Raw genomic sequence first — 71,055 nt, 5'->3', positions numbered from 1 at the left:
ATGTTATTCTACAAAATAACTCATGGGTTTGATATATATTGATCTATTAATCCTAATGAAGCAAATCATTTAATTTAGGGAACTTTAACGAAAAGCTCCCGATAATGTTCACTTTAACGAAAAATCACATTTTTACACTAACAAATCAATTATGATACTATTCACTTTATCCTTGATTTTGTTCTTATCGTTAAAACTCAAAGTTTTGAAACCCTTTTTATTAGTTTTTCTTTTAATTTATTAGTTTGAAGTTGGGAGGAAAGTTCCGGCAGCATAAGTTTTTTTTTACTTTGATTTTGCAGTAATCTTTTGCCATATTTTTGCTTGTATTTTTGGGCACCCTAGCAATCCGTAACATGGTAGTTCAGTAAAAACATAACATGGCAACAATCATGTTATTTCTTGTCATCGTTGATGGTAAGCTTAAAAAAATAGTTTTTGTTTAATACAAACAGGGCAACAATTTGTGTAATGCTCATTTGTGTCATTATACAAAGATACAGCACTTTTATATTAACATTTACCAAATGTCACAGTTTTAAAGGTTTACCCAACGGTCAGCCGCTTTACTTTATAGTTGATTATTTTTTAAAGCACAACAAAAGCAGTTTTTTTTTTAAAACGCAACAATCCCAAACTGACCCTTAATGACTCACTTAGATAATAGATTGTCTTAATACTCACGCCTAAAAATCTATTGTATTAAAAGATGTCCCAAATCCAAATTCGTAGTGTTGATAAAATATATATATATATATATGTGTGTGTGTGTGTGTGTGTGGGCCCTCTCAATTCATAGATCATCATTGCAAAAATTTAATTCAATTTGAAATCATTTGACTATTTAATTATCATGATAAAATTTCATTGTTTCTTATATAACAAAGTATTCATTAATTTCTTTGAACTCAATTAGATGTCTTAAACATTTTCGACTTGGCTAATATTTTGCAAGGATGATCTATGAGGTGCAACTTGAAAAATATACGGTTTGGATCGTTAAAATTCGATGTGGTGTGAACCCTACAACTAATCCTCATTTTTATAAAAAAAAAAAAAAAAAAGAGGAATCTCTTCCCTTAAAGATTTCTTATATGTCTATATATAATATATATGTACATATGTATGTGTATGTGTATATTGATTTAGAGTAACCCTTAGCTCTTTTATCTCCAAAATGCAAATTCTACTTGTTTGATATGCACGTCTCTTTCTCCTGGGGTTTGGTCAATGTACAATTGTATCCACTATTCATTTCTCAATCACAGTCATATTTATATTGGTGATGCTAGAGAGATTATGTATTTGAATAATATTTTGTAAACTACATGACGTGTCAGTTGATGGTTGAACTTCTTCTTTAAATCATTAACAAGATAATTCACTCATTAACCGTCATATCATATGGTCTCCAAAATATGATTTAAAATTATAATCTCCTTAAGATTTTCCATTTTTATTTGAATCCCTTCATTACCACAGCCAATTTCCTCGTCACACAAGTAAAATTTACTGCATTGGCATTCCTTGTAAAGTTTTACCTCACAAAATGTCACTGCCGGCAAAAGATGTTTATGATCGGGTGGTACTGTTCACACATCTTTTTTACGTTTTACGCATCGTTTTTTTTTTTTTTTTTTTTTTTTTCCATTCACCTTTTTTAATTATTTCAATTAGATAGTCAAAATTTGAAAAAAAAATGTGTGAGAAGTAAAAATATATGTGTAGATAACATGATCTTAATAATAAATATCCACAAAGAACTGTGTCGTTTTACATTAAAAAAAATAAAAAATCACTATGTACCATGAAATGTCAAGGATGCAGCTGTAAACCATGCATGTTTACATGACCAGTTGAAACTCCAATTTAGTATAACTTGTCAAACATTCATTTACTTGTCCTTCAAATGATATAAATAATTCGTACAAATACTCAATCGTAGGGATGGGCATTTGGAATTGAAAACTGAAACCAAAATAAAAATTGAGTCGGACCGTAGCGAATGGTTTGATTTGCGGTTTTGAAACGGTTGCGGTTTCAAAACCGAACAGCAGCTAAGAAAATAATTTGGTTTCGGTTTTGGGTTTTCAAAACCACATCAAAATCAAAACCACACCATATATTGAATGTTATGTTCTAATTGGTTTTTTATTAGAGTCCATACATTTATAGTATGGACTGAACTACACTAGAATAGAATGTCATCCAATTTTGCACCTCTATTTGAGTCCATACATCTCTCTCTCTCAAAACTCATGTTCATCTACTTGGCCACACACAAGAAGCTGTGTAGTCAATAGTACTCATATTGCAGTAGAATTACTAATTCCAACCCTTGATAACAACACTTCACTCGATCTAAATAAGGCACAGAGGTCATAGATGAGCTAGAAGCTTGAACCTGATTAATGCAGCACACCTGTAATTAGCAACATTCTGTTGCTTGAGAAATGTGCTTCATAACAATGCTTATCTTGATATATAACTTAAACAAATTGTGCATTATGAAATATGTATACAAATATACTTTCTTTAATGCTTGTGTGTTGTAGATTGGTGCTACTGTTGCATATGGTCATACAAATCTCTCTATCTCTAACTTCCTTTGCTGCAATTTTTTTTTTGTGAATTCTTTTGTTGCAGGTTTGTTGCTGTTTTGCTGTAGGTTCATTGATTAATTTACGAGGAAAATGAGAATGTCTTATGCGTAAATAAGTGTAAATTTAAAATTGTAATTTTTTTTTTCTCAAAAAATTGAATCGAAACCATTTGAAATAGCATTGAACCAAATCAAAAGGTTTGATTTCATTTCAATTTTGGCTTCAAATTTGCACCGAACTGCACTGCAAAAAGTTTCGGTTGCCCACCCTTACTCAATCGGCAAAGAGAAAATTATAGCAGTGGTCTCTTAACTTTAATCCAATTGGAACAATGGTCACTCAACTAAAAATCCATAACCATTGGTCCCTTAACTCATCAAAACAAGTAGCTATGGTCTTTTTCATGAACTCCGTCAAAACTTTCATCAAAATGAGTCATGTGCTACACACGTGAGGTTAATATCGAGGGGTAAATATGGGAAACTAAATGAAAAAATTGTAGAAATGGTCCCTCAATTTTAATCCAATTAGAGAAATAATCCCTCAACTTTAACCCAATTGAAGTAATGGTCCCTCAACTCTAATGCAATTGTAGCAATACTTGTTTTAACACGACTCATTTTGACAGAAGTTCTGATATAGTTGACGAAAATAACCAAGATGCATGTTTTAAGGAGTTAAGGGACCATTGTTCAGGGATTTTTAGTTGAGTGACCATTGTTCCAATGCAGTTGAAGTTAAGGGATTATTGCTACAATTTCTTAATCTGAAAAAGAGAAAGGAAAATTCATAAATGAAAAATTCTACCACTTTTTTAACCAGAGTTTTACCATTGTAGCAACGTCTCTTTTATTATAAAGCTTATTTTTAGCTACGGCCCCTATAACTTGATTTTAATCTCATTTTGCTCTCTGTAACTAAAAAATCACTACTTTATTCCCTGAAACTCAAAGTTTGCTTTATTTTGCCCTTGAAACTTGATTTTGATCCCATTTTGCGTCCTAAAACTTGAGAATCGTCTCTATAAAACTCAAAATTCACTTCATATTGCTTTAGATCTGTTAATTTCTTATATGTACTTGATTCGGGTGTGCCCAATTAATTAATTTCTTTTTTATTCTTTCATCTTTTCAATTACTATTAAACTTAATATTCTCTAATTATTGGATCTTAATGCATAATGCATAATGGAGATTTATAATCAAATTTATTGCATATGTGGCATAGTCTTATTGGGTGTTACGTCCCAAATATGTTTTAGGAGGCGACTTATAAGTTCCAGAGATAAAAGAGACTTTACAAGTCAAAATAGAATGAATTTTGAATTTCAGGGAGTAAAATGGTGACTTTTGGGTTATAGAGGACAAAATAAAATCAAAATAGAGTTCTCGAAAGCGTAACTAAAAATAAGTCTTATTATAATGAACTTTGGTCACAATTAGAGAGTGCGCAATGAGTCGTGTTTAGTTTTATTCATTTATATTTGTGTTATCTCACAGATTGATCAACACATAAAAAATGCCAAACTCATACTATTCATCCAAAAAAATTGAGAAAGGTTACCATCTATTAATGAAATATAGATTTTTAGTAGAACGATAAAGTTAGTGGATTAGATAGTTAGTTGTTAGGAGAACTAAAAAATCAGTGAAAAGCGAATACACACCAAAATACATATGCATAATTATTTTCCATCACTGCGATAAAGCAACATCTAAGAGCATCTCTAAAGGAGATGCCAAAATGTACACATCAGCTATAACAGTAAAAAAAGATCATACTAATATTCTCCAACGAAGTGTCAAATCCTATGTGGCAATGACATGGATTGGCAGCAAAAGAGATTGCTGTTTTTTTAATTAATTATTAAATCATTAATTATAATTAATGTTGAGTTGACCAATGCAATTATCTTTTTTTTTTCTTCTTTTCAATCAAGGAAGGTGAAGAAGAAGATAAATGAATGTGTGAAAATCACCAATGATGATACATAAGTTGGATCAATAAGTTAATGTGTATAAGTAGTTAAGTTTGTCCAATCTCATATGGCGGTGTACTAGGAGTGGGAAGGAGGTCTCGAAGCCTCTAGTTTTGGCAAAGAAATATCATTAACTAGTTAGTTGATCTAGTTTATGTATAAATTTATGGCTTAAATGTTAAAATAGTCTCCGTGTTTTTGTTATTAGGTCAATTTAGTTCTCGTGTTTTCAACTTAGTCAATTTGATCATTGTGTTTATCTCCGTTAGCCAATTAAAGATATTTCCATTTAATTTCTATAAATAAAAATTATAAATTATTATAAACTTATTTATAATATTATAAATTATTTGATTTAAAATATTTAAAATGAAATAAAATTAAAAATTAAAAGAAATATTATTCTCCCCCCAACTCTCCAAACTCCTCCCTAACATTACTCTCTTTTCTATGTCACAACCTTAATCATTTTTCAAATTGGAAGTTTTATTTCTTATATGTGTTATTTCTCATTGATTTGCATTTTTCTATAAAGAAAACATGTAATTATTTTTTATATGATTTTCTTTATGAAAAATTTTAAAAAGATTGAATGAAATATTCTTAATTGGCTAACATAGATTAAATTAGCCAAATTAAAAACTCAAAGACTAAATTATTTAGATGACTATAATTCAAGAATTATTTTGACATGTAAGCCTAAATTTATAGAACTATCCATTTACGTTTAGGACACTCAAGATCAATAAGTAAAAAGATTCAAGCTAGACATGAGTCACATCATTAGCTTAACCATTTTTTGCAATAGTTCCGTAGAGCATCTCTAAAAACTAGCCATATCACCTTTCATGATCATCTCCCAAAATTTAATAAAAGACATTTAATAACTATTAAATCAGGGCCGTTCACGTTTTTTTTTTTGAACAAAAGGGGACCGTTCATTTGGCTTGATTGAAAACACCCAAGAGGCAAATGCATTGGTCAACAACAGCGTTAATTATAATAATGATTAAACGAATAAAAAATTAATAACAAACATTAATAATTAATTTTAAAGCTGCTGTCAAATTTAACGGCAACCCTCTTCTTGCCAATTTATTTTATTGACACATAAGAATTGATATTTCGGTTAAAGAACATTAGTGTGATCTTTTTTTATTATTACAATTTATATGGACATTTTGATATCTTATTTAGAGATGCTCTAACTTCTCAATTTACTGCATCCTAAATTCAAATCCTCCCCTTATCCTTAGTAGCGCATATTACCGCTTATAAAAAAAAAACAATAATAGTGAGAAAATGAGAGAATCCTAGTAGTACACCAAATTTAATTGTGTATTCCTATCTATATAAGAAAAAACACTAATTAGGGGATTAACTAGTATCCATGTATACATCAATGTCTTAAATCAAAGACAAGAAACTTTGTAATCTTTTCGAGGACATCCAATTGCATTAAAGTTAGTAATGTGATAACTCGTTAGTATGATCATTATAGACACTGGCACTGCATCAGATTAAGATTGTTTATGCAGTGAAATAATAGTTTTAATTATTTAATTTTTAAGCCTCATATTTTTTTTACAAATTTATACACAGTCACAACCTTTTGGAGATTATGGCTATCCACTACTTATAATTGTTTTTTCTTCTTCTTTTCAACAAACGATACTATTTGTATTAAAGAGGAGATAGGTGAGCTTAGTCCCACAATGAGCTAACAATAATGTTATTTAGTGGTTTAAATTCGCTTTTGGCGAAAATCGAATCTAAGACTTGTCACTTACAAGTGAAAATGAATACTCCTAGATTGTAGTACTAAGTGACTCACTCATCATTGTTTTTTGTTTTTTATTTGAAAGAAAGCGTTGTATTGAATACCTAAACTCATCCAGAGTTACAAATGTCTTGGAACAGAAGCTTCTGAATAAGAGTAGGAGGCTCCTCAAACCAAACTAGGTTATTTAGTACTAACCAAAGCAAACTTAGCAAGACGATGAGCAACCCCATTACAAAATCGAGAAGCATGAATAAATTTCATTCTAGAGAAAATGGAAGCCAGCTGCAATACATCCTCCACGATCATACCAAGAGCTGATGAGTCCACCACGGTGCCATTAAGGACTGAAATAACCTTCAAAGAATCACCCTCGATTACGACCTGTTGAGACCCACTTATCATTGTTAGGAAGGCAAATTTTATACATCAATCTAAAGCACTAAATATTCATATTTTATGGCTATCCACTCAAACATAACGTCTACGTGGTTTAATTGTAGTTAACAAATCACTAAACCAGGTAATTATGGTGCTGTATATATACAAAATAGTATAGAGCGCAATTTAGTTACGAGATATGATTTATTCACATTATTTTTCTTTTTATGCATACACTGTTCATTTTTTGTCTTTGGTTCTACTTAAATTTATGAGTAATGCTAGAAAGATAAACTTTTTAGAACAAATTTGTAAACTATATGATCTGTCACTAGTAAAAAAATAAACACGTCAATTAACACTTAAGAAATAATCTAATCATCAACGACCACGTCATATAGTTTACAAAATTTAATTTTAAAAGTTAGTATCTCTAACATTACCCTTATAAATTAAAAAAAATTAATGAAAAGGGCTTGAAAACTTTGAGTTTTAATGATAAGGACAAAATAAAAGGTAAAGTGAATAGTAACAAGATTGACTTTTTAGTGTAAAAATGTAGTTTTTCGTTAAAGTAAACAGTACCGCAGATTTTTTGTTAAAACTCCCTATAATTTATTCTATCCAACTTTGAAACAATTAGAGTTGTGTAAGGAGGAGATAAACAAGTGTGTGAAAATCACCTATGTTGATACATAAGTTGGATCAATAAGTGTTTTTTTTCCCTCGAACAAATGACATTATCTACATTAAGGGGAATAGATGGGCTTAGTCTCATAATGTGCTAACAATAATGTGCTTCAAATTCGCTTTTGAAAAGAATCGAATCTAAAACCTCGCACTTACAAATAAAAAAGAATATCACTAGATTATAGTACTAATTGACAAATTCTATCAATAAGTTAATGGGCTTAAGTTTGTCCAAGCTCATATGGGGGTGTACTACGAGTAGGAAGGAAGCCTCGAAGCCTCTAGTTTTGGCAAAGAAATATTATTAACTAGTTGGTTAATCTCGTTTATGTATAAATTTATAAAACTCTCAATTTACGCTTGGAACACTCAAGACCAATAGGTAAAAAGATTCAAGCTAGACATGAGTCACATCATTTAGCTCAACTGTTTCTTGCGGCAGTTTCGTAGACCATCTCCTAAAGACTAGTCATATCATCGTTCATAAAATATTTCTCAATTTTTTTTAACGCATGATATTATATATATTAAGGAGAGGAGATTGATCTTAGCTTCGTAATGAACTAGTAATAATATAATTCAAATTTATCTTTGACGAGAATTAAATCTAAGATATTTCACTTACAAATGAAGAAGAATATCACTAGACTGGAATACTAAGTGACAATATTTTCCAAAATTTTGAGAGCATTTTTGTTCACCACTATGTTCACCATTCTATTTATCACTGTTAAATGAGTTTGAATTTCGTGATTCATGTAGTGGATAAACACAAATATCAAAATTCAAACTCATTTAACGATGATAAATATGATGATGAATATACATCACATTAAATAGTGGTAAGCAAAACTGCATTCTAAAATTTTATAATTGGGAGTTACATTATCACGCTCAAAAAAGCTATCAAGTTCAAAATTCTCTTGATTACAATAAATGATAAAAGAAAATAATAAGTAATGGAGTATGACACACCACTTTCTTTAGAAAACGAACAAGTATTTATGAATCTACCAAGAAATGCGTAAATAAAACTCAAAATGGTACCAGCTTTTGGAATTTAACAACAATAATTTTGCCAATCATATAGTTACGACAGAAAACCTTTTTGTATATTATTTGAGGTCATTTGACTTGAGGAGACTTATTTGAGGTTATTCGTAACACTGTGTGTTACATAGTATTAAAATCACACTCTTAATTTTGTGCATCAACAGTCACATTGTAACTTCAATTTTAATTTAAAATTTGAATAATATTGTATGCTTGTTTCTTCATATCCATTAATCATTTGCTTTATCTAGATTTAAAGCCAATTGTGGTTAATGAATTGGGTATAACATCTATTTGCCCCAAAACTAAACTATATATCCATCTAAATCATCGCTTGGGCATTCATGTAGCACTCCATCGACATGTCATGTGGAGCTGCGCTAATTTGCTCATCTAGACTTGTCGTATAAGAATTTGGAGAGTGAATCCAATGCTATGTATCATTCAATGTTATAGATATTTCAGTCGTTAGATTTGATTCCGACAATTGTTTAAATTTTTTATTTTCAATCTCGAATATTCAATATTATTTCTAAAAACTTACGATGGATTTAGCTTTTGTTTAACAATGGGTATGCACATGCTAATGTTTGGTGACAGACAAAACTATCCCATTTAAATCTATCTATGCATGTCCAACACAGGAACAATCATTTCACTTTTATCTGTGTATTCCCTTTCAACATTCCAAAAGAGTGACTTTTTATAATTAATTAATTACTGTGATGTCAACCTCTAGCTATCATCCTACAAAGTCATATATATTCTCTCCATTGTTAATTTTTCTCAATTAGGCTGTAATTAAAGCTTTGACCTCCCAAAACCCTAGTTCCTTGATCAAAGTGTGAAAGGAAAGCAACAGGGACTGACTGCAAGGTTGATGCTGCCAACTGCAATGCAGACAATTAATTTGACAATCGTTATCAACTTAACTTCCCCATTGACATTTGACAATCTGCAAAAAATCCGATACAAAATTTCATGCACCCCTTGAAATATTTCTTTCCTTTTCTCACCGGAATTAGACAAATGATGTTTGGAAAAAATTCATGTAAATGCCATCAAAACGTTTTATCCATTGTGAGTTTAACTTGAATTGCGGTGGATGAGAGATTTCTAGCTATAGGTGCACGTGAGTTCCGCAATCTCCATTTGTCTTAAACTATTAATAAATGTGGAAAACTTTTAACACAAACAGTGGCTCTCACAATAAAATTCATATAAATCAACGGTTAGAAATCAGATACGTGCTTACTTAACAATCCATAAATTTTCTTTTGCCCCAAATACTGGTCCCTTCGTGACTTGTTCCACAAGCATCCATTCTAATCACTCCCCTTTTCAAGCCAGGCCTTTGGGAAAACTGCAATTGGAGCGGTTGAAGCTAAGGTTCTAAAAGATGCTAGGCGTTAGTCGGGCAGCGGGTTGGGGCCTAGCACCTAGGTGGGCTCCTAAGTGGACTAGGGGAATTTAAGTAAATCTATTGTATTTCGTGTAAATACGTGTCTATTTATATTTAAAATATATATAATTTCGTTATAAACTAGAAAATAGAATGATATATATATATATATTATGAAGTATTGGAACATAATGAAAATATGGGGAGCAAACATATAATGTGTGTTTATTGAAGTGTTCAATAAATCTCTTACAATTTATTGGAAACAATAAAATGCAAAAGGAAAGTTATCTATTTTCTATCAAAGTGAGTTGCAACCTAGGCATGTGGCTAGGCGGGGCTAGGCGGTCTCGATGGACACCTCAACAGGTCTGGGCGCCCTTTCTTAATTTTCAAACGTCTAGGTATTAATCAAGACGGTGGCCGACCGCCTAGCACCTAGGCGGGGCCTAGGCGGCGTTAGACGGAGATTTTTAGAACTGTGGTTGAAGCTCTGATTGGATGATAGTTTGAAGATGAAGTTCTTGCTATGTTATTGACTTTAACTGCATCACCATCTTAATGAAATGTTTAGCAGTAGCAAAGGGTCCAGGCGTGGTGTCGGGACAGATGACCCAAGTGAAAGCAGAATTATAAACTTCATGGGAGTTGTCAGACTCAGATGAGAGAGAGAGAGAGAGAGAGAGAGAGAGAGAGAGAGAGAGAGAGAGAGAGAGAGGCAGGTTTCTGCTGCTCCTGCTGTTGCTATCATCTGTTTGTTTCTTTTCTCAAACTTTCTCGTCAATGAAATGAAATGTTCCGTCCCAATACAATGACAACGGAATCGAATGGAATAGTTAGACGCCGGTTCAGTTTGCCACCTAGACCAACATCCACATGCTTCATACTTCTACTTGCATGAGTCTCTTTCCCACATGACTCATCATCTCACTTTTGATCTTCAAATATCCTTGAATACTATACTTTCTACAACGACCTGGTTTTTACACATCATTTTTCATCTTTTGCACATTCCTTTTTAGTCCTTGATTGTTCGTTGATTTGTTCAATCTAATGACTAAAGACAAAGGTAAGTAAGAAGTAAAAAAGTAGGCAGAAATCACTTCCCGACTATTTACGGCATCATGTAAACGGGATTGAAGATGAGTTTACGTTGCTTGGACGGCAAGAAAAATCACAAAAAATGAAGAGGTATCTCATAGGTTAGAGTTGGGCTCTTTCCTTCTCCTTAATTAAAAAATACGTTTGTATGTACCTTCCATCAATCCATCTATTGAACTAGCGTATACGACCGATTTCACCTAAGATTCTTTATTTTAGGGAAGGTTTGCGAATGGGATGACCAAAATTGAACCATTCAAATAGAATGGTTCCACACTTTGAAATTTGCCAACCTAACCTACCATTGTCGTTTTTCTTGGGAATAGACAACTCAAATTTTGTAATTATAGCATTGCATTTAGTAGCCTGAAACGGTTGATAGGAGGAGCATGTAAGAGGACTAAAATATTTTGAAGACGCCACATAGTACTACAGCCTAATGATATTTTTCTTCACTTTGTAAGTGATAGACCTTAAGTTCGATTCTCGTCAGAAACAAATTTGAACTACATTATTGCTTACTCATTGTGAGACTTTGGCCACCCCCACTCCCTTATTATAGATAATACGTTTGTTAAGAAAAAAAATTATTCTGAAGACAAATGCGATAAAACGTTTTTAAAAAAATTACAAAAAAAAAAAATCAAATTTACTGAAGAAGTAAAATAAAATTACATTATCCTTGGAAACTAAACATATAGGTTGCCTTTTTTTATCTTTCATTTTTTTCCTGTGTAATCTAACAAAAAAGAAGTGCATGTCTTCCCATCTTTCAAGCACTCCCTATTCTCAACCTATTAACTCGTTGCACAATAGGAAATGGTTGATGATAAGAAAGAAACTGCATACTTTGATGCATGAAGATGAATTTTCACATCGGATAAAAGATTAAATGGAGAATAGGGATTTATACCAACATTTTAATGGAAAACGGCTGTCAGTTGGACGCCGAAGGCAACTGCCAAAAGATTTTCGTTGCAACGAGAACTTTTTCTCTCCCGTGCGATTCTGCTTCTTTTTCATGTATGGTAGCAGTCCACCTTACGGCATGAGCTATCCGAGCTATTTTTTCAATAACTTCAGGGGAGTCTCTGACCACAACGGTTCCTTCGGGCCGCAACATTCGATCCATCTCCACCATCAAATCAACTATGTTACATCTGCAGAAAAATCAAGTCATGAGCATAAGGTTACAATGAAACACGTGCAACAGTTTAATACTTCTATAAGAATGTAGGAATCTGTAGGTTCAAATAAAATAAAATAAAATAAAAACGGCTGAGAAACTAGAGCTCAGGGTTTGCCTTTTTAGGTAGTACCTGTTCTTGGTTGAACCTGGATGTTTTATGAGTGATTCGATGCCCGTTACATGGATGAAATCATAAGAACGAGGGTACGTTGAGAAAGGCTCACACCTAGGGCAATCAAGCAAAAACATCAGGACACCAGTAGAAGTTCCCTCAAAAGTATAATCTTTCCATAAAATTTAGCATAGCATATCATGAGCAAAAGAGGACTAATCAGAAAAAACCATGCATAGATAGGAGACCGGGACTAACATCAATTATAATAACAGCAACCGAGTAAAAGTTTTGGCTATCTTTTGTGCTCAAAATTATCACCGCTTGATCAACAATTTACAAATTAGGACACGGAATAGATATGGTGTGATGTAGCAGGTTTAATGTTTTCTAGCATATAAAGCAACTGAAAGAACACATACAAGAAAGACTTGTTGATGCGATGGTATGATACTAAATCAGGTATAAAAATAGGCTGACATCAAAGGTGCACTCTTCAAAGGACCAACTTCAAGTGGAACAATGCATTGGTTGGTTCCATCACAGGACTCGTGTTTGGAGAACTTGGGGTGAAAATACAACACTCACCAGTCATGGTAGACTCCAATAAGACCTCTGTCAAAGATTACAGAAAGCGTTGAGGGCTTGCGGGCTGGAACAACATTCATCACCCACACAGCGTCAGATTTCAGTGCAGCAGCAAAGCCTCCAAAAAATGCATTCATGTCCATGACATTGCGTACAGCTGGAGTTCCAAGCTTCAGGTTTAGGGTGTTCTTATAGTACGCAACTCTTCTTGCCCATCGTCGTGTGTCAGCCTCAAACACGTCAATGCCATTTCTCATGAGTGTGGCTCTTGCAGGAGCTTTTGTCAGCCTCTCTGGCCACTTTGGAATCATCCCAACAGCAAATTCTCCCTTGACAGAAGACGTCCTACTCACACATTTCTTTAGTGTGTAGTACCTGTATAATGATGGAGTTTATTGGTACTGATCTCAGAACTTCTTTGAATATGAGGTTTGTTGATACTAAGGTTGTTTATCCAAGGTGCTATAATGGTTACACTACAAGAGCTAATTTTTGGCCTGATACATACAAGAGTTTGAAATACGATGACACAATAAGATTTATAAAACATTTGGAAAACAATCACTTTGTACCAACATAAAGGTTCCATTTTGGGGAAGGGGTAAGAAACACTAAGAAACCAAGAACAGATTCTAAGACAATTACCATGCATCACTTGTGTCATCTGATTCATCACACAATTCAAGACCAAATTCATTTTGGTTAGGAAGGCATGAATCACCAGCAGGCTTTTTCCAGACAGCTGTGTTTCCATCCACAGCAATCAGCTCATAACACAATGCTCTTGCGACAGCTTGGAGATCTGCCCATTCCTTGTCTTGATTAGCCCATTGCACGGGAGGGCCAGAGATTACTAGGTATCCTCCTGGGCGGAGTAACCGATCCACTTCAAGGAAATATGTGGCATCTGCAAAGTTCAGATTCCTTTATGATTAGAGCAAGTTTCAGGGGATGTAAAATTATAGCAGTAACAGAGGCTACAGTGACAAGAACTCACTATAGGCAGTAAAAGGGATCAAACATCGAGAGCAATGCATCAAATCAAATGAGAAAGCAGGAAATGGAAGTCTGCGAGTGCCAAGCATGGCAACAAATGCTGGAATTCCTCTTTCAAGTGCAAATTGTATCTGTGACTTGTGTGAATCTCTTGGGGCAAAAGACATTGCCAAAATGTCTTTGGATAGAAGATAACCCCCAAAACTGGCAACCTGTAAAGAATCAAAATTTGTGAGATTTGAAAGAAAAAATTAATGTTGTCTCAGTGAAAAGAGGAACATTGCTCTTACCCCACAACCCATATCGAGAGCAGTTCTCAGAACACCATCATTTATAGGGATGTACTGTCCAAGTTTATCGATATATTGTATAGCTCCATCGGGAAACATAGTGCCACCACCAGGGAAAATGAAGTGTGGGCCTTCCAGTTTCATCCATCCCTGATGACCTTTCCTGTCTGCTATTTTGTTGTGTGGCATGTTGTCGTGCCATATCTGTACATAGTTACAGTATTTTAAGATATGTTGATACAGAACTAATGGTGATGCTTTGATATATCATAAAATGAAAGTCATTCTATCTCCTTAAGACGACACTGGACATATATTCCACAAGAAGATTACTCAACATCACAAAGGGAGTTATCTCTTCATTCTGAATTTTTCACAAAGAAGGACTAAAAAGACAATCACATTTGAAAGTAATCGGCAATTACATTGGGCAGAAGAAAAGAAAAGCCTCACGTAAGCGGTCCAAGTTTCACTTATTTGGTTAGCTATTACCAATTATTTCTGAGCTAGATGGATCTTAAAATCAAAATTCAGGAACATAAAACCAAGAATGAATAATACAAGGCTTAACTGTAAAAGTCACAGGGTTTTTAAGCAGCCATGAGTAAAGTGCAGTGCTAAATCTCATCAACAATGAGCAAGTGATATTTGAATTCTTCTAGCATATAAAAATGTTCTTTAAATACAATGCACATATCCTAGTTATGAATCTACGTATTACACAAGTAACACAACTTTTAACTCAAGTTGTTTGCATTGCTATTCTCAGCTCAAGAGCATGCATTGAAACAATTAACAAATCTCTCAGACCAAGCTTATCGACAAGCTCGGTTGCAGACTCAACAGATCAAACTTGCTGCACCACCTCTCATCAACAGATCCTCAAACCAACCATCCATTGAAGTATTCAAATCATATAACAGCTGCAAATCCCAATCCAAAGTTCCAAACTTTCCATCACTCAAGACACAAGTTTCAATCTTTCGAATACTAAATCATGGATTAACCCAAGAACTAAATTGATGAATTGAACGAACCCAAAATCACACGAACCTTGGTCAAGCTGTCGGGCCACCGGACCGGAATCTTGTAGCCATTGGGAGGTGGGATCAAGCAGAGCGGGGTCTCCTCAGGCAGAGGGCAATGCCTCTCTCTGTAAAAGTTCATTTCCCGACTCAACTGGCTGTTGCGCCGGGGGTCCTCACAGGGCATGTGGTCAACGGCATTGGCCAGGCAGGCTTCAATGGGCTGGTGGTGCTGTCCGAGCTCCACCAACGCCACTAGACGGTGCCGTTGCTTCGGATCGGCGTTGGTCGATAAGAGAAGAGCCTGGCGACCTGAGGCGGCGAGCGAGTCGCCCAAGGGAGTGAAGACTAAGACGAAGAAGACAATCACTATGCCGAAGAAGGCCGCCGAGATAAGGTCCAGGAGGCGCCACTGCCGCGGGCTCCGCTTCGATGCGGGCAGGTTCAGGTGACCCATTAGGGTTCGGATCAAGGGGGTTCGGATCCGATCAAATTGGCATCCAGGTCGGAAAGTTGGACGGATTTGGCTTCTGGGTTTTGAAAAAGAAGGGATTTTGAATAGGGATGGGCAGAATTACGTCGGTGGATTGTTAGGGTTTATGTGTTGGCGGTGAGAGAGTGGCGATGGGATGAGAAAGATAGTGGGAGTATAGATGATGAAGATGGAGTGTGACCAACTCTGCTGTGTTGCTTACCAGTGGCTCTCCATTTCAATTTTAATTTAATTAAACCATTTTTTTAAATTTAAATTAAACCAATTAAATCTAGCAGTACCAATAAATTAATGAATATGGGAAATTATTCCCCGAAAGATTTTTCTTTTTCTTTTTTATGATTTGACAGATTTATATGGCACATGACGTTCAGGAGAACGACATGAAACTTTGTAACAACTATACATTCTAAATTTTTGGAAATTTTAACGAAAAATTTTCGGTATTGTTTATTTTAACAAAAAATCATATTTTTTACATTAGAAAGTCAGTCATGATACTATTCACTTTACCCTTTATTTTGTCTTTATCGTTAAAACTCAAAGTTTTCAAGCTATTATCATTAGTTTTCTTTAAATTTTACGTTGAAGGGTGTGAGGCTTGAAACTTGAACTTGAAGCAAGTAGCATGTGATGGACAGCTGGTGTGGAGGTGATGGAAAATGAATTAACTTGGCTCTTCAATATTTGTGGAGTTTCTTCTCAATTCACTTCGTAATTAATTTATAAAATTTAAGGTTTATGATCAAAATCGTTAATATTACAAATTATTTTATAAAAATTAATCTTTGCAAGAAATTATTAAAATTTGAGATCATTTAGTCATGTGACTATAAAAACAACAAATAGATGAATATGGTAAAAAGATTATGAACTCTTTATCTTTTTGTTATTATTAATTAACTAAACGACTTTAATTTATATTAATTTTTTATAAAGATATTATGTACAAAGTAAGTTATAATATAAATGATTTCGATAATAGATATGAAGTTTAGTAAATCCAACATAAAGTAAGTTGAGGAAAATCTCTTCCTCGATCTTAAGAAGAACCTCATCTCGGTGGAAAAAAACTCGAGGAGCTCACAAAAATATAATTAAAAAAATAAAAAAAAACTCACGAAAAATATAATAATATTGGAGTTTTCTGGTTTCCAAAGGAATATTAGAGGAGGTTTTTAGAGAATCATTTAATAATTAACAAGTGTGTATAATTTAAGAGAAAAAAGGATTAGCATTAAAATTTTCAAGCCCCAAAAATAAAAGAAAATGAGGGGTACTAATTTCACCTACACGCGTTTATGGAGGTAGACTGGTAGGCAACTATTAGTGGGACTATGTTTTTTTTTTTTTTTTTTTTTTTTTTCCTTTAAAGGGGGATAACTAGTGCCAAATTACGGTTATTCAGTATTTTCGGAGGCCGGGTAGATTCATAAAGGCATTTCAGCCTCCCTCCTGGCCACAAGTCTGGTGTCAAGCTACAGTTATCCACCCATTCTGCGGGTTGGGAAGACTCACAGATGCATTTTAACCTTCACATGGCACCAAGTCTGGCTTTCACACTAATAACGGGTTTCAAATCCAAAATCTCCAGTTTTTAATTTGGAGAAAGCCTCGTAATCTGTCTTTTACCACTAGGCCATCAGCTCGTGGTTGTAGTGAGACTTTGTTGAACATTGTACTCTTTTGTTACAAGAAAATAATTGATTATTATTGGCATCTAGTCTGAGGCAGGATTTACTTTTGTGCTTATATTATGTATTTATGTAATGAATCCAAGTCATTGTACCAACATCTTACATCTTACAACTTAAATTAAAATGTCAAATTTTATTACCTAAGTTCTTGTTTTAAGGACCTGTAATGAATTATTTCATATAAATTTGTAGATTGATCTGAAGGTAAATAAATTCATGAGTTTAAAATATCTCCATTATATCTAAACAAAATATAACCTGAGAACTGATTAAAGAAGAACGGATTCTTGCTTGCTTGATTCCCATGATTTCTTATCTCTCCGTCTTCCCCAAATCTTAGATGTACGGATCCATTTATATTTTGTTTCCAATGCGATCTGCTAGATTGTTGGATTGTATCTAGATTCATATCTATTGTATTGAGTACTCATATTAGATTTTGTTTGTACCATACTTGACCAATTCTGAAACTACCAAATACCGGTCAACTTCATACCTTCAAGGACTCACTAAAGAGTGTTGAGGTACCCCTGCCGAAGCATAAGAGCACTTCCACCGGAAGCAAAAGAGGCTGGCACCCAGTGGAAAAAACAAGCTGAGACTCAGCCAATCCACTCCAGCCGGTGGAATAGACTGGCACCCAGCCCAAGCCAGTCCACAGGTCGGCCTAAAATCGACAGAGGAAGGAGACGGCTCATTTGACGCCTTGCTAACGTCATGGCTACAATCTCTCTCATCTGGAACCCCATCCGGCTCCTGGAACCCCACCCCGATCCCTGGAACCCATCCCGATCCCTGGAACCCCATCAACCCCCTTCCCCTGATAAATCCATATATTCAACACCATGTCCCCCTTCCAAATCATGATCCTCCTGCAACTCGAATCGTCCTCGGATCTTCCTGCAACTGGAATTTTTTTTTCCGTTTTGTATATTTTCGATGAATTTTTGAATATGAAGGTGTTGATTTTTGGGGATTTACGGTGTGCGCATGTCCATGTTTAGAATAGGGTAGATTTGATGATGTGGTGTACAGAGAGGAGAAAAAAAAAGGAAGAACAAGAAGAAGAAGAAGATGGTGTACAGAGAGAAGAAAAAACTGGGAAAAGTGGAAAGGAAGAACAAGAAGAAGAAGAAGATGGTGTACAGGGAGAAGAAAAAACTGGGAAAAGTGGGAAGAATAAGAAGAAGAGGAAGAAGAAGACGGGAGGGGTGTCAGATGAAGACAAAAATTAAAACACCAAATTATTAGTTTATAATAAAAATTAATAATATTTTAATAAAATTGACTAGGCTATTTTTTGTTAGGGGTGGAGATGCTTTGGCCTATTACTGTTCATTAGGGTCTATTACTATTTACTTGAGTGGAAAAATGAGCTGGGTGCTGGCGCAAAGTGGATAGGGGTGGAGTTGCTCTAAGAGTTTCCCTCCACCCAGGATGTCAATCACAATACAGCACGTGTCAACATCAGAATAAATCTCCTAGAATCCACATCGACCGCGAATGAAAGCCGGAGACTCTCCTCCACTATAAAAGAAGACCATTCTCCTACAATTAGGGGGAATGTCATTATCGTACTAAACTAGTCATTATAATCAACTAATGATGATTATGCTTGAACCTATGTATTTGTGTAAACCCTTTACTATTAATGAAAACTCCTCTATTCCGTGGTCGTAGCCAAACTTAGGGTGAATCACATACATCTTATGTTTGCTTCCCTATCTATATCTCTTTACATTCCTCACTAGGTGACCGGAGCAACCAAGCGAAAGTCACAAACTTGACACTTAACATTGTTCCAAAGTCTCGTTGATTTTGTACATCAACATTTGGCGTCGTCTGTGGGAATGACATTTATTCCTACTCTTACCAGCTTCGTCAAGTTGATTTCCATTGTTTGTACACTCACTATTGGTCAGGCATCCCTTTCCAACATGGGGAGTGAATGAAGCCACAACAAGCACAACGACACCCTTTTCGTGCGTGGTGTGAGGCAGCGAAGGAAGGAAAGAAAGAAGTTTGCTCTTCAAGCTAAGGTCGAAGAGCTTGAAGCTCAAAACAACAAAATAACGATCAGAATGAGATCCTCCAAGAACAGTATAAGAAGTTATTCGATATGCTTCATAAGGCTAGATAGACTCAGTCTCATAAGCCCTTCACCTCCGTGACTATAGATCACCACATGACTACCCTCCAACGCGAAGGTTCACATGTCTTTAACATGGGCGCTCTTAATGAGGAACAACATTCTCACCAAGATATTGATCAACACGAGACTTTTCTCAACCCAGCTGTTTCAAATCGAAGCAAGAGAAGCGGATGAAGACATTTCTTTGCAAAAGGAATGGAAGGATCAAAAGTTGTTTATCGTGACCATTAAGACTTCTTGAGGCAGTGTCAACAAAAACCTATCCACATAGGCTCAAGGATCAATGACCCAAGGATCATCGAATAACTTGTTCTCTTACTGTAACCTAGGCCAACCCCTAATCCAGGAAATGAACGGATAAGCCTTAGGGCAATAAAAAGGCAAAGACTCAGAGGACTTTCAACAGGCACATTCTAACAGCCAGTATGTTGAGTCCAAGAAAATGCCACATGTCCTTGACCGATCTTCCATACTTTCAAGAAATGATGGAAACTTACAAAAGAAAGCTTCAATTGTGCCTGACTCCATTCAAGATCCCCTTATCTTGCAACTCCTTATGGAAGTGAACAAGCTGAAGGCCGAGCGTCAGGCCAGGATACTTGATTGGAATTAGCCAAGGCTAGGCCATTTGACAAGGAGGATCCTTTGCACCCATCTACAAAAAGAAACAAAACAGAAGCTTGGCTTGCAATCGTATACTGGGAGGGAAGATCTAATTGAACATATCCACCTTTTTGAATCCACCATGGCATACCAGAGACATATTGATGAGGAACGATGTCTCATTTTTCCCTCCACTCTTTCTGGTGGAGGTCTTAATTGGTATTGTCATCTTCAACTTGATACGATAAATTCCCTAGCCAAGCTAAGAAGACTCTTTATGGCTCAACACATATTCTAAGTTGATCGCTTACACTTTACTGATGAGTTATACACCATTCGTCAGAAATCAGATGAGTCATTGCATGAATATGCCCGTTGATTCAACCACGAATACTCTCATTGCGGTGAGGTAGATGACAAAACAGTACTCAGGGCCCTCATGGTAGACATGTGTGAATGCTTCTTCAAGTACATGATCAATGCTAACACTTGGAAGACTTACTCTGAGGTGATGACGCAAGCTTACAATCATGCATTTGCCGAGGCAATGACGTACCAAGGGAATCCTTATATGGTAAACCCTTATCAATAAGTGGGGAGCGAATGTCAAGTTCTACCAAGTGAGAAGGTTTTGGCCATCTAAACACTTGTTGCATCCCCTACTGCCCCACTTAGCAACCTGCCAGGTGACCAAGCTTATTCACCTTTTGGCAAGAGGAATAAAGGTTTGTATCAAGACAATCAGGGGTGAATGTACCTTCACCTGTTATGACGATGGGGTTAAGCATCGTTTTTTCAAAGTGAAGGACTGGGTACTGAAGAAAAGGCTATCATAGAAAGGCATATGCATTACAAATGTTTCGACCTTCAACTGTTTGGCATCCTTTGTAACATAAACCATTTGGCAAATATTTGATGAAAAGGCAATTCAGACAACTTTGTCTAAGTCTTTTGCATTCTTAACACTAGAACACTTGGTCTAATTCTGACCTACCTCTATACTCTAACTTAGAGCTTCAGCATACGTACTTCAACACCAAGTGAAACTAAGTGGTATAACCAACATGGTTCACATATCTAAATAATGGATTCCTTCATGCATAGCAAAACATTCATAAATAACATGCATATCATGAACATCCCTCATGTTATAAGCATTACTCATGTCAATCAACATAAACTTCATACCTTTCAAAACATTCATACATAAGCCAACTGAGCTACGAAAGGGTGTCAACATACCTTTTTTTCTTTTCGGAATGTGCTACAATGTGCCTCGGCAACTCGCCATTCTTTCCACCAACCAGGGGATGGAAGACACTCATCTTTGTATCACCAACCAGGTGATGAAGAGTACAACTAGTACTCTAAGAAACAATTTTGAGTTTCGACAACTTGCCACTCTTCTTACCAGCCAGGTGATCAAGGAACTTACCTTCATATCACCAACCAGGTGGTGAAGAGCACAACCAATACTATAATAAACAATTTTGAGTTTCGGCAACTTGCCACTTTTCTTATCAACCAAGTTATGAACGAACTCACATTCGTATTACTAACCAGGTGATCAAGAGCACAACCAGTACTCTGATAAACAATGTTGAGTTTTAGCAACTTGCCATTCTTCTTACCAACTAGGTGATGAAGGAACTCACCTTCATATCACCAACCAGGTGATGGAAGATACAACTAGTACTTTAATAAACATTTTTGCCTCGGCAACTCACTACTCTTCTTACCAACCGGGTGATGAAAGAACTTACCTTCTTTCACCAGCAAAGGAAGAACAATACAACCTACATCTGTGGATTCTTAGTATTTATAAGCATTCAAAAATTTTCAAGCCTTACAACTCGGAAAAGGCATATACAAACTCAACAAAACCTTACACACACTTGCTCAAGAGTGTGCAAGCAAAATCGTATTGTATGGTTTCTCCGAACTTTCAACCACTACAACATGTAGATTACCTTCCACACTCTTGCTCAAGAGTGTGGAAGCAAAATCGTATCATATGGTTCAACAAACCTTTAACAACTACAACATGTAGATTGCCTTCCACACTATTGCTTAAAAGTGTGTGCAATGCCCCGCCCCACCAATTTTTTTTCGGAAATGCATTTAATGGTAGGCCAAAAAATGTCATTGTTACCCTTTAGGTTAACAACCATTCTAACATTTCTTTCTTTGATGATTTTCCACTAAAATTTAATTTCGTTTATTTTATGGCTACATTTTAACTTCTCATTAGACTACTTACGTACCCTTTGGAGGGATCAAGCCAATCGTAGTTCACAATTCACAACCGTAGATCAATGGCAATAAAATAAAATAACAATTCAATATAAATCACCTATATTATTTTCACTCGTACGTAAATTAAGACACCTGTCGTCGCAATGAGCCCACTAAGCTTCATGAATTGTCAACAACACTTTGAGATAAACGGCACGTTAGAAACTCTATTTAGTTGACTATAAGAAGTCAACCATCGATCAAGATTGAGGATAGGGTTCACAACCCTAGAAATCTAAACCGGAAGATCCGCTTATCAAATTTCTAATCTGTAACTTCCCAACGTCCACATTACGCTTCTAAACAAATAAACCGAGGAATCAATTTGGTTCATCTGTTCTCGACGATGCGTCGGGAAGATACATGCAACGTTACACAACCCGATAAGATTTTATGATTTTTTTTTTTGACCTAGCCTTCAAATTTGGCAACAAAGTGGAAAATGCAATCCATGTAGGACTTTGATATCTCCTTAGGAACCAGAAAACCACCTTCTTTTGTCAAGACAATCCATATAAAATTTTTGATATCTCCTTTGGAGATACTCTTACTTGAGGTCATAGATAGTAAAATGCTGGATGATATAGTGCATATAAATACATACGGTACTTGATAGTTTTCTTAATACAAATGTTTGTTTTATTCCAGTAAACTCTAATAGTCATAGTCTTATTGGGTAAGCAAAATTTGAATCTCTCTAGCATTCGGTAGATAACTCACATAAAGGATTTGCATTTACATATAAAAATAGGTTGATCTTACAACGCTCAAGAAAGCAAACATTTGTTGCTACATCTTCATGTCTCTCAAAAACACATATATCTATGAAGCTAGTCATTAATGCGTTTTGTTAAGACGAGTGGTCCATTCGTATTCGGAGCGCATGTGATCAACCTTTAGAAACAAAGACTCCAACTATCATGCATATTGATAAAACAAAAGGGAATGTTTTGTGAAAAAGGACAAGACTAAACTCATGTCTTCAAAGTTTTTATTTTTGAAGTTAAAAAATTGTATCGACATGCATCTTAACAAATTGTATCAACATGCATCGGCTTGATAACAAGCTAGTTAATCCACATTTATTGTAATTAGAGAGAGGCGTCGATCAGGGAAAGCATCTAAGAGTATGCTCTATTGGCCATATGAGAAAAGTGTTTTTTTTCGTTTCCTTTAGACAATCCATTCATTTCATGAGTTATTATTGGAGAAGTTCTAATGAGACTGTAGATCAAAGACTTGTGACCATCCAAAAAGGATTGTTGTAACCGTGGATGACCAACTCTAATGATATTGATTCATCCATGTGAAAAAACCAAAGCATGAATAGTGTAAAACATATAAGCATGAGCCGTAAAAGTGCTAACAAAGTGGTGGATAATTCACAAACCACTAGTAAAGTCATTTTGTTTGTACTTCACACCATCTACTATAAATAAGTGTGCCGAGCTCATTTGTAAACACACCAATTCTCATCATCTCCATGAGAAAGCCAAAAGTATGCCAAGGCTAGAGAGAAGAGAGAAAAAACGTGAGAGTTATCTTTATACTCCTATTATTTCAAATAATGAAAAAACCTACTACTGCTGTCCACAAGACGTAAGGACACTTGCTGAACCTCGTAAATATTATGCTTTATTTACTTTATACACCACTACACATATGTTATCCTTTTCACAACATTTAGGAAGTTAAAGCCTGTAAATTTAAATGCGCACGAGTAAAAGAGTGAAACATTTCACGACACTTGCTTGTGTGAGTGAAATCAAGAAACTGAAGAATAGCAGAAGCAACAGATGACAGAATAATCAGAATCAAAATAAAACTCTGGATATACAAGACAGTAACCATTTCATTGCGTAATTTTCGCATATATTTGCATCCTGGTTTTCTACATGTGTCCAATCCTCCACCATACTACTTGACCAAGCTGATGAACGTCAAAAATAAAAAGTACAAACGCAAATCTTGGCCAGACTGCCAGATTTACACATCGTCCAAAAATAAATTCAGTGCTTCCTCGCTGCCCTGAGATTGTACTCGTGCTTTATGAGATTTACCCTAAGCAGCATTGACTTAACATCCCGATCAAACTCATTCCCTGTCTGTAGCACCCGTTGAAAAGTTGCATTCCTTTGATCCGCATGCCGTGCATAGAGGATTTTGTTGTGCGAGTCAATTCTAGCCTGCAGTGTTGTCATGAATTGGGTCAATAAAGAACAAAAAACTAAATGTGAAAAACAACAGACCCTCAAGTTTCACTTCAAACCCACCACCCCAAACCCTACCACAAAAATTGATTCTGATTCATCGTGCATCATACCACAATTAACCGATTGGGTTCCAAACTTCATGCCCAAAATACTACACATGAAAAACAGACTCTGAAGTTCACTTCACTTCAACCCCACCCTCCAAACCCTACCACAAATGCTGATTCATTGTGCATAATACCTCAATTAACCTATTGGGTTCCAACTCCGCGCCTCCTAAGTGGTCAGGTGAAGGCCCACACTTAAGTGAACCAATATATATATGAGGTCCATTTGACAATTGGGCATGGAGTGAGTTACCAAGATTTTGTAACGTTACAAGCTAGGTAAATATCCCATATTAAGTAGATACAGCAGATATCATTGAAAAGCACACCTGGACTTGGTTGTCAGTGATCAAAGCTTCAAGTTCTTTCTCCAGCCCTGCAACATCAGTTTTGAACGCATTGGCCATCATGTTTAAATCTACCGACACAAAGGGGTGCGTATACTGGATGAGGGCCTTGTGGCGGATCTGGCCGTAGAGCGTCTCAAGGTGATCATGTAAATGGATGTCAAGCAGCAGATTTGCTTTGAGATTCCCAAGGTAATCCAGGCATGAAGCATAATGGCTGTAAAAGATGAGAAGATCAATGTTACTAAAACTGAATCCCTGAGCATCATCAGATAACAAGCATTCTACACTGCCAAGTGCCAACCGATAACAGCAATTGCACAAGCACCTTCAACTTTTCATATTCAATCCAAATGAGGAATTGGAAAACATTAACTCATTGCAACTGAAACTAAGAGTAAGCAATGTTTAATGCAATTGCAAAGTAATGTTTAATGTCACTTGATAAGATTGTTTAAAAAGAACAACTAATATTAAGAACCTCACATGATTGAAAACCTATAAATCTTTCAGACTATTTCTTAGTATAACTTGAACTTCCCCCACCATATCCATTGTGCATGTCGAAGCACCATTGCCAAAATTAACACACTGATAAAGCAAGTCAACAACTAAAAAGATCACATTACAATAGATTACCTTGTGTAAAAATCATTGATAAGCTCCCTGACTTCAGGTACCAACTCTAAAAAATTCCTGAAATTCAGGTTGTCTATAACTTTGTTCTGTCATATAAAATCATTTACTGAGAAAGAGTGTTGTACTTCTGAAAAAAAAAACCCAAAAGATCAAAGGGAGAGATAGTTGAAAGGAAAGAAAGAATATATGCCTTCAGTTCCATGCGGTCAAAAGTTGCAAGTGCACAAAGCCCACCATATGTTGCTACATCTTGAGGAGCAATCACTTCATTGTAGTGATTTCCCAATTCAGGCCCGGTTTCCAAGAACTGTAATGTCACAATGAATGAGAGTGATAAAAACATTAGATGTCTCACAAGAGCAACAGATAAAGAAAAGGCATAGACTACTACATTGACAAAACACTGCAGTTGATTGATTTTACAAGGTAATGGGGGTAATAACACTCTTCAAGTTGGATAGACACAAAATTTAGGGAACCGGGGACAATCTTAAAACTTAGAGACCAAAAAAAAAAAAAAACTAAATTAGCAATAATTAAAGACCAATTGTTTCCTTTGATTTTAAAGGCATAAGTTCAATATTATCCGAGTATCTGTCATATATTCTGCCCAACAAGAGCATATAGATTACAACTGAAATAAGATTACAAAATGACGACATAGTGCAATTAAAGCGAGTTGTAAACAAATAATTACACTATGAAGGTTCTCATAAGGCGTATTAAAAATGATCCAGAAAATCAGATAAAAAAAACGAAAGATGTCATTATATACTGAGCATGTACATGATAAAGTTCATTGTGTGAAGTGTGAACACCAAATGCCGAGCATCCAAACACTCCCTCACGGTCTGCACCTATATCTTTAAAGATACACACACAAACACAGACATATCAAGTCATCATTAACTCAATCACATCCTCTTAGTTTGCAGTTGAAACAAATTTAGTGCATGAAATCATTGACTGTTAAATCGTTAATTGACCTTCTGAACATCTGTAAATCATATTAGCATACCAAGCATAACATGCCTAACCAAATAAAGGAAAAACACATGGATCATAAACTTGCAAGTACTTTATGTCAACGCACAAAGCTACAAGATTTTATATCCATTCCAAAAATACAAAAATGACAATAAGATTAAAAAAAAAAAAGAAAAAAGAAACATCCACCAAACCTTACGAGCAGCAAGTTTGTACTTTTTAGATTCCAATTGAGCCAAGCCAGCAGCACAACGAAGTTTAGCAACAGTGACTGGGTCAAGGGCTTCTGGTATTTGTTCTGCTTTGGTAACATAGCTTGTGACATGAGTAAATTGACCCATCTCAATGCTGACCAAAGTTGAACTCATGCACATGTGAACAATATGCTTTGACGTAGTGCAATAATCACGAGTCCGAACATAATTTTTAAAAGCATCCCCAAGTTGACCATGAGCATAATAAAAATCTCCAAAATCATTGTAACCCATTCTTATGCTTTCTTTGATCAAATTTGTCTGCACAAAAGCATTTGAAGGAAGAATGAGAGATCATGGTATGAGATAATGGGAGCCAAAGAAGATTCAATCACATATATTGCACTTATTTCACCATTTATGAACATGAGCAAGGAAATATGCATAACAACCCTCACAGAGAGAAATCCCAAATGTAGGTTTTTTCCCACCATTAGAGATAGCAGAACCCTAATCATTGCATATGAGAACTGATTAGAGCCCAATAAGAAGTTACAAAAAAGAAGTTCTAAGAGGATAAACGGTTGAAAAACATGCAATATGTATAAGTTAAATGTGTCTGAAAAAATCTGTGATGCATTAACCAATGACAATGTTGCACTTGGAAACCTCCAATTTGAGCCCAAAGTTGATTATTACCCGACAGATTCACTAGGTTGACGAGAATAACGACCACTGTCCATTTCAATTAACTAATCATCAAAACCCCATATTCATTTACTTGTACAAAACTGTAGTCCACCATCTCCTTTACTTCTCCTATACCCAAAAAAAATGAAATCTATTCTTTCCCTTTAACATCTTTTCACTCATCCACCAAGGCATCCGAAAGCAAGTTAAAGTTGAGGGGTGAACAAGTTGTTTACTTACTACCCAACATTGCCTAAAATACAAACCAAAGGACCATGACTACCCTGTATCCTGAATACAACATCTCATCCATAACCACATTCCTTCGTCAGGTGTCAAATGTGATGCTGTACCTGATCGTTTAAATCAGATCTCTATTTTGGTACAGCGAGAGGGAGTTTGCTATGGTCAGTGTATACATATCATACTCCGAAAATGATATACTATGACAAACCATACAATAAAACACAGACTTATTACAATAAACACAGCAAATAGACTATAGGCACACCATATCAGTTATAACAACATGAACAAATGGAATTAGCTAGCTTTTCTATTTGGTGGATTTCTTTTCCGCTTGTTGTGATTCGTTCTATTGTTTTTCTAAAATTCTACCGGTTTCTTCTCAAAACAAAAAAATATCAAATACATAACAACATAAACAATTAAACACAAATTACAAGAAACCCAGCAGAAATCACCACAAAAACCCATAAACTATTTAATCACATAAATCCTAGAAATTCCAGAGTCATAAAACTACATACCCTGTAGGCATTGAGCTCGTTCTCGAGCTTCTCCTTCTTCTGCTCGGCCCTCCTATCCACCGCGTCGCACCAAGCCACGTCCATCCCATACTCGGGCCCCAATCGACCACCGATCTTCTGCACGACCTCTCTATGCAACTGGGTGTTCTCCCCCTTCTTGATTTCGTCGTAGGCCATGCGGAGAGCCTCCAACTCCATGGCCTGGTTGCTTTGGCTCCTCTCGGCGATGAAAAGGAGGCGTATGATCTTGGTACGGCCGCTGTACAGGCTCGCGTAGGCCTCGATATCGAGTTGCTCGCTGCTGATGATCGGTCGGCTGCGCTTCTCGTCGTCGCCATCGACGCCGTTGGCGTAGATCTCGTCGTCGATCATTGGTCCCGATGTCTCGTCATCGCTTTCCATTTGGGGAAAGTCTGAAACCCTAGGGCAGAAATTTGGGGGGAATTTTTGTCTACGTTGTACGGGTAGTGCTACAGTGCTGCTCCGCTCTCTCCCTCCCTCTTCACTCTTCCTCTTCGGTTTCTACTTCCTAGGAGAGCGAAACGAATCGTGGGCCGACCGGACTGTTCCTATTCCTGGACTTTTGGATTGGGCGGGCTTTTGTTTAAGGCTTTTGAACCCAGTTTGAATTAAGAAGCATACAAGCAAGGGAATCATAATTCATCCCAAAAAGTATATGCTGCTATACTTATCATATATTTGTATCATTATTTATATTATAATTTTAATAGATGTAAGGTCTACCAGTACATGCGCGTCCTATATTTATTAGAGATGATAGAAATATATGGAAGAGTAGCATTTTTGCCCTAAAAATCTCATCAATACCTGCATCTTAATTTTCAAAAATGTTATTCTTATCATATTTGTATCAGTTCTCTAATACAGATGAAACTCATATATGTTGATGTACTCTACTTTTATTAGAAAGATAATACAAATGTGTTATGAAAAATATGGTAAATGTAGTATTACTCATTAATTTTAGAGTAACCCTCAAGTATCGTGAAATTTCAACTTTCATACATAAAACCTTTTCGTTTTACTCGTTTTTTTTTTTATAATTTTTTTTTATAAGAGAGATTTAAAAAAAAAAAAATTTAGTAAAACTTTTATTATTTCAGTTTTTCATTTTTTATTGTGTCACTCTCCTACTCCTTCTCTATCTCCCCAACCTCTTACCCCAGAGTCATCGCTTCTCCTGTCACCACCAGCCACCTCCTATGTCACCACCAACCACCTCCCATGTCACCACCAGCGCGTCCCATGTCAGCAAGATGCGCTCAACCCCTTTATCGTGACATTATCTTGTAATTCCCTCCTTCGTAAGGCTATTACACTCTTTGTTTAACAAACAAAAAAGGAGAGTTTCGTGACCAATAAGTTTGATGGGCTTGGTCCAAATCTAGATTCTAGTTGTAATGTCATAGACGGCCCTCCTTTTCATGTGGGGGTTTAGGCCCACTTATTTTTAGCGTTTTTGTTGGGCTTCCTTCCATCACTTTGACAAAAAAAAAAATTACACTTTGTAAGCTAAAAAATAGAAAAATCTTAGAAAAAAAAATCTGCTAAAATTTATTATAAACCTTTAAAAAATAGAAAAATCTGCTAAAATTAAATTATTCAAGAAGAACAAGCGACTCCGGTACTCCATAATTTGGACGCATGTCACGTGACCGGACAATCATTGCATTTTGCTTTAAGCCGCGTGTCCCTGTTGAAAAAGGCGCGCAAAAGACGTGGGTTTGTTCCTTTGCCCCTTCTCCTCATTTCTTTACACATACACATTCTGCAGCACTCCCAATAACATCCAACATTGGATTCCAGAAATCTCTCTCTCTGCAACTTCTCTCTGAAATCGAACGGCAATGGCGAGTCCAACTCAGGACATGATCGACACGTACATGAGCATCACCGGCGCGTCTCACTCACTCGCGCTTCGAAAACTGGAGGTTCGATTCTCTCTCTCTCTCAATTTTCAGTGACTTGGCATATTGTTGAGTCGCTGTGCAAGCTTTCATTGCGTTCCTTGAATGTTTGTTTTGTAAGATTATTATTTGCTTTTGTTTTTAATTTTTTCAAAATTAGCAAAAACGGTGCCGCTTTTCTGCCTAGGGTTTCTTGAGCCATTCTCTTTAGTGCAAGATTGTGCAATTTCTTGACTTCTTGATGAAATGTAGGTAGTCATGCTTGTGTAGTTTCTTGAATTCTTGGTAAAATGTTGTGTCATGCATAAGTTCTTGAATTCGGGATCTAAGATTTGGTACTTCTTTCTGCAAATTAAAAGGTTTTAGTGTGCGATGTTAAGGTAGATGCACAAGTATTCGTCGATTACGAAGAATAGAGCCTTCGTGGATTGGATTCTTAACTGAATTTGCTCTCTGTCTGGCTGGCATTGCAGCATTCGATGAGCTACTCTAATTTTCGTCTTCTAGGATGACTCGTGCGTTGAGCGTGTAACAGTCTTCGTGTTTTATTTTTGAATATATGGTTTGAAAAATCTATTCCTCAGCACCATAAGCTTATCAGTTAGTCATACCTCAGGCCTTTTACATCAAGTGCTACCGCTAAGGCTTTGGTGGCCTTGGTTGTGAGGTTGGAAGCTGAGCCGAGGTGGGCTTAGTTCTTTAGGATTGGTTGAATGTGGATTATCTAGGGACACTGTGCTATCCTGCTCAAAAGTGGTATTTAAATGTTTTGCACCCGGTAATGTGAATTGTATTTTCTTTATGATGGACTTCTATGTTTTCTGAGTTGTCTGGTGCGTCTTGGCTGGTAAACAGGAATACGGAGGAAATCTCAGCGAAGCCGTGAATGCACATTTTGGGGGAGTATATAGAGACTTGTATTGCATCTTGAGTTCATCTTACTCCTCATTATCTTCGTGCTCAACTTAGTAGTACATTTTAACATTCTACACTAGTGTTTCTTCACTATTTGATAATTGTTTTACTTCTGTTCTTCCGGCTGCAGTACAAATATGGGGTCGGCTGCTAACCCCCAGTACAATTTCTCTCATATGGATGGCCAGAATCAGGTTGCACCACATGCTTACCCGCAATACAATAATATGAGTGCTCAGAATCAAGTTGCACCACAAGGACTTGGACCACTTCTCTCTGCTGCTAGGAGTTTCAGGCCCTCGTTACTCCTTGATCCTAATTACAGTAGAGGTCTCTTTAATCGAATTACTGGTCGTGCACCATTAAGTTCACAGCCAGGAGCGGTACCTGGGGTTCCTGTGGAGTTTAACAGAGGGAATGATCAGCCTCATCTCTCAGGACAGAGGCCTCCCATTCAGGACATGACCGGAAATCTACATGGAAATGATGTGGAGGAGGAAATGATTCGAGCTGCTATTGAGGCTTCAAAACAAGATGCTCAAAAGGCTTATCTTCTGAATATGCAAAGCAGGGCTCAAAATGTACGCTATTGCCAATTTAACTGAAGTTTTGTCATTCTTAAGTTATGACTCTTGTCAGATTTTTTCATGCAGGTGTCTCCTGTTAATGGGCTTCCAGATAATCAAATTCACCTAGATAACAATGATTTTGATCGTGCAGTTTCACTGTCCCTGAAGGTTCCTAATCTTGAATGCTTTGCTTTGTTTTGGGAGGTTGCTTCCATATCTTAGAGGGTATTGATCTATTTAAAATTGAATTGAGTTCAGACAGCAGAACGAGAGAAAGCGAAGCGTGAGCAACAAATGAAAGATAAGAACCAAGTACCAGGAACTTATAGTACATCAAGGGTATGGCCTCTACTTATGGTGTGTGTGTGTGTGTAATAGTGTGCACATACAGTGAGAAATTTAAGGAAGAAAAAGACTTTTGAATAAGAATTGTATAGGAATTTTCATTCAGACAATTTCACTACAGGTTATATGATCTGGGAAAGGAAATTGTAGGCTTTTGCACCATACACGTTAGAACCTTTTGCAGAAATTGTTTCAGATAAATTTTAGGCAGTTTTTCTGGCCAAAAATGTGTTTAGTATTCTTGCTGAACTTCTGAGTATTATACATTCTAAATCGTAAATAGAAATATCATTTTCTTCCCATTCTGAAGGAAAAGGTTTTGTTTCTTCTAAAATGGTTGTTCCTAATTTATAGTGGGAAACCTCAATGCACCACGATGGAGATGGAAATGTAGAAAGAAAACAAGCGAGTCAAGAGTTGAAGCATGATTCTGGGAACAATCTTCAGCAGGGTAACCTTGCCATTAGTTCTGAAGAGGTATCATTTTCTTGTTCTAAATGTTTTTGATTTAGCCCATTTAAAGAACAGGGACTGCTATACTAATGCAATTGTTTACATATCCTTGTAGTTAGGCGGCATTTCTTCCAAAGAGCTTGACGAAGCTATACTGCTTGAGAATGCACTTTTTGGTGAATCCTCATATGCACCTAATTTTACAAGTGGTCCAAGTAGAAATTTGGATCCTAATTTGCAGCCTGTTCATGGCCCTTCATCATCCGCTCTAACAACAAGACAATTGCTTAGAGAACAACAGGTTTTAAAATCCTTCTTGAAATCACTATCGTGAGTGTTGGTATTCCAGTTGTCCAACTCTTGACTGCTAGAAATATTGCTTGCAGGATTGTGAGTATCTCGCATCCCTCTTGGCTGATAAAGAAAAGGAAATGAATGGTGTTAATGAAGTTGGAACTTGTGACATAAAGGATGTCGGCTCTGACAACAAAAAGATTGATCCATTGGTATCTGTCAATATTGTTGAATTGTTTTATGCTATTGTTTACAATTGATTTTTGGATTCCACTTCTCTGCATAAAACTTGATATTGTGATGTTTTCCTACTTTTAAGTGTTGCAAGAGATACTAGGAAACAATTGTAATTCTTGATTGTCTAATTTGTTCCCGATGTCCTACATGTTGAAGAAGTTTATTGGTGTATCTCTATAAGAATGGTTCTTTGATATTCATGTGTTTTTAGTGCTTAAGTTCATGTAGTTCAGAACTCATGGTGGAATTATTGATCTGAAGAACCTCAGAGTTCGAATAAAGATAAATGTATAGTCAAAGACACAGGCCGCTGACTTCACGACTGCATATGATAACTAAAATGTGTAGTGCTGTCTGCATCTGCAGATATGAAGCTGTAAATTTTGTTGCACAGGCTTTGGTCACCGAGTATATGTATATGGATTTTGTTGTAAATTTTGTAGTGCTGTCTGCATCTGCAGATACGAGTATTCCTTTTTGTTGTTTGGTAGTTTTCAATGTGTTCCATGACTGTATCAAGGAAATAGAATTAGATTCCTGTGACTTCAATGACTGTCTTTGCACCCTCAATCTACACAGCTTTCCTCTTTCCCAATATTGTTTGGTAGTTTATCAGTCAATGAGGTTGAGGTTTATGATGGAATGATTACCATTTTGATTTTTCAATGGCATAATGTTATAATTCTTTTCCCTACAGTCTAATTGTCTCACTGATGGCAGGAACTCGAGAGGAGGCTTGCTGCGAAAAGGGCTTCGCTTCCTTGTGAACCAGCAATAGATGATCAGAATGCTGTGACTCTTCTTGTAAGGATGCCAAATGGAACTCGCCTTAGTCGCCGCTTTAACAAGTCTGACAAGCTTCAGGTACAATTTTAAAATCTTTATAAGTTAAAAAGAACGTCTCTTTGTCTCAACTGACCAAAAATCTTGTTCCATTTTAGGTTCTGTTCGACTTCATAGATGTTGGTAGAGAGGTTAAGCCTGGAACTTACAGAGTGGTAAACACTCCTCTTTTCTTTGGCTTTTTGTTTGTTTGTTTGTTTGTTTGTTTTTTTTTTTTTTTTTTTAACGAAATTGGATGAAATTCATAAAATAAAAAAGTAGAAAATAGTAGAACACTTTTAATTGGTTTTCAGATTGTGGCATTAGCAAACTGTTAAGGCATGGGCTGTTATATCCAGTTGCAGGATTCAATACAGAATCATGGGCTGTTAAAATGGAATATTTGACCCCGAATGTGGTAATTTAAGACGCAGACGATGCCGTAGACTCTAAATCACATGCGGTGTTTAATTTCAGTAGACATGACATGGTTGCCATACTGTCCAGCAAAAGTTTGGTTGTTTTTCGTCATCTAAATAGGACGATGCTGCACGTCTACTTTCTTGCAGACATGACATGATTGGCATTCTGGTTGAGGTTTTTTATTTCTGTGAACAGGTGAGGTCATATCCTCGGCGTGCTTTTACTGTTGGTGACAGCATACTATCGTTGAGTGAACTTGGCTTGACAAATAAACAAGAAGCTCTGTTTCTGGAATTGATTTAGAGTACAGCTCTTCCTTCGAAGTTTCGTCTCTGATCATACAACTTGACACAAGATGAAAGGTATGGTCTTTGTCTACGGTTGATTCATTTTACTAGGGAGCTAAAGGGACATGATCCGGGCCAGGTTTGGAACCTAGATCATGTCCTCGGAAGGTAGTGGACGTTGAACTGGTTGACCGTTAATGCTGTTAGTAATCCTGCTCATGGGAGGTAATGTCTCAAACAACCTGCCGTACCTCAAACCCTGTAAACCAAAGAAAAGCGACATGCATTCATCAGGATAATGCCGGTGTGTATATGATTTACCTTCTCCATGTTGCATGCCTTCTGAGTTTGTACGACATGTTCGATCTTGTAGCATGCTCTGTTGGTGGAACTTCGATTACCGACACGAGGATGTTTTTGTTGTAGAAAAATTGCATTTAAACTGCTTCTTTTCATTGGTATAGAATTCTCAATCCACAAATCTTGAGTGCATGGGAAAAAAAAATCATTAAATTTCAAAATTATCGACATAAAAATTGGAATAATTTGAAGTAAAATAAAAAAAAGGGGAAAGCCCTAAAGGTAGAGGCCTATGAAGTCGATTTGCTATGTTCTTGATTTTCTTGGGCAGGAGCTGGGGCAGTCCAGTACTGCTTGACCGCCAACAAAATCTTCTCTCTCACCTTTGGTCCGTTTTCATGGTCAACGATTCTGGCATCGTATTGCATTGCATCCAAGATGCTCTTGACTTTCACCAACACGTCCACGTCATCGCGGAAGATTATACTGCCCTCTGGCCTTAAAATCCTATCCATTTCTAAAAGAATATCTTCCGCTTCACATCTGCAACACAAATGAATCATGTTCAAGTTAGTAATTTTAAATGCTTTTGATGATTTTTTAGGGATGGATTGTTCGCGCGACTGATCCAATGAGACGCAATCAGTAGGTGTTGCATATTTGACGTATATTGGGATTAAAAGCATCAATGAGACGCAATCACTTCATGTATCAAAAGAGTTTATGCGCGTGAACGATTGATGCTGAAATAATAGTTGAAATCATATTAAAGTAGACTAACTCAATGTTCAAGAGTGCAAGGCTGAGGAAGTCACCTGTCCTTGTAGAGGGTAAAAACTGAATCAGAGTGAATGAAGTCATAGGTTCTTGGGTAAGTAGACATAGCTTCACACCTGCCAAGTAACAAGTCATTAGCAGCACTAACAAAGCAATGCATATGACAAAACGGTATTCCGTACCATATCTCTAATTGGAGACGTGGTTCATAACATGATTCGTAAATGCGGTTCAAATAGTTTTATCGTTATTGCATGGGGGAAAGAGCATACCAATTCTGATAAGTTCCAATCAATCCTCGTTCATAAATGGCTCCAAGGGTGTTAACCTCAGCCTCAACAGGGACAATGTTCATAACCCACACAGGGTCATGAACAAGTACAGCTGCAAAGCCGCCCAAGTAAGCGTTCATATCGAGCAGATTCCGGTACCTCCCGGGCTCTGCCAACTGATAATCCACGGTCTTGTAATATTCTACTCTTTTCTTCCATAGCTCTGTGTTTTCTCTGAAGCTCTCAGCGGTGATTCCTGTCAGCCTCCCACTGCTGATTCTTGGAGGGACTGTGTTTAGCCTCTCTGGCCATTTAGCCAATTGCCCTCCTGCAATTTCTTTTATGTTGTTCACTCCGGGAAGTGGGGTTAAACAATCCTCCATTTTCGTATACCTACCAAAAAAAAAGAGATGCAAGGATGTTGAGTAAAACTTAAACAAAAAAAGATTAAAAAAAGATTCGAGTAAAGAACAAAAAGGCAGCAACAAAATACGAGTGTATGGATGGTTCGACTTGGACAGTTTAACTACTCTACCTGCCTTTGCTATCAGGTTGGTTTTGGATCAATGCCAAAGTGTACATTCTTTAACAGCTGGAAAACTTGTCTTAACTATACCGGGAACACTAGTGTGATGGTATCTCAAACTAATAACGTATTGCTACGTGGAAAAATTAAATTGCGTTCTAGGTATGGAATATCGCCAGAGACATGTTCGGTGTAGGTAAGTTCTAGTACTATAGACACCAAATTTTAAGATATCATCTGACGTGTTAGTGTTTCATGCTAGGCCCATCCTCGACCTTATTTGTTCAAAGCAAATAAGAAATAGTCACATTTATTGGTAACCAAAATTTAGTATGGTAAGTTCATGTCTCTAGTATTATTGTTAGAGAAAATCTACGAAAATCTAAAAGAAAAATTATTTCAGAAATTGGAGAGACTAGATAATTTAAGAAAGGAAAAGCACATTACCAAGCAGTGTCAGGATCTTGAGCTTGGCAGAAGGATGGTTTCTTGAAGAGCTTTCTGGTGACCTTGCAGTGAACATGGTTGGTGGGTTTTTGCCAAATTGCAAGGTCACCCTTCTGCTTCAGTTTCTTCCAACATAAGCTTTTTGCTACATTCTCAATCGTTGTCTGCTCAGCTTTAAGATCTTCAGCTGTTCTTTCCCATCCTTTCCAGTGATTCTCCCAGTTTATTGGTGGCCCGGAAAGAATCCAGTACCCACCGGGGCGTAAAACTCGATCAACTTCGATCAAGTAAAGTCCATCTGCATGATCAAAATCCCAAGTTAAACATCTTCATCTTCAAGCATCATATATACTAGAGCAAAGAAAATGTTTTAACCTAAAGTTGATCAGGGTTTACAGTGAATTTACCATATTGGCCCCAGGGGATGAGGCATCGAGAGCAGTGAGCCATGTCAAAAGCTCTTGAGGGGTAAGGAAGTCTTTTGGAAGCAAGAATGCCAATCAATGCAGGAACTCCTCTTTCAAGAGCAAATTGAACTTGTGCTTCATGTGTGTCTCTTGGTGCAAATGACACTGTTAGAATGTCCCTGGACAAAAGGTAAGCTCCCCAACTTGCAACCTTAAAGGAAAATTATAAGAATATTCGTCACTCTAATTACACATGACAAATATCAGCATGAGAAAATCTTCATTTCAAGCGGTTACATATTCCATGGTTTTTGTCACTCTTACGTGACTGCACCACGAATATTGAATGTTAAAGAAATATGAACAGGTAACAGAACGAGCAATTGACTAGTCTAACTTATTTTTTCATAAAGGGAAGTGATTTTCACACAATTTTTTTGATCTCTTACGCACCGTTTACCTTTATTTAGTTATAGCAGTTGTATCAATATAAAAAGTAGTGTGTGAGAAGCTAAATCAGACATGTCAAAAGCACTTCCCTTTGAAAATAAACTTTCAATTAAATAAAAGTTATTGACAAAGAATTCTGTTGAACTGTTAGAGGGTGACTTGTACAAAATAATTAAGGAGATAGTTGGTAAAACTAAGGAAGGTTGGAAAGTCTATGAACAAATATTATGTAAACATGTCTACATTTAATTTGGCATTAAAAGCAGATTAAGTAACTACCATTATAAATAAGTACATTGCAAGATATATAGAATCGCTTTTTCCACAAGTCAATGCTAATTAATAGTAAAATAAACTTATCATGTTGACCGACATCTTTTATGCACTTTGCTTCAGTGCCAAGGGTGCATATATAAAAAAGATTTTCAAATTATTTTCATTCATGGTCTAATTTCTACTAGCCAATTATTTTCCAGAAATTTTAGCATTGGCTGAAATGGATTTTTTTATTTTTTTTATTTTTTTGAACAAACGATATAATTTGATGAGGAAAAAATGGGCTGAAATGGATATTTAACTTTATAACTTTTCACTACTTAATTAAGACAACATGGTTTTCAAAAACCATTTTCCAATTTGGTTTTTCCCAAAATAATGTAGAATAATCCTACCCACCACCCTGCCAACCCACATTTTTGCTAATTTCTTTCATAATATCATGCTAAACAAAAAATATATTTTTTGTTTAATTCTTAATTTTGATTTCTACAACTTACCTTTCTGGGTCCACAAAGACAACTGAACCTTATATGCCTCTATTTAGACAATGAGAATTAATATTCTTAAAATAGTTATAAAATAATAATAATAATAATGAAAATAAAAAATAAAAAACCGAGCTGCAACTTCCTTTTTTTTTTTTTTTTAGTATTAAGTTTCTGCCCATAAAAGGTTGAAATTTCTGTAGTTTTCCTTAGGATTTCTCTTTCCTTGAATTACTCAAGTTATCAAACACAAAAGGAAACAAATAAAATGAAAATTCCCTCATACCCTATCACCTTTAAGACGCTTGCTTTCTACTCAAACAATCCTCAATTAAAAAAAAAAAAAAAAAAAAAACAGACCAAAGTGTCACATATTGGCCGATTCGGCCATTCCGGCTGGCAGATCACAGTTCCGACAAAATTATGCAGCATAAACGTTTTCTTGTCAGATAATCAAAGCACATATCCAAAGAAAGAATGTGAAATACTCAACCCAAAATACAAATCATTATCGTTTCAATTGACAAAGAACCAACCTACCTGCTCCTAACAAACATATGCATTTACACATGAACATTGCGGCCATAGCCAAACTACCATTCACCAAACTCGTAACCATAACCATGATAGCTTTTCAAACCGAAATAATAAATGAATAAAAAAAAGTAAATAAAACTTGCTTACCCCGCAACCGGTATCGATGGCGGTCCGTATAGACCCCTCTCTGAGATTAATCAACTTTCCGATATCATCAATATACGCATCTGCACCGCGAGGAAACATGGTCCCGCCACCAGGGAACCTAAACCGATCCCCTTCGTAATGAACCCAGTTCTGCATCTTCTTCTCCACGGTCAACTCCTTGTGCGGCACGTTTGCATACCAAACCGATTCTCGGCTTTCCGGCCACCGAAACGGCACCTTGTAGCCGTGAGGCGCTGGAATCCGACACTTCAGGAGCTCCTCCTTGTCCGGGCAATGCCTCTCCCTGTACACCAACCTATCCCTGTCGAACTTGAGCGATCTCGTGACGTCCTCGCACGGGGTGTACTCGCTGTGCTTGGCGTCGCAGGCCGGCAGGTGAGCCACACGCGCAGCCACGGGAGGTAGGGGGAGGTCCTCGGCGCGGTGGTGGGCGTTGAAGTCGAGAGTGATCGTTGTGTTGGTGGTGATTGGAGGACATGAGGCGACGGCGGAGACAGGTGTGTTAATTACGGCGCGGCTGGTTGAGTGCTGCCAAATTCCGACGAGGTAGCAGATCGTGCAGAGGACTGCGGCTACCGTCATGAAATAAAGGTTGGCTCTTTTGGGTTTCAGTGAAAAGTACTGTAGTGGAGTTTGGATAGCCATTGTTTTAGAGAGAGAGAGAGGGAGAGAGAGAGAGAGAGAGAGGATAAGAGGGTGTGTGTGTCTATATATATACACAGGGAAAGAGGTTGATGATTTGAGTGAGAGGGTTTCAAGGTTGATATTATAAAAATTTTCTATACCCTTCCATTTGGAAGAGGCGAGTGAAATACACCCGTGTATGCCAGTAGAATCTATATAACCTTGTTAATGGTCGGCTGAAACTTAGCTGTTTGAATATGAAACTGTTGACGCAAGAGCTTGCGGGAATCTAAATTACCAACAAAAACGTGTATCTGCTTGTGTCTGTCTCTCTCGATCCCGACGCTACCACCACAACTTGGTATTGATTTGAAGAACATAGTTTGCCTCATGCACACGAGACGAGAGTGTAGGAATTTATTCAAAGAATGCGTGCAATGCGTGTGAATGTGTACTTACTATAGTAAATGCATAGTCAATATGGATTTCAAGGTAACAATGCATTTACCATAAGTCCATATTGACTTCGGATTCTGTGCACCTTTTATTACACCCATTTGTTTTCGGAATTTGCCTTTCTTGGCATGTCCACTGAAATTTCTTTCTGGTTTTTTTCACTATAGTTAATTCCTTATTAATAATTAGGATTTCCCATCAAAATACGAGGAATTTTAATAAACGCACTAAAGATTATTTCTGAAAAAAAATGACAAAAATTGGAAAACCAATTTGCTATTGAATTTGTATCATCACATTTTTTTAGTGTTATTGTATTTATTGTGTTTGTCTATTTATTTGATTATAGTTAAATGAATTTATTTATATTTGAATGCTCTTTCATATATGTAATTAATTATAGCCATTAAAAAACTACTATTGTGAGGTGGGTCAATCACTGTAGTTCATGCGATATCAAGTTAAAATAAGTGGTGAATGATTTTAGTGGTTAGCATCCTTTTTTTTCAACTCACTACGTACTTAGTTTAAACCCTCCATCTCTTTCCGTGTAAATTAGTATAACATATCTTTTATGCTCCAAAGAATTCCCATCAAATCATACAAAAATATAATTTCAAATCGAAATGACGTGAATTTAGATATAAATACAATAACAGTGGGTTCTTTCCTCCACACACAGTGGGTTCTTTCTTTTCATTGCAGAAAATGCTCGATCATCTCACTTCTCTCTCTAGAAACAAAGGAAAACCCTTGGGGGGCTAAAACCACAAAAACTAGAAGGCAAAAGCAAGGTTTCAAAAAGCACTATGCGCTAGTCAGGCCCCGCATAGAAGATTTTATAATTATAATTAATTTATTATGTAACATATAAATAGAATATATAGATTATAAAATGTTAACGCATATCGAAAACATGGGAAACAATTATATAATAAGTGTTCATCAAATTATCAACACGTATGTTACAATTTAATGAAAAATAAAATGCAAAAAGAAAATTATCTATTTTTTGTCTAAGTGAGAATTGTAATTTAGGCAGGTGCCTAAGTAAGTCTAGGCGGACGCCTCCTAGGCAGTTTTAGGCATTTATCTTAATTTTCAAAACACCTAGGAATTAATCAGGTAGCCTTGGAACGGCATAGGTAGCGATAGGCCAGTATTTTTAGAACAGTGGACAAAAACAATGGAAGAGCGGCAATAACAACAATGCGGCTATCAATGTCGCCCAAGCCATTGTCATAGCTCTTGATTGGAGCACCACTCCTAACATCTGCAAAATAGATGTCGTTTTCCTCAAATGGACTCTGTCTTCTTCCTCTCTCAAGAAAACCTTACCTCGTGTTTTATTAGAACTATTAGTTGTCTTTCTCTCTCTAGATTTAAGGATTCAGGAGTGGAATTAGGGTTTAGAAAATCCCTAATTTCAATTACTGCCTGATTTCTTTGTATTTGATTTCAATTTTCTGTTTTTGATCAGGGTTTTTTCTTCTATATTCGTATTCGATTGTTGACTCTCTGATTTTTGGGATACCAAACGGAAAAATCAAAATAATTTTACTATATAGAATTTCGAGAAAACCAAAATTTAGGTTCGATATCAGTATTCAACCTTCATTTGCGAACAATTTAGGTTCGGTATTCGGATCAACCACTTTGGTTCGGTACCGAACTGAACCAGCCCCAATTAACAATATATCAATCAAATTTATTCTAATTATAAGTGGGTCAATGAGACTTTTTGAGATACATTATAGCACCTTAATCAAACAAAATTTACTAATTCATGCCGTTACAGCTAGCATCATGCAGCTTTTTATTATTATTTTAAATCAGGTCAATCCCATTCATCACTCACATGTCTCATACGTTCATACTTTGCGTGACTTTGTGGATTCAGACGTTGCAACGTAGTGTCTGTTTCCTAGTTCTATTTTTTACATTTAGATTCGTACGTTGCGTTGTAGTGTTTGTTTCTAGTTTATCTTCTACAACTCTCATTTCTTGTGATGCATTTACATTTGGATTCAGACTCTAAAATGCAATGTCTATTTTTGTAATTTCCTATGGATTATCTTGAAGTTTCATAGAGATGCAAACATTGCCTTCCACCATTCCAAACATATTCATTACAAATTAAATAGTAAAAATGACCTAAAATTTGAAACATGAATTCCCAAGATTTGATCCACCGCTTAATTTTGTCCTCAAGCTCATTCGACGACATCTTCCAAACCTCATCGATACTCAGGTTTAACTTCTGTCACCTTAGCCTCGACAAGCTTTCTTCTAGAAATTCTTTCCGACATTTGATGTGCGACCAATCTTTCCCAAATCCCGCCGCCACCATCTGCTTCACGATCTCATGGAGGTCGTTGATGGTTCTAGAATGAATCTTGTCAATGACAATGTTGTAGTCGCTAATCGACTGAGCCATTGTGGTGCTACTCGCGTCACCAATGACCCCTTCTTCTTCATCAAAAAGAAAGATGGGAGGGAGAGTATGAGATAAGGAGGGGAGAGAGTGAGAAAGGAAGGGGGGAGAGACATGAGATCGAAGGCATGGAGAGAAGAGAGTATATAAGGACAAGAGTGGGAATGAGAGAAGGAAATCAATAAATTTAAGCAAGATAAGGGTAGAATAATTATTATCTAAGTACCCTAAACCCATGTGGGTTGTGAAATGCTTCATTGACCTATTTATAATTATTATAAATATTTCATTGATTATGTCCAAAAGGAAATTGTCATTGACATATGGCTATTTAGTAAATATTTGATTGACCTTTGACTAAACAATTTTTTGACTAAACAATTTTTTTACTACAACGACATATTTTTAGGTGGGTGATTTGGGTTAAGCCTCATAATGAGCTTGACATAATAATTAAGTATCGAACTCGCTATCTACGAGAATGAAACCTATGATCCTACATACGAGTGAAAAGGTAAATTATTAGATCAATGCACTAAATCAATTTCTAATTTAGAGTGCACAATTAGATTTTTGGAATGCCAATAACAGTTTATTTTACTATAGCATACATTGTCTCTTCAATGTAAGCAAATTTTTTTCGTCACATGGGCAATTATCATTGGGTAATTATAATTCTTAACATTTGTTTAATTGGCAATTGCTTAACTAAGAAACATTTATTTTTGTCTCATAGTATATATGAGGTAAATTACGTTCCTATATGTTTTCTAAAATTTTATTTCTCGGATAAGTAAAAATAGCTAATGATATTTTCTAAGTTTGATCACTTCCATAAGTTGTAGTGGTTTCTGTTTGTACATCCTGCTAAAACCACGTTAATTGTTGTAAGCTGATACCAGAAAAAAGTAAAAAGTTATAAGTAAACGGCACAATTACTTTCTCGTCTTGTATTTACTCGAAAATTCTGTCCTGAATGTTTGAATTGTGATTCTATTTCTCTCAAAAATAACAATTGTGATTTTATTTCCTCTCTAATACATCCACATATATGTTTAAATTGTGATTTAATCATTTTCTTTGTTAGGAATTTAGAAGATGATCACACTGGAAATAGAAGACTGAAAGCCATTAAAATTGGTCTTGAGTCTCTTCACGTGCAATTAGTTTTGAGTTAGATGCTCTATTTTAACATGATACCAAATCCAACTATCTATATGTTGAGTCTAATAGCCTCACATGCTCCCCATACTGTTTGCAATGGACTATGATAGGCACTAGATATGTAATACTCTGATTATGATATGCTCCCCAACCGAACAAACAGATCTGTTATTTGTAGTTGCGTTGCCTCCATTGCTAAAGAGTACTTAACGTGGCTTAACCGTGACTGTTCAAATAGAAAGAGAGAGAAGGAGAGAGAAAAAAAGAAAAGAGAGAATCATACTTCTATGTATATATAAACACAGTTATTGGCAGTTATAAAACAGTAGCAAATGGAATCATTTGGAGCAGTGTCAATACAAAATCCTTTACTATTTAAACTTATCTGCTAATAATAGGATTGAATATTTGAAGTTCCGGGCACCGTAGTTTGCTATTTAATTAAGCAACCCATAATTAATCAATTGATTTGAAATGACATGTTTTGTCGCAACCGATGGAATCGAAGAATATTGTAAAAGATAATTATATATCTAATTCAAAGTCATAACAAAGTTGAATGTTTGTGTAGAAAGGACCATGATCCTCCCTAATCTAAGGGTGAGGATTCTCATGATCAAGAAATATGAACCTTTGGATGAAAATTCAACGGATACAAACAGGAAGGTTTCTTTAAAGTTATAATAATTATAACCATTGAATTTTCATCCAATAGTCTATATCTCTCGATTATAAGGATCCTCATCTTTAGATTAAGAGAGAATCCTTATCTGTGTAGAAAGTGTCCATTGTGTGGTCTTTGGTTGATAATGGCACTGCCCACTTTTGGCAGCTGAGGTACTCGACTCTCTAAGCGCGTGAGCTAATAAAGCCGGCCCCTCTGTCTGCAAAAGTCATAAAAAGTGCTTCTGGCTTCTTCTACGTGCAGATTACTAAAGCTCCCAACAGAAACACTTTTCTGCGGCATGCAAATATATTAACTAAACGACTCGAATATTACGATAACTGAATAAAGGACGCGAATATTGCGTTTCTTGTGCATTGGTGAAATCAATGGGGACCAGAAGAACAATAGCATATTTTCAGATCAGTCACTCGACTGATTCGGTGTTGATATACTGTAATCAGGGTAAACTGCCATTTCGCCTTTTGAATTATTACGTGAGTGTCAAATTTTCCTTTAAACTAATTTTTCAGTTAATTTAATCATGAATTATGTAAAAATGGCCAATTTACGATTTAAACATTTTGAGTTTAAGTATTCAAAATTTAATATTAGCATATTACAAAGATAATTATATAAATCAACCCAAATTGTGCACTCAATATTCTGTTTATAATTTACAATTATATTAAAAATGCATTCAACTATAGATTTGAGTTTAACTCAATTAGATTCATAAGATAAATTTAGTATAAACTATCTTATTTTTTGTTAAAGAAAAAAGAACTTGACTACCCACGTAATCACTGGCAGATCTACATTGATGTCAACGGACTTCGTGGCGGCCAGAAAATTTGTTGGGGATGGCCTTGGTGGTCCGGGTGGTAACCACTTCAATTCATGCACACAAGGTGTTCTCTTGCTTATCTCGACATTTGTTGATAAATTCGCTTAGAAGTTATCGGCATCTATTAACCGCGCAATATGACTTGGTAGATGACTATACCTAGGGGTGGTTCGGTATGGGATACCATACCAAAACTAGTATCCCGAATTCCAAACCGAAAATTTTCGGGACGCGAATTTGAAGATCAATCCCAAACCAAATTTTCGGGAATCCCGAAATATTTTCGGGATTTTGGGACAAATCGGGAATCCCAAATTGAAATATGAAATTATGAATTGTTCTTCAAATATATAATTCAAGAACACATTCATGAACTAGGAATTTCATTTCATTCACATTACCATTTAATTGAACACTGGCATGCTTGACTATTTTTATCATAGTCAAAATTCAAATTAATTAAACCCTTTTTGCAATCTGTTGAGAGACAAAAGAATCAAGCATTCTGAAATCATCAGCCCTGGTAGCAGCAATAATAAAATCCACATGAATATCAAACAGAATATGAAAAATATGCAAGGTGTAGGGCATTCTAGGTTGCCGACTATGAATTAGAAACTACTAGCATCAATTATAAAAGAATAATATATATATATGTATAAATATATATACATATATATATATAAAATAATAATTAATATTATATATTTTCGGTTTGGTATGGGATTCTCGAAATATCGAGAAGCCAATCCCGAATCCCATACCGAAATTTTGGGATTAGTTTGGGATAGCATCCCAAAAATTTCGAGAATTTCGGTTTGGGAAATTTTTGGTTTGGGATCGGGATTTTTTCGGTTCGGTTCGGGATTTTCGGGATTTTTTTCCACCCCTAACTATACCACAAGGGTTCCGCCACTGTTCCTATGCAGCATGGGCTTCACGATTTGCAATTTTTTTTAAGGGCTGGCCAGTATATTGCATTGAGTCAACATATATAACTAAAATAGAAAGAAGTCATGCCACAAACCATACTGATCATAATGGTGACTATATGAAGCAGCTCAAAAGTTTTGCATTTTGGCTTGACGTAATTACCATTAGCGAAGACATTCTTCAAACTGCACTCGCACAATAAACTCACATCGTCACAGCTAATTCATAAAAAAAATTGAGCTATTATATTGTTAGGTATACTGGCAAATATGATAGTAATTTTTCTTGCTTAATTATTTATTTATTAGATTAAATTGAGATTTTTAGTAGCCTTGAGTGGTAGTTTCGTAGTAGGTTAGGCGGGTCCTATATATATCCCAACTAGATTGATCAAAAACTCAAAAGACCAGTTACAGACATACTAAATATTGGTGAAATTTGACTTTAACCTCTCAGTGCGCCACAAATTGTTTCTGAATCAAGACTTTGAGTGCCACAGCCCATACCAATGGCAATACCATGCATATCATTTACCAGCTGTAGCAAATACAGAATGACGACGCTTCTAATTTATTTTAAGCATTAAGATCGTGTTGCTTGATAAAACAAAAGGATTAAATATTGGGTTCGTATCTTCATTTTCTTAGACACCTATTTGTACTTCACTCTTCTATTACTATAAGAAGACGGGTCAACAATGTACATCAGGTTTATACATTTAAAAAAAAAAATATATAATATATCGAGCTTACATCATCATGAAGAAAATTGGAGTTTTATTATAAAACCAATTGATAATATAAGGAGTAGCATAACCTCTTACAAGTAAAAGAGAGAAATATAAGGAGTAGCATAACCTCTTACATCTTCATGATGTGAGACTCTTTTACCTTCACATCACCACAGATTCATCATGTTCAGCCCATCATGCACGTAAAAGATAGAAATACAACATATAGTTGTAGCAGTCTTGCTCTATACTTGTAAAACAACGACAAAGTGTAAAACAAAAATGGGAACTCATGACGACACTGATGACAAGCCACTGGGGTTAGCCCCGTGGTGAAGGAGGGGGATGATTAAGAGTAGGATAGGTGTATTTGGGGTCAGGTCGCATTAACAAATTATGAAAGCTATATCTGGGGAGAAACATACGGGTCCTAATCTCATTAAATCATAAAATATGACACATTTTAAAATACCGGACTCAATGAAAATGTTCTACAAGTGCTAGCTGTAGATATAATATTTATTTTCTGAGATTAGTAATCATCTGATTAGCATCAGGGGAAGCAGTCAAGCAGGTAGGGGAAAGGATTATATATAGTTTAGGGAAATATGTATATACACTTCCAACTGTTCAACATATTGATATCTTTATGTGTTGCAGTGATCTACTTGTTTTTAGTTATATTAGTTTACCCCCAACTGCTATATTAATTTGTACTAGTGAAAGCCTTCACATTAGAAGTCTAGAATTAGATAAGCTGAAGCATCTCTATATCAAGTTTCAATCAGTGACTTAATCATTTCTTTTTTAATTAGAGGTTAGTTTATTAATCCATTATAAGATTGCAACCCTTAACACACCACCTTACAGCACGGCCTGCTGACAACCATGCACCACATGCATCCATGTTCATGAAGGCACCCCTCTTTTTCAAGAACGTCAAGTCTAAAGTTTTTCGCTTTGTATCGAATGAAATTATATGTTCCACCGCTTGTGCGGATCCCTGCCAATGCCCTTGAATTTCATTGCAATTTCAGCACTTGTTATTGTCAGTAATACTGTAGTTGATCTCCAAACAGCTAGCTGGAAGACTTCACAACCTTATTGTAGGTCAACCACTCTATACATTTTTATTTTTATTTTTGGGCTGTTGATTATCCTTTTTCCTTTTCTTTGATCAGGGGCTGTGTTATGGCAATAGTATGGGCCACTTTTAAATTCGGATTGGCCCATGGACTTGCCTAATTAACTCCATTTTGCTAATATGGGTAGTGGCGAACGAGGCATGTTCTAATGAAATGAATATCAGTTTTTCTTTTGGGGAAAAAACTATACACATTTCTTTTTCTCTTTATGCAATCTTGTTCATCGATGTCTCTTGATTCTTCTTTGTTATACTCAATTCAAAGGCCAGTAATAAACAAAAGTGTGCATGGAGGAAAAAAATGATGTGTGTGGATATTATTTCCCTTTCTTTTGACGTTTTAACATTTAAATTTACAACCAAAAGAAAAGAAGGTTTCTCAATCGACTATAACTCTATAATTTCAACTTTTAAATTTGCTGCCAACAAGCAATTAGGTTTTTATTTAGTGGTACTATTTTTCTCTATATCGGAGAAGACCTCAAGCTCAAATTCTCTACCCCATTGATAGGGAGAAAAATTAGTAGTACGAATGAAAAAGGATTTAAGATCAATTTTTTTTTGTTTTTTTGGAACAATGATTTAAGATCAAATATTATTGCTTATTTTTCCGTTGCAAGTTAACCAAACTTACAAATATATTCATCGAGCAAAAAAATCTTAATTGTTGCTCCCAAATCGTAGAGGTTTTCTGTTTGCATTTTTTAACCTAACTTTACCTAGCCCTTTGGAAAGTGGCACAAGCCAGAAGAATCTTAGTACAGTCTGCAGCTCAGTAGTAAAGTAATATATATGCGGCTAAATAGCTAAAATAATCTTTGAGATATGTATAACACATCATTTTGGTCTCTAAGATTGAAAATCAATAGAAATGGTCCCTGAGATTATCCATCATTTTGGTCATTTCGTTAAAAACTCTTTGGGCAATTTTCAAAGCTTCGAAACTCAACCAAATTCGACCCATAATATATCAAAATGAAGATAGGAAAGTGTATAACAAGATTATACCTATTTGGAAGCCCAATGGTTGCCGGCAATGGCTGGAAAATAGCTTCAAAGTTAACTGATCCGTGGAAAAACTGGAAAACTCGCCAAAAACTGGATAAAATTTAAACGTTCATAACTTCTTCAATACTCAACAAATAGAGTGATTTAAAAACAAAAATCATACTTCTCAACGAGACGAAGAGAATGGTATCTTTATAGATGGCTAATTCACCGTATTTTGGCCAGAAAAAGGCTCGAAAGTGGCTAACCATTTTCGAGTTAGCCATTGTCGAGCCGTTTTCTGGCAAAAAAAGGGCAAGTTAGCCATCGAGAAAGTTATCATTCTCTTCGTCTCGTCGAGAAATATGATTTTCATTTTTGAATCACTCGATTTCGTTGAGTATTGAAGAAGTTATGAACGTTTATATTTTACCCAGTTTCCGGTGAGTTTTTTAGTTTTTCCGCGGACCAGTAAACTTTGAGGCTATTTTCCGGTCATCTCCGGTGACCATTGGGCTTACAAGTAGGTATAATCTTGTTCTACACTTTCCTATCTTCATTTTGATATATTATAAATATTATAGGTTAAGAAACGATTGAGTTACGAAGTTTTGAAAATTGTCCAAAGAGTTTTTAACGAAATGATCAAAATGATGGATGGTGGACAATCTTAAGGACCATTTCTATTGATTTTCAATCTCAGGAACTAAAGTGATGTGTTATGCATATCTCAGGGATCATTTTGGCTATTTAGCCTATATATGCGTGTGTGTATTGAATTTTTTTTGTTGGGACTTCATTTGCAGAGGTCTTATGGGCAAAAGGCTAGTTATTGTTGCCCTAGCCGACATATACATGGATATGGTGAGTTGGATTTCATGGTATGAATCATGGCAAAAGGCGACCAACTCCTACTTTAACTGTTTACCAAACTCCCTTTTAATTGATACATCACATCTTCTTGCAGGCCATATGTTTGGATACATCAAAATAAAAATTAAAATGCAACATAAGTTAGGCACACATCCGTTACTGTCTTGGAACTAGCTCCCACCAGTACCTTTTAAAAAAAAAAAAAAGGACTAGTTGGTGGCTTCGCCACTACCGTCATGTTTATGAGAGCCGAGAAGACTCATAGAGAGGCATTTCAGCCTCCTTAGCTATCATCGTGTGATTCACCAACGCTAAGAATCGTATTCAAAATGTGCTACCACCAGTAACCCACATTAGCAAATTGGAGAGAGGGAAAGGCAAGTCCATATCCATGCATCCCTCATCTCAAATTTAAATGGCCAGGAGGACTTGAATTAAATAGAGAATGGCCGACTTATCCTTTCTCTGTTTACAAGAGACAGAAGGAAAGTACGCTGTTGTTGTATGCACTAACACACAATTACACATACACGGGTTTACAACTTGAGTATTGTAAAAGTAAGTATTATTCTATATTGGATGAAACACATTTTATGTAAATGCAAAAGTTTTCCTACGAATGAGATAAGAACGCGTGTATAAATAATTTCATTAATTTTGATAAATACGGGCTACAATTCTTATGTGTTCAAGTATAATTTTTTATGTAGTGTTCTTTACACGATTGAGTTTTGAGTATCACCCAAGGGTAATGAAACAATTGATCTTGAGTCGAGATTGAGGTTTCATCAAGGACATTCAAGGCTTTATCGTGAACAAAACGCGTTTTGGTGGCTAGAAAGTTTCTGTTGTGCCAAATGTTTAAGACAAAGGATTGATACTTGATTTTAAATCACTGATTTGATCCTTTAATTTGTGGGATTTAGTTTGGGAGATGTTGTTGGTGTAAGATTGAACTCATAATCAACTAAAAACACTTATCTCGATTATACCGTCTTTGAGCAACTCCATAGGTCTCTCCTTTTATCGCGACGACTTCATAGCAATAAATAACATAATCTTCTGCTTTCTTTCACTCACCTTATCACATCTCTATTCAATGGGGCTACAGAGATTATTTTAGTTTGTTTTAGTGTGTGATAATGATTGTTTTTTCCTTCGAGCAGGTTAAAAACTCGAACAAAATTTTAATGAGATCACATTTTTTGTGTACCATATCATTGTTATGTGTTCGTTACATTCTTAATGAATATCATATCTTTTTTTTATTCATAAAAGAATCATATTAATTCTCCAATCTAAAGGGACAATTTAAAGGTAAGTAAGCCCATGGGCCAAATCCTAATCTACAAGGGGCCTTTTAAAAGACCTGTATAGATAAATGGCCTAATGAACTTCAAACTTAGCAAACGCATTAGTTGGACTTGCAGGGGAGGGCATTCAGGTAATTACAGTAAATCAGAAACTGCTGTGCTTGCTAAAGTTTGCTCGTTTGATTTCTTCATCATGTTTCACAACTTTGGATGTTTACTTACAAAATATGCCATCAAGTACAAGAGAGAGCCTTCAATCTGTTTTATTTAGCACTGCAATGATTTAGTGATGGAAAGGTACATTCAAGCTTTTCAATTCGTTCTAAACTTCGTCTGTAGCTAATCTAACATCTAATTTAACAAAATTTATCGTTTAACAAAAAAAAAAAAAATCGTTTTGAACCCTTGGCCCGGAAATGAAACATATGCTAGGACCAAAATCAAAATCTAATCTACTACTAGAGTTTAATCAAATGATATCATACTATTTAATGATGGTAATTTAGTTTTCAATCACGCGTTAGGACCTAAGATACAATTTTTTATACACGTTTTGACACATATTTTGTGGGGCCCAATTATTAATGTATTGAAACGATTCAACCAAGGTCGGCCTTGAAATTTCAAGGGCCTGTGCAAAAGTGAATTGAAGGCCCTAAGAAGTGCTAAGAATTTTTTTTTTTTTTTTGTCCAAAAAAATAAATTTAGTTTTCAATTAAGCTTCTATAAATTCTAATAAGACAAACAAATTTAACAAATCAACAAGTGGAAAGGTGGCATATTGTTTTACCTTAACTATTTAGAGGGTCAGGATTCGAATTTTCATGTTATTGTGTGGAATTTTTATATTATTTTGTGGAAGTTTATGCTTTTAATAAAAATAAACTTAAAAAATGATGGAGATGAGGTTCAAACCCATCCCCTAGGCCAATGTAAAGAAGCAATAATACCACTTGTGCTAAGACTCAAGTTTGCAATATTCTACACATACTATAATATATACGTATATGCATGCAAAATTGAAAAATCGGGGGCCCATCCGATTTGGGGGCCCTATGCGGTGGCACCACTTGCACCCCCTCAGCATCGGCTCTGGATTCAACCTTTTATCTTTAATGTCTACCTTAAAGGTCACGTCTACAAGAAATCACTCAAATTCGAAATCATATGACCATTTGATTAAAATTAATGTTTTTCTGTAGAACTGTACTCGTCTATTTTCTTTACTCAAATGAATGTCATACTGATTTTGGATTTGTCTAGTTTTTTTGCAGAAATGATCTATAAATAATGTACTAAAATATAGTTGACTCGGATCATTAAAATAGATTACGAAGTAAGTCCTATAAAATATGAGTTTAAGATTTGAGCCCAGCCCGTTAGATTTAGGTTTTTGTTAGAAATTATGGTTTAGTTTATTATAAATATTATGCTTGTTATCACTTGAGAACAAGTCAGTTAAGATGTAGTCTTAAGAGTTTTGTAGTCGTTTGACATTCTTGTTTTCTTAATAATATTCGTAGTTTCTTTGTTCGTCCGTTTGGTACTTTGATTTTTAACTAAATCATGTATCAAAAGTTGTGTCTAGGATCTTAACCCTTCAATAAATATTAGGAGCTATAAGAATCTCACATCTTAGGGTGTTCCACCTTCTGCAGCCAACTGGTTCTAGATTGTTCAATTTCCCCCACCTTTAGTTTAAGCGTTTATCATTTTCATTTCTTCTGGTGGGGTTGGCTGTTTCTTTCCTTGTATCTCATGGCCAACATTAAGAAGAAGGCAAAATGATTTGCAGGTCCACCACAAATCACATTTTTTCATGCAAAATATATATCTTCTGCATTATAGACGGGTCACATCCTTCTAGCTGTAACCCACAATTTGTACGTTTGGATCGATCAAATTCCATTTAAAATCGCGTTAATTTTCCACGCAAAGTATTACCTGCATATACACACACACACACACACACACACACACACACACACACACACACATATATATATGTCTACGTATATGTTTATGAAACCAGTGATTCTTCTTCATCCGCAACTGAATATACTGCCCGACAGTTTAAACACACAGAAGGCTTTTAAAGCTTTGAAATATTCCAAACCACAACAATCAAGGAACAAGTGTAACTTTTGAAAGCTTTGTTCCATCTATATATGTATCTGTTGCACCATTTTTTCTAATTTTAGACACATTTTTTGGAGGGCACACTCCGAAATTATTTCAACGATTTGAACTGTCAATCATTTAAGTATTCTCTAAAAAATCATGTCTACTAAAAACACCTAAATCCGAAATCATATGACCGTTAGATTAAGTGTTTAGTTATTTTTGCAAAACGTTATTCGTTATTTTGTTTGTTACAAATGAATGTTGTGGTAGACAATTTCCACTATCTTCAACCTTACGAAAAAAGTACTTACAAAACAATCAACTCATTTGATCAAAGACCTAAACCTCCCCCGCTCACGAGGAGCGGAGGTTAGGCCAATGAACCTTCAATGCCTAAGTTAGTTTCTTTGAATAGAGTGAGTGTTTAGGGTTTTTCCAAAATTTGATGGAGATAGAGGTATTTATAAGAGGTGGTGGCCAGCCTAGATGTTAGAGTTTTACCCTGCACATGGTGGCATTTTATTGGCCAAGGTGTGTCATCCATTGGAGAAATAAGGTGAGAATATTCACAATATATTAATTAGGAGATAACATATTAGGAAACTGGTGGAAGTATCCTAATTGATTGAAATATGGATTACTTACTTGATAGAGTTGATCTTCAAATGAGAATGTATTAAAAATATGATTTAGTAATTAATCCTATGCATTTGACTTTTCCTTGCCACGAGCAGAATGACCTTTGATCTGTCGTAGTCAACTGTTTGAAGTTGAACTTCCAGGGATGCTGAGATGTGTGTGGGAGTATTTGAAAAGTCTACCCATTTAATGAGGGCAATTTTGTCTTTCTTGAGTAAAAAAAAAGGAAAACTAATGAAAATGACTTAAAAACTTTGAGTTTTAACGATAAGGACAAAATAAAGGGTAAAGTGAATAGTACCAGGATTGACTTTTTAGTGTAAAAATGTGGTTTTTCATTAAAGTGAACAGTACAACAGGTTTTTCGTTAAAACTCTACGTGTCGCTTTGTGGATTTTTGGGATTATTATTTGTTTCAAAATGTCTTAGTAGTTTTAAATTTGTCTAATTTTTTACAAAAATAAATGACTCGAGCCGTTAGAATATAATTCAATGTTATTTCACAAAAACCATGTGTCAAAAGTTGTAAAAAAGATAGTGCCACTTATGCGTCCTATATATATATATATATTATATCTTTTTTATTTCAAAAGAAGAAAATCATTGTTGATGATGGATAAGATCAAATCTCAATCTTATTCTTCTCACTTTCTGTTGGCGAATAAGGTGGCACCTGATCCATAAAAGCAAGACCAACGTTGCTGGTTGCTTGGGGGACAAGCCAGAGAAAAGGGGCCCGAGGCCCTGTGGATCGGCTCCAGCGTTGGAGAGCCCGAGTGGAGGTGGAGGCCCGAGCTCCGGGCCCGTGCAGAATTGCCAGCCCGAGAGCCCGAGTGGATTTGACGCTAGTGCTGACGTCAGCCTGGCGTCAGGCCTTTTTAAATTTTTTTTTCTATCAGGCGCGTGCACCCCACTCGCGCTTGGGGGCGTGTCGCCGACACAAAATCAGAAAAAAAACAGTGCTTTCTCAGTTACCTTTGGGAAGCCATGTGGCTTCCCACGGTCCGTTTGATCTCAACGGATCTTTAATTTGGACCGTTCGATCTCAACGGTCAAAAAAAAAAATCTTATTTAATATCCACCGTTCGATCTGAGATCAACGATGGATATTAATATGCTTTATAAATAAAAAAAATAAAAGAAAAATAGTTTTAAAATTAAGAAAAGTTACCGTTGTGACACGTGGCACAATCTGGAGTGTTGGAATTCAAATTTTTTTATATCCAACGGCAGAGATTAATTAGTTGAATAAAAGTTAAAAAAAAATTGTAAAAAATTAAAAAAAAATCTGAAATTTTTTTTAAAAAAATTGTTTTTACTTTTCTATAAACACATTTTCATTATCATCTACCTTACACAATAATTTCATATTTTCTCAACTACTTTCAATCACATTCCTTTCTTTCTCTCAAAGTTTCAATCTATTTTTTTTCAACAAAATGACTACTGATGCAGGTACGAATTGGTCACTTCTTGAGGATGTTGTGTTGTGTACTAGCTAGGTTGAAGTTACTCAAAGTTCGCTCACGGGTAATGAGATGTAGTTGCGAGAAATGTGGAGTCTTATTCATACCAATTATCTTGAGAAAATTGGTGGGAAAAGAACCAAAGAATCGATGTCCAGTCGTTGGAAATTACCTAGCCAATCGTTTAGTACGTGGAGAGATGCCTTGGCACAAGCTAGTAGTAATATTCGAAGTGGGGAAAATTACTCGGATCAGTTAACAATATATTATTTATTTGAGACCCTAATTTACATTATAATTATTTGTTTTTATTATTTATTTGTTGCATACTTACATTATAATAATTTGTTTGTATTATTTATTTGTTATGTACTTACATTATAATTATTTGTTTGTATTATTTATTTGTTACCTACTTACATTATAATTATTTGCTTGTATTATTTATTTGTTACTTATTAATCGGAAATCCATCCCTAATAATTGTCTTTTCGGATTTTATGATAAGTGGCGTAACGACAACGATTAAAAATCTTATCCGAAATTACAAATAAAATTATTTTGTATTATTTAATAATACTTCGGATAATAACACATGGCGCAACGAGAACGATTAAAAATCTTATCCGAAATTACAATTAAAATTATTTTGTATTATTTTATAAATAAAAAAATACTAATATTTTATTGCCTATTGCCAGGGCTATTACTGTTCATAAGGTGGATTGAATAGTGCATAGCCTGGGGGAAGGGCTCCAATGCTAGAGTTGCTCTAAGGGTTTCCATGACTCAGTTCCACATATCTATCTTTTTTTATACCTGTCATTAGTTAGTATCAGATTATGCAAAAGGCAACAACTTGGAACCCTAATCCCTTATTTTAAAGGGAACCGAATCCCCTTCTTAGGAGACTGAGCCTTTTGAGAGCAAGCCCAGTGTGGGCTAAAGGTCGGGGGACAGGGGACAGAACAAGGGCCCGAGGCCTGGTGGATCAGTTCCAGCGTGGGCTAGCCCAAGTGAAGGTGGAGGCCCGAGCTCCGGGCCCGTGGGGAATTGCCAGCCCGAGAGCCTGAGGCCATGTGACGTCAGCGCTAACGTCAGCCTAGCGCCAGCGCAATATTTAATTTTTTTTGTGTCAGGCGCGTGCACCCCACTCGCGCATGGGGGCGCGTCGCCGACACAAAATCAGAAAAAATAAAAAACTTTGTCAGTTACCGTTGGGAAGCCACGTGGCTTCCCACAGTCCGTTAGATCTCAACGGTTACTTAATTTGGACCATTCGATCTCAACGGTCAAAAAAAATAAAAAAGTCTTATTTAATATCCACCGTTCGATCTGAGATCAACGGTGGATATTAATATTCTTTATAAATAAAAAAATAAAAGAAAAAATAGTTTTAAAATTAAGAAAAGTTACCGTTGTGACACGTGGCACAATCTGGAGTGTTGGAATTCAAATTTTTTTATCAGTCTTCTGTGGGCCCAATCGCGTGGCATGCTGTCATTCGTTAAAAATTTGATGGAAATCTATCCTCAAAGATTGTGAACAGATTATGACACGTGGCATGCCCTCATTCGTTAAAAATCTGATGGAAATCTATCCTCAAAGATTGTGAACATATTATGACACGTGGCGCGACGTAATTGGTTAATAATCTTATCAGAAATCCATCACCAATAATTGTATTTTCGGATAATGACACGTGACATAACAAGTATGATTAAAAAATTTATCGGAAATCCATCCCCAATAATTGTCTTTTCGGATTTTATGACAAGTGGCGTAACGACAACGATTAAATATCTTATCCGAAATTACAAATAAAATTATTTTGTATTATTTAATAATACTTTGGATAATGATACGTGGCGCAACGAGAACGATTAAAAATCTTATCCAATATTACAATTAAAATTATTTTGTATTATTTTATAAATAAAAAAAATACTAATATTTTATTGCCTATTGCCAGGGCTATTGAAGTGTAACGGTGGAGATGCAAATGCTATTACCAGGGCTATTACTGTTCATTAGGTGGATTGAATAGTGCATTGCCTGGGGGGAGGGCTCCAACGCTGGAGTTGCTCTGAGCAAATGATTCAGACCGTTGAAATTTAATCTAACGGCTACAAACAAGAAGCCTCTCTAAAAGTTATAATAATTGCAGCTGTTGGATCAAATTTCAACGGCCCGTGTGATTTGCTGAGGAGGCTCAGCCTCCTAAGCTTAGGAGGGGATCCGGTTCCATTTTAAAGAACCCTTTTGTGTTGCTTTTTATTTGTTTAATCTGGAAAAGTAGTGGTAGATCATATAAAACATAACACTTGTTGTTTAGGAAGTTAATTGGCATAGTTGACAGGCAAAAGTTTGGTTATCCTTTTAATTAATGTCATTAGCTTATATTTGGTTGAATTGATGTCGAACATGACAGTTACAGGTTGAAAACTAGATTTATTTTTGGATTAAGAAATGTTTAAAGGTTTTGAATGCTTCAATAAAAAACAACCAAAGAAATAATTAAGTTTAAATACAAACTGTGATATCCCGTCCCGAAAATATCGGAACGTATATGTGAAATGACCATTTTGCCCCTAGTTAGTTTGTTTGTGTTATTGGTTGTTTGTGTGCCTTGTTGGCATGTTTGGGGATCACACACACACCCTCACTGTCCCTATCCCTCTCTCAGTCTTTTCCCCTGTCTCTCTCTCTCTCTCCCGTGCTCCCCTTCCCCTTCCTTTTCACCATATATGTACGGACTACACCCAAAACTCCTCAAAACCTGGTAGATCGAAGAAACCAAGGACACTTTCAAACTCGTGAGGCTGTAAGGAGCACAGACGTACCATTTTCAGGTGAGAAACCAGTCGTTTTCACGTCGATTTCGTAAGCTCCGTTTTGAGCACTATTCATGCAAATTTATTCTAGCTTGTTTTTGGACTTTTGAAGCTCTTAGATGTCCTTGTGAGGTTCCTAGGAGCTTGGGAGTACATCGTTGGACGAGATTGGACGTAGGGATAGCCTGGTTCGAGTTGGCCGGTTATGGAGTTTTTGGACAGGTATAATCTTATGGTTTTAGGCCTTAAAACTTGTTGGGACATGTTCTACTAGTTCTAAGGTTGATTTTGGTGCAAGAAATGTGAAAAATGGTTGAAAAATAAGCGAGAAAACGTCGATTGCAGGTTTTCCAGTTGGAGACTGATCGGGGAAGGAGACGGAATATTCCGTCAATTCTGACGGAATATTCCTGACGCCGTTAACGGAATTTGTCAACTTTGACGGAATATTCCTAACGGCGTCAGTTGACGCCGTCCGTGTGCGCCACACGTGCCTGCGCGTGTGGCCGTGCCTTGGCCGGCGCATGGGGGCGCGTACGGCAGTGAAAAATTTTTCTAAAAATTCTGGTGTGTTCCTGAGGTTGTGTAGAGCACGTTGGTATATTCAATTGTCCATTTTGAGCAATGTATGAGAAGTTATTTTGAACGGAAGGTTATGTGCTTTAAAGTTAACGGTTTTATAGTTATTTCGCATATAGGTGATTCCTATCCCGAGGACGAGCGTGCACACTCGAGGCAGGGGGGCTACGACCCTTCCACATACCAGTGAGTGGGCTTTTGGTTTTCCGTATATACCTATATACATTTATATTCCCAGAAATTGTTTAAAAAGGGTTAATTGTTTTATGCCATGCACCATATCCTTATTGTTTATGCACTATCACATGCATTAGTAGTGGCATACATATACATATTTATATTTGGTGCTGTGGAGGCGCAGGTAAGTGCCAGGTAAGCGTTATTTAACCTTTGCATCAAATAGTGATTAGAGGTGCTTAGAGAGCTCATAACCTGCACCCCCGGTGTTAGTGCTTCCGCCCAGAGTAGGGCACAGTCCTTCACGTGTCGTTCACCTCCCGCACCATACGCTCAGCTTGGATCCAAGTTAGGTGCACAGTCCTGTCGTACAGACCACTATAGGTGGTTCCGACTCGTAGGTGACCCGCGATTATTCGCACAGCCTTCACGTGATCGTAGCACTAGAGCTTTTTTATGTATTACACCCAGGCCTGTCGTACAGACCACTATAGGTGGTTCCGACTCGTGGGCAGGTTTAATGATTGAGATTGAGATTTGAGCTCTAGATTCAGCCGTACAGGTCACTTAGGGGACTCCGGCTGCCAGATGTTATGCTATTGATGTGATTTATACCTGAGCACTTGCATTTCATTCGGAGGTTCCGATATGGCATATTCTTGAGCATGATTGGCATATTTATACATACGTATATTTGTTTATTTTCTGGGAAGTATACAGGTTTTACGGCGAGGGGTTAGAACTTACTTTGATAAATGATTTTGAAAAGCTTTATTTTTGCCCACTCACGCTTTTGTTTTGCGCCCCTCCAGGTTCTAGTAGCTTAGCGGGTTCGGTGGTTTTCCCAGAGGGCGTCTCGGCATATCTGACAGACACTCACCAGTGTAGGGTCACCTTCGGGTGCACTATTGTTGTATCTTTTCTTTTGGACTGCTGTAGGCTTTAGGCTCTGAATTCAGCGACTCACTTACGCTAGCACTTATCTTATCACTTTATGTATGCTAGTTTTTAAATTATTCGTACTTTTATATCATTTCCCTTAGCTTCCGCACTGTGCACATGGCTACGTCACCTCCACGTGACGGCCAGCATGCCCTGATCTCGGTTGGGGTGTGTCACAAACAATTAGAGAATGACAACTTAATATCGGGTTCATCAAAATCTCAACTTTGCATATTGTAACCGTTGGATTTAAAAATAGTAATATAAAAATTAAGATTTAACGGTTAAAATATTTAAAATGCTCAGTATTATGAAGCATCTAAGAATTTTTGCCCTGGCGTTATGTTATTCGGCTACTTGAAGAAGTTGAGATTCCACTATAAAACCAATTGATAATATGATGAGTAGCCTCATTACTTATAAGCACATATAAAGTCCCTCATTACAGATGTGGTATTTATACTTACAACAGGCTCTCTCACGTGTGACGAATTTCAAGTCTAGCACGTGGACAACACAAATCAGGTGGCGTAGAGCGTGGCCGTTAGGCTATATGCGAGAGGCAACTTGCTTAAAACCATGAAGAAAGATAAGGTTCCACCATTAAATTAATTCACAGCACTTACAAGAAGATCCATCATTTTTTTTCGATGCGGTATTTATACTCTTAGCATCGCTGTTGTCAAATTAACTAGCATTTCAAGAAGAAGAAAAAGAGAGGAACATGTGAGTGGATAATTCAGAACAATTCCTCAGAGACATATTTTGGTTACACCTGTCATCTCATGCGTGGCAGCAATGTTCTTGTCTTTTTTTTTGGTGATATTTGGAGGAGAGTTCATTAAGGCCGTACACAATTTTGGTTGTTTTAGCGCATTATGAATATATTTAAAGTATCATGACAAGCATTTAGAAGTGGACACAGAATTATAAAGAGAAAAAGTGAGTGGAGTGTGAGGGTCTAGTGAATAGAATAGTGGACACAGTTAAAAAACAAACAATGATTAAGGATTTAAGGTTAGTTGAATGGATAAGATTAGATCAAAAAAGCTATTTCATATAATTTACAGTCGGTCCATTTTCATTTTAAATGAATTACAAGAATTGTCGGAACCATTTTATTTTTTTTATATTCAAGTCATATTGAGAAGTGAGATTTGAACTTTGATATTTAAATACAAAGGAGAACGCTTTTAAAAAACCGAGCAATGTTTTAGACAGTTGAAAGTGACCTGTGATGTGCTTGGTTTGCTGCAACTTGCAAGGGTGGAGTAGGCTGTGTGGCCCAGAATCATGAGGGGATGGGTGGAGGGCGTGGTGGCTTGTTGGCGAGTTTTATTTTAGCCATGGAGGCAGAGGTAGTGCGCGAGGCCATAGTAGTTTGTATAGAAGAAGGTTTTTAAAATGGTTGAGACATCCATTGAAAGCATATGCTTTGATATTTTGAAGCTGCCTACACAATTGGAAGTATGCTCCTCGACGTTGTAACGGAACTGCTCACTCGATGGCTTCCTTTGCTAGCAAAAATGGGGTAGTCAGAAATGGAGTTTTCTTTTTTCAAATGGTTGTTTAACGTTTTTGCGGTAGATATAAACGTTTCATGAGATAAAACCTATTTCTTTTTAAGTTACCAATTTATATAATTCATATTTTCCACAAAAGATCTCAAAGAATTGATCTTTTTTTTCTTTGATTGATCAATATGTGGTATTCTGAATCCTCATTATTAATGGAATCCAAATAATTTCTAAATTGATCAGAGATTACTATCCATTCATTCTTATCCTAAAAATTATTTGAACAAACTGTCGGACCAACAGACAAACTTCATTAACAGCCTTCCAAAAAAGTTGCAACAAAAATAATTAAATCCTCCAAAAGTTTTGAAGAGAATCCGAGAACGCAACTAGGCAGTTCTTAATTAACCAAAATTTTCTGATTTTATTTAGGCCAAAAAACCCGATTTTTGATTTGATCCCTTTTCCCCTAACCAAATGTCGCCACGCGTCCAAGACAGCGAGTCAAAATATCCAACTAACCGCCGTCAACTTCCTAACAAGCGCGCGTGTTCCAACGCGACCCCAACTCCCGTACGTAGCTTCGCTGTTAAAATAAGCTCCATGGTTGTTTCTTCGTCGACCTCAGAAATCGAAATCGAAATCGAAATCGCGAATCCTGAGAAAGCTGTCACCGACAAAGACAAAAACGGCGGCGGAATACGTGTCCGACCGTAGTTGTCACTCCAAGGACAGATTGTTCGGGGGAACTGATATTTATGTGCATCCCTCCATAAACGCCCACCAAAGATTTGAGCTTTCAGCTTCAGATGTTTTTTTTCTTTTCTTTTCGTTTCTGGGATTTATAGATTAGAGTAGATTAGATTTTGGGAATTGAAAAAAGAAATCGAACCGTTTTTGTGTTTTCAGATTTTAATTTTCTGGGGTTTTTTGAAAAGCCCATGTCTTTAGATCTGAATTCAGCGTTGGATTCCGTTTGCTTCACATTTCTCTCTCTAAACCTCTCCCAAAAGATTTACAAATTCAGATTCAAACTCAAGGATTAACCCGAAAACAAATACTGGGTTTTGAGTATCTCGGTTTAGAAAGTCGTATTTGGGATTTCGGGTATTTTGTGTTTAGGGATGGGTGCTAGTTTATCGGGTGGCGTTTCGGATGGGGAGGGTTTAGTGCAGCCAAGGCTTGGGGATATACCGGAGAGCTGTGTGGCATTGATTTTGATGCAGATGGACCCGCCGGAGATTTGTAAGTTGGCCCGGTTGAACCGGGCGTTTCGGGGTGCTTCCTTGGCCGATTTCATCTGGGAATCCAAGTTGCCGCCGAATTATCGGTTTATTGTAGACAGGGTGTTTGATGAAAGTACTAAGAGCAAGATTTCAGGGAAGAGGGATACCTATGCCAGGCTTTGCAGGTCTAATTCCTTTGATGATGGCACAAAGGTTAATCTTTTTGTCTTGTTTCTCTCTAAAGAGCTGCTTTTTGCAATTTACATGGATTTAATTGAATTTGATTTGGGTTTTTTCTTCTTTTTTTTTTTGTGAAGGTGATTTGGCTTGATAAGCACAAGGGTGGTATTTGTTTGTCGATTTCTTCAAAGGCGTTGTCGATTACTGGGATAGATGATAGGAGGTATTGGAATTTCATAGCAAATGATGAATCCAGGTGAGTTTTTTTAAATTGCATATTTGTTCGAATTTGATGAGCCAGGAACGAGCAAGAGGTTCAAAATTGTCATCTTTGCCCGAAATTTGCAAGCTATCTAGTTGATATGTAATGTTTCAGTAATCCTCAGTTTTGTTGTGCGATAAATTCCGAAATGATGGAAGAATCTGACATGTTGTGTTCTCTTTTCCATTTGTGTAGATTCCAGACAGTTGCCTATCTCCAACAAATCTGGTGGTTTGAAGTCAATGGGGAGTTTGAGTTTCAATTTCCGTTAGGGAAATATGGCCTGTTCTTTAGGCTCCACCTTGGCAGATCCTTGAAGAGGCTAGGTCGCCGCGTCTGCAACTCCGAGCATGTTCATGGCTGGGACATAAAACCAGTGAGGTTTGAGCTATCAACTTCTAATGGTCACCGTGCTGTATCCCAATGTTACTTGGACAATCCTGGAAGCTGGATCAATTACCATGTGGGAGATTTTGTTGTTGACAATCCTCATGATTTGATCAAGATCAAGTACTCGATGACTCAGATCGATTGCACTCACACTAAAGGCGGTGTCTGCGTGGATTCGGTGTTGATATACCCTAGTAGTGTAGCGAAAGAGCCTTAGCACATTTTTCGTAGGCAGGCAGAGCTGCAAATTACAAGTTGTAGGAAGTGTGCAGCCCCTTGGATGTGAGGCAGCCTTGAGAACGAGAAGAGATTGAAAATTAGTGGTTGCGTTTAGGGGCATATCATGTCGTTTAGAAGTGAAATGTGTATATGTAAATCTTCTGTTTGCAGTGTTGTTTTGCAGAGAATGCTTCATGTACAGTGAGTTGTTACCAGATGTTTTTAATTTGACGAAGAGTTTTCATCTTGTTTTTTGTTCCCTACTCTTCAAGTTTGGGGTTTTGTTTAACCCAATCCCTTTAGACAAAGAAATAAGAAACCTGTAGCTGCCGGGTTCTGCCGGGTTCTGCCGGGTTTGGGCGTCGACGGAATGGAAGTGAGAGGATCTTATTTTGCCAAAATAACAGCACTGAATTGTGCTTGTATCAGGGAAGTTGAATTGCAGATTGTCCATTGCTTTCATTAAACTCCTACTGTATGTGCTTCTGTATTTTGTTTCTGAGTATGGATATGAGACTGAACTTGGTGAAGTGTAGTGAGATATGATTCATGATGTACTTTTTTTTTCTTTTCGTATGGAACTCCAAAAGTACGTTACTGCGATGGGGTACCGGGGTTGCACGAGGAGAGGGTTAGTCGTTACCAATGAGTATGTTCTGGTGAGGGACTTTCAAATTTCATGGGATTTAGGCGAGACGAATAAGAAATGAATCACAAAAAGTTAGATAAAAGAAATTAGAAAATGCAGCACAAGAGCATTACAAAAGTATGATTTGGACTTTAAAGCCAAATTCTTTGTTTGGTGCTTAAATTTGGATCACTGGACGTAAAAGTAAGTTCTATTGTAATCCAATTCTTTACATTAAGCGTTGCGATACATGTTGAATTATAGAAACAAATTATAAATAAGTAACTCCTATCATAATCGAAAACTATCATAATTAAATTAGCCCGTCATGTTATTTCTAAGCCCTCCCAACTATCTTGGTCTACTTTGCCTTAGGTTTTGGTTTTTATTGAGAAAAATGCTAGTTTTAGAGGCCATTGAAGACCAAGATGAAACGAAAGATGGTATAGCTTTTCATTGCATGACGGGCAAATTTAAACATCGAATCGATGATTTGTCAAGTGACATACTAAATAATGACAGTGCAAAGGCCATTGCCGTCGCAAGGGAGCATGCTAATGCTGACGCCCGCCATTTGGGGTAGAGGAGAAGGAGACTGTTTTTGACCATGACTACAGAGAGAGAGAGAGAGAGAGAGCGCTATATTTTTGACATTGCTCTGATAGTGTGATGGATTTTGACTGGTGTGAGAAATGTGGTAGTGAGAGTGGGCTTTATAGCCAAAGGCATGACTTTGATATGGAAAGCATTTAGTATGATTATTTTTAAATTCATCGAATTTTCCACTTTCTTCATTTTCTGCTTCTAGAGATGGAAATTTTCTTACTCACATGGAAATGCCACGCTACAAAACTTATGAGGTGTATTCAATGGGGAATGTGAGAAATTTTAATGGATTTATAAATTTATGGATTTTAATGGAGTTTAATTGATTTGTAGATATTCTATATAAAATTTTGATTCAATTCCCTCAAAATCTCAAGAGATGAGGTGAAATTTGTGGATGCTTAAAATACACTACGAAATCTCTTAAATTCCCTCTAATTCCTCAACTTTTTCAAAATCTTTAAAATCAATTTCTAATTGAATACACCTGGAATGTTATAAACTTCTTTAAAATCCTAATTGAATACATCTGGATTTCTAAGGATTTTAATAAACTATCTTAAAATTCTAATTGAATACACTTAGAATTTCAGAGAATCACTTAAAATTATGATTGGATACCCCTAAATTTATTAAAAGAATTAAAATCCTCTAAAATCCTAATTGAATACACCCCCTTTAATTTTAGCAACCAAAAATGAAGAGATAAGGATGAGGTAGAGATTTGCAAGTGTTTTCCCTTTTGGTTTGTTTGGGTACGAGGGTAGTAGAAAGCTACTACTAATTTTGAAGCTTGATATATTTTTACATAAGATTAAGGCTTAAGTACTTAAAACTCAGCAGCCTTTTAGTGTTGTTCTGAATTGGTTTCAACCATTTTCAATATTTCAAACAAGTATTCAACCTATTAATAATGTCGTATCCGTCAAGCACTATTAAAAAATCTGTTAAATTAACTAGATTTACTTTGTCTACAATACCAATAGAAGATTATAGAAGCATAGCCTTCACCAACTAACGGTAACCGCTCCCATCAGACCATCACCTCCAAACCCAAAGTAAAACCACAAACTCCACCCTACAACTCAAGCCCCCAACATCAAGAAAAAGGTCATAAAGGTTGCTGAAATGGTATGGACTACCACTATGCAACCTCATCGCTCATAAAGAAGAACTTGAAGCTTTACGAGTTAAGAATTAGCGACCGAGGAAATCATAAGAGCATAGGCAATCTATGTTTTAAGTTTAGATTTTGAGACAAATAACCATAATATTTTCAGTTGGTGAGTTTTGAATATAATCTATTTTTGGAAAATTAAATGGGTATTGAGGTATGTTTGGTATGCAGACGGGACGGGACGGAATGGAACGGAACGAAACGGGAGCAAAGATGCCCTCGGATGGAAACAAGGAGGAAGAAGAAGGAGACGGAGAGATTATAATTTTGTGTTCCACAGATGTGGAACGAGTCGTTCCAGAGGGGTGAGGTTAAACGAAAATTCACTCAAAACTCGTCCCGTGGAACAGTTGTTCCATCCGTTTTAGGCGCACTAAACATGGGACGGAACGTCTTGTCCCACTCTGTTCTGTCTCATTCCACGTACCAAACGGTACCTAAAGAAGAGTGTGATGGATCTGACTGATGTGATAGCCTGGTGGCTGTGACCGGTGAGAAATGCGATAGTGGGAGCGGGCTTTTATGGCCACAGGCCACAGGCATGACTTTGATATGGAAAGCATTTGGTATGATTTTTTGAAATTCATCGAATTTTCCCACCATCACATTTCGTGCTCTAGAGATGGAAATTCCTTGATATGGAAGGCGCTGTTCGCTCGCTTCAGGAAAAAATTCGTAATTGTTGTTTACCTGTTTTAATGGTGAACCGCCCATTGACACATTTCCCTAAAGATGTAAATAGAGAACGTCATCATAAACGCACATGAGTAATTAATTGCGATATAAGGTCTAATTTTGTTTTATTTGTAATTTTAAATTAAAAGAATTGTTATTGGCATTTTAAATACTAAATTTTATATAATTACAAAGAAAAATACAGTTGTAACGAGGATAGAATGAAAATTTTAAAATGCTCATAACAGTTTTCTAAATTAATAGTCAATATATTTCGGAAGTCATTAAAAATAATGGATTAAGAACTTGTCGAGTTTCTATAATCCAATGTGAGAAATACTTTGCTAATTAACCTTGACAGCCTAATGATTCGTTGTTACATAACGTTAAAAACCCAAAGCTTTATTATTGATGTAACCATTAATATTTGTCAATGATTTTTGTCTCGACCAATAATATTACTTGGCAAAGTGACGTGCACATTCAAAAGTTCTTTTATTAGTCGAAATGGGGCGATGGTCCTTTCTAATAAAAAATAAAAAATATTTACCTTATATTTATTTCTTATTCGTTAAAATCTACAATATAATTTTTTTTTCAATAAACGAAATTAACTACACTAAAATAGTGAGAAATTAGCTAAATTTCATAATGGGTTAGCAATAATGTGGTTCAAATCGAACATAAGACATCTCACTTATAAATGAGGATGATACCATTAGACCGTAGTACTAAGTAGCGCAATATAATCTTCTATTCAGTTTAGTGATTTTATATTAAAAAACAAGGTTTTAAAAGGGGCTAGTCGAGCGGCAGGCTAAGGCCTAGCGCTTAGGTGCCTATGCGAACTAAACGGATTTGAGTTAAATTATTACATATTATATAAATAAGGTCCTATCTACATTTTTTTTTTGAATGAAACAATAGTGTTAGTAAATTAAATGTTAGATTAGCCACTGACGAGGTTCGAACCCACACCGTCATGCAAGGACACAACACGTTTCCACTACTGTGGTAAAGGGCCACTTGCAGGTCCTATTTACACTTAAAAAAACTGTACTTTAGGAATTTGAGTTTATTATTTAACATACAACATACAAAAATAGTTTTGGTATGTTAGTAATTTGATGGTATAAGATGAAAAATTCAAGTGATTACGAGTTTGTAGTGTTTTATGAAATATTTTTCAAAAGTTGTATAAATTTATAATTGTTGTAAAATTGACGGTGTGTGCAGTGGAATAAATAAAACAAGACACAAAATTTACGAGGTTCCTCTACAGTCAGTGTGACTGGAGTATGTCCTCGGGGCAGCAGTGATGCTTTCATTGATAATCTGAAGTAATAAGATTACAAAGATAACTCTGTTTATTCTCTCATCTCTCCTTCCTTTCTTTTCTTTCTTCCTCTTCATTCCTTCCTCTCTCTGCTGTGTATCCCTCTCTTCTCAGCCGTGTGGCTTGAGTTGATGTTCATTCTTTTCTTCATTCCATATGTCTTGTACTTATATAAAAAAACAAGGGTCATGAAAACAAGTATCAACCACTCCTAGTGGAAGGATAGCTTTGCTTGTTTAGTGGATAGTCGTTGAGTGTGGATTCCTTTTGTTGAGTGGGCATCCATTGATTTACAACAATAATAAAATTTTAAAAGAATTAATGGGGTAACACCATGAAAAAATAGCATTGGCCTGGAGACATGTGACTGATGTAAGAGCAGTGCCACCTCTAAAGACTTTGCGCCTACATCCAGCGCATTTACCCACTCAAGTGAACAGTAATAAACCCCAATGAACAGTAATAGGCCAAAGCATCTCCACCCCTAAAAAAATGCGCTAGCACCCGGTCTAAAAATGCGATGGCACAAACAATCTTCACCCCTACAAAATGCACTGGCACCCAGCCCATTTAAAATATTTTATATTTTTTTTAAAAAAATAAATAAAAAAAATAGTTTTATTTTTGGATAAGATTTTTAACCAATTTCGGATAAAATTTCAAATAAACTTAAAAAAAACACACTAAAATAAAATTACATAAACTCATCAAATAAACTAAAAAAAAAACACACCAAAATAAAATTACATAAACTCATCAAATACACTTTATTCTTCAACCACAAGCTTATTTTAATTATACTCACCTTTTTGCAATCCCCACTGGTGCTCAATCAAGTCATTCTGTCGGGTTACGTGCCAGTATGGCTCTTGCACATTAGTGTACCGCTGAACGATCAATTCATTGTAACGTTCATCCTGTTCCAACGGCTCGTGTTGCACAGGATCTTCGGTCCGGTCATGAGCACAGTAGATACGTGTTCTTGAGTTGTTCATCGAATCCGGCTCATGTTCATCGATGGCATCATAATCATACTTATCTTCCACAATCATGTTGTGGAGAATAATACACGTCATCATGATGGATTGAAGAGCCTTGACATCAAACATTCTAGCAGCAGACCTAACAATCGCCCAACGAGCTTGTAGGATACCAAAATAACGCTCCACATTCTTCCTACACCCCTCTTGACATTTTGCGAAGTGTTTTTCTTTTTCAGTCTGTGGATGTGGCACTGTTTTGACAAACGTAGACCACCTTGGGTAAATGTCGTCTGCAAGGTAGTATGCTTCGTCGTATTTAGTTCCATTAACCCAATATGTGCATCTCGGCGATTTTCCTTGCAGCAAATCGTCGAACACTGGAGATTGAGTAAGGACATTTAGGTCATTCTGAGCTCTTGGAACACCAAAAAAAGCATGCCAAATCCATGTATCAAATGAAGCCACCACTTCTAAAATGATACTTTTGACTCATTTTCTATCGCCATAAGCTCTTTGCCACACACTTGGACAGTTTTTCCAAGTCTAGTGCATGCAGTCGATGCTTCCAATTATGCCAGGGAAGCCTTGCATCTCACCCTTCCTCAGAAGCCTTCGCATGTCCCTTGGTGTGGGTGTCCGGAGGTACTCATTGGTGTACAAGGCTTCAATTGCAGAGCAAAACAGCATCAGGGACTCCAGAACAGTTGTTTTTCCCATCTTTGCGATCTCATCCACTTGATATGCAGATGCTCCATATGCAAGCATTCACGACAGCCGTAATTTTTTGCTCTGGAAGAAGACCTAAAACACGAAAAACATCATCTTTTTGCACAAAATATGGATCATGGTTGCAAATAGCACTCATGATTTTGTTGAACAAACTTCGTTGCATTCTAAAACGACGTCTAAAAACATGATTAGGGAATACGCTGTTGGGAATAAAATAATCTTCCAAGAGATCTTTACCTCATCTTTCCCTTTTTCTATCAAAATTTGTGGCACGTCTGGGTTTGGCTATCTGACCCACAGCTTCCATGACACAGCGGAAATGTGAGGCCATTTGCCTTCTATAGTCATCATTTGAGTCCTCCTCCATTACGAAAGCCTCATCTCTACCTCCACCTTCCTTGAGATTGATCAGTTTTTCTTGTTGTGCCAACAATCTTTTCTGTTGCTCCACAAATTGTTTATGCACTCTCCTTGAACAAGACATTGTAAAAAAAACTGAAGATTTGAAAACGATGAAGATGGATGTAAGGATGTATGGTTTATATGGACAAAAAAAATAATAAGGATGAGCTTTTTGGTATTTTTTTTCACACAAAAGTATATGAAAGCTTTGGTAGAAAGTGTAGAAAATATTGAAATGTGGTGTAAGGTGGAAGATGAGGGTTAGGTATTTATAGAAAGAAAAAAAACTTTTTTAAAAATTTTCTGTATATTTTAATAATTTTTCTATAATTTTTCATAATTTTTAATAAATTTTAATATAGTTAATTAATCCGGACCATTGGATTTGAAAAATATTCAAATCCAAAAGCCAAGGAGCCGTCGTGTGGCCAACGGTCATAATTCTGACCGTTGGGCCTTTTTTAATTTATTTTATTTTTCTTTTTGGTGAAATAAACGT

General features: G+C 36.3%; 5 protein-coding genes across 6 annotated transcripts; 2 read left to right on the top strand and 3 right to left on the bottom strand.

Annotated features, from left to right (window-relative positions):
- Nucleotides 1-11,622: 11,622 nt before the first annotated feature.
- On the bottom strand, nt 11,623-15,902 carry LOC103941471 (probable pectin methyltransferase QUA3). The gene is made up of 7 exons (XM_009351665.3): nt 15,217-15,902; nt 14,164-14,367; nt 13,875-14,085; nt 13,523-13,784; nt 12,878-13,252; nt 12,308-12,403; nt 11,623-12,148 (listed from the first exon to the last, which is right to left on the bottom strand). Exons 1-7 carry the CDS (start codon nt 15,643-15,645, stop codon nt 11,926-11,928), a joined length of 1,800 nt encoding a protein of 599 aa, XP_009349940.1. The 5' UTR covers nt 15,646-15,902; the 3' UTR covers nt 11,623-11,925.
- Nucleotides 15,903-24,437: 8,535 nt separating this feature from the next.
- On the bottom strand, nt 24,438-28,902 carry LOC103941473 (COP9 signalosome complex subunit 1). Its single transcript, XM_009351668.2, has 6 exons — nt 28,376-28,902; nt 26,916-27,236; nt 25,925-26,041; nt 25,735-25,820; nt 25,078-25,312; nt 24,438-24,614 (listed from the first exon to the last, which is right to left on the bottom strand). Exons 1-6 carry the CDS (start codon nt 28,775-28,777, stop codon nt 24,438-24,440), a joined length of 1,338 nt encoding a protein of 445 aa, XP_009349943.1. The 5' UTR covers nt 28,778-28,902.
- A 1,217-nt stretch (nt 28,903-30,119) lies between these two features.
- On the top strand, nt 30,120-35,103 carry LOC103941472 (plant UBX domain-containing protein 9). Of its 2 annotated transcripts, XM_009351666.3 has the most exons (11): nt 30,120-30,327; nt 31,159-31,220; nt 31,349-31,799; nt 31,872-31,955; nt 32,046-32,126; nt 32,487-32,609; nt 32,701-32,886; nt 32,972-33,091; nt 33,837-33,980; nt 34,058-34,114; nt 34,557-35,103. In XM_009351666.3, the coding sequence occupies exons 1-11, from the start codon at nt 30,244-30,246 to the stop codon at nt 34,662-34,664; spliced, it is 1,500 nt and encodes a 499-aa protein (XP_009349941.1). In that variant the 5' UTR covers nt 30,120-30,243; the 3' UTR covers nt 34,665-35,103. The 2 variants fall into 2 exon arrangements, with proteins under 2 accessions (XP_009349941.1, XP_009349942.1); XM_009351667.3 differs by lacking the exon at nt 31,159-31,220 and having other exon boundaries at nt 30,176-30,327.
- Nucleotides 35,080-40,301, bottom strand: LOC103941474 (probable methyltransferase PMT15). Its single transcript, XM_009351669.3, has 6 exons — nt 39,276-40,301; nt 37,378-37,588; nt 36,971-37,268; nt 35,998-36,390; nt 35,764-35,841; nt 35,080-35,491 (listed from the first exon to the last, which is right to left on the bottom strand). Exons 1-6 carry the CDS (start codon nt 39,939-39,941, stop codon nt 35,239-35,241), a joined length of 1,899 nt encoding a protein of 632 aa, XP_009349944.1. The 5' UTR covers nt 39,942-40,301; the 3' UTR covers nt 35,080-35,238.
- A 22,046-nt stretch (nt 40,302-62,347) lies between these two features.
- LOC103941475 (F-box protein PP2-A13) lies at nt 62,348-64,267 on the top strand. The gene is made up of 3 exons (XM_009351671.3): nt 62,348-63,182; nt 63,287-63,405; nt 63,607-64,267. The coding sequence occupies exons 1-3, from the start codon at nt 62,868-62,870 to the stop codon at nt 64,016-64,018; spliced, it is 846 nt and encodes a 281-aa protein (XP_009349946.1). The 5' UTR covers nt 62,348-62,867; the 3' UTR covers nt 64,019-64,267.
- Nucleotides 64,268-71,055: the final 6,788 nt, after the last annotated feature.

This window comes from the organism of the source record quoted next, unplaced genomic scaffold (assembly GCF_019419815.1).
Source record: "Pyrus x bretschneideri cultivar Hongxiangsu unplaced genomic scaffold, Pyrus_bretschneideri_v1 Contig102, whole genome shotgun sequence".
NCBI lineage: Eukaryota > Viridiplantae > Streptophyta > Magnoliopsida > Rosales > Rosaceae > Pyrus > Pyrus x bretschneideri.
The sequence above is the reverse complement of the archived record's forward strand: the minus strand, read 5'-3'. Positions and strand labels throughout refer to the sequence as shown.

What these genes read in the sequence shown, in the direction of transcription:
- LOC103941471 (XM_009351665.3), bottom strand. Translation starts at nt 15,645, where the DNA reads ATGGGTCACCTGAACCTGCCCGCATCGAAGCGGAGCCCGCGGCAGTGG. An exon ending in GATCCCTTTTACTGCCTATA is followed by an intron (nt 13,785 to 13,874) that starts GTGAGTTCTTGT and finishes TGAACTTTGCAG; the next exon opens with ATGCCACATATTTCCTTGAA. An exon ending in CCAGGTTCAACCAAGAACAG is followed by an intron (nt 12,149 to 12,307) that starts GTACTACCTAAA and finishes ATTTTTCTGCAG; the next exon opens with ATGTAACATAGTTGATTTGA.
- LOC103941473 (XM_009351668.2), bottom strand. Translation starts at nt 28,777, where the DNA reads ATGGAAAGCGATGACGAGACATCGGGACCAATGATCGACGACGAGATC. An exon ending in ACGAGCTCAATGCCTACAGG is followed by an intron (nt 27,237 to 28,375) that starts GTATGTAGTTTT and finishes GCTTTTGTGCAG; the next exon opens with ACAAATTTGATCAAAGAAAG. An exon ending in TCACTGACAACCAAGTCCAG is followed by an intron (nt 24,615 to 25,077) that starts GTGTGCTTTTCA and finishes ACAACACTGCAG; the next exon opens with GCTAGAATTGACTCGCACAA.
- LOC103941472 (XM_009351666.3), top strand. Translation starts at nt 30,244, where the DNA reads ATGGCGAGTCCAACTCAGGACATGATCGACACGTACATGAGCATCACC. An exon ending in AATTGCTTAGAGAACAACAG is followed by an intron (nt 32,887 to 32,971) that starts GTTTTAAAATCC and finishes TATTGCTTGCAG; the next exon opens with GATTGTGAGTATCTCGCATC. An exon ending in ACAAGTCTGACAAGCTTCAG is followed by an intron (nt 33,981 to 34,057) that starts GTACAATTTTAA and finishes GTTCCATTTTAG; the next exon opens with GTTCTGTTCGACTTCATAGA.
- LOC103941474 (XM_009351669.3), bottom strand. Translation starts at nt 39,941, where the DNA reads ATGGCTATCCAAACTCCACTACAGTACTTTTCACTGAAACCCAAAAGA. An exon ending in CAAGATCCTGACACTGCTTG is followed by an intron (nt 36,391 to 36,970) that starts GTAATGTGCTTT and finishes TTTTTTTGGTAG; the next exon opens with GTATACGAAAATGGAGGATT. An exon ending in ATTGGAACTTATCAGAATTG is followed by an intron (nt 35,842 to 35,997) that starts GTATGCTCTTTC and finishes GTTACTTGGCAG; the next exon opens with GTGTGAAGCTATGTCTACTT.
- LOC103941475 (XM_009351671.3), top strand. Translation starts at nt 62,868, where the DNA reads ATGGGTGCTAGTTTATCGGGTGGCGTTTCGGATGGGGAGGGTTTAGTG. An exon ending in CCTTTGATGATGGCACAAAG is followed by an intron (nt 63,183 to 63,286) that starts GTTAATCTTTTT and finishes TTTTTTGTGAAG; the next exon opens with GTGATTTGGCTTGATAAGCA. An exon ending in ATAGCAAATGATGAATCCAG is followed by an intron (nt 63,406 to 63,606) that starts GTGAGTTTTTTT and finishes CCATTTGTGTAG; the next exon opens with ATTCCAGACAGTTGCCTATC.